This window comes from Homalodisca vitripennis, unplaced genomic scaffold (assembly GCF_021130785.1).
Source record: "Homalodisca vitripennis isolate AUS2020 unplaced genomic scaffold, UT_GWSS_2.1 ScUCBcl_735;HRSCAF=3376, whole genome shotgun sequence".
Lineage (NCBI taxonomy): Eukaryota > Metazoa > Arthropoda > Insecta > Hemiptera > Cicadellidae > Homalodisca > Homalodisca vitripennis.
In genome coordinates this window covers 2,044-74,132 of record NW_025776865.1, presented here as the reverse complement: position 1 = coordinate 74,132, position 72,089 = coordinate 2,044, and the positions used below count along the sequence as shown (strand labels likewise).

General features: G+C 33.8%; 2 protein-coding genes and 1 pseudogene across 2 annotated transcripts; 1 reads left to right on the top strand and 2 right to left on the bottom strand.

Annotated features, from left to right (window-relative positions):
• Window positions 1-1,577: 1,577 nt before the first annotated feature.
• On the bottom strand, window positions 1,578-17,072 carry LOC124370965 (zinc finger CCHC domain-containing protein 9-like). Its single transcript, XM_046829270.1, has 3 exons — window positions 16,968-17,072; window positions 5,451-5,494; window positions 1,578-3,097 (listed from the first exon to the last, which is right to left on the bottom strand). The coding sequence occupies exon 3, from the start codon at window positions 3,080-3,082 to the stop codon at window positions 1,676-1,678; it is 1,407 nt and encodes a 468-aa protein (XP_046685226.1). The 5' UTR covers window positions 3,083-3,097; window positions 5,451-5,494; window positions 16,968-17,072; the 3' UTR covers window positions 1,578-1,675.
• A 7,622-nt stretch (window positions 17,073-24,694) lies between these two features.
• On the top strand, window positions 24,695-40,261 carry LOC124370964 (ras-related C3 botulinum toxin substrate 1-like). The gene is made up of 6 exons (XM_046829269.1): window positions 24,695-24,814; window positions 30,617-30,755; window positions 34,537-34,651; window positions 38,071-38,188; window positions 38,298-38,458; window positions 39,906-40,261. Exons 2-6 carry the CDS (start codon window positions 30,640-30,642, stop codon window positions 39,981-39,983), a joined length of 588 nt encoding a protein of 195 aa, XP_046685225.1. The 5' UTR covers window positions 24,695-24,814; window positions 30,617-30,639; the 3' UTR covers window positions 39,984-40,261.
• A 9,503-nt stretch (window positions 40,262-49,764) lies between these two features.
• LOC124370966 lies at window positions 49,765-70,196 on the bottom strand (annotated as a pseudogene).
• Window positions 70,197-72,089: the final 1,893 nt, after the last annotated feature.

The window sequence follows — 72,089 nt, the reverse complement described above, 5'->3', positions numbered from 1 at the left end:
CAAACTAATTTTAATATAAGTTATAAATCATTAAAAGTTGTTGGTATCACTCTATTGAAATAATTTTTTATCACTCAAGAATACGGAATATAAATAAAGACAATAACATTTTTAAGCGATCGGTATTCCATTAAATATTGAGACTGCTTTGTATAGCGCATAGAGATCACTCCGTACTTTACATTTATAAATTATTACTTCAGTAAATTCTTTAGTGATACAGATTCCAACTGAGGTGGACATATTTTTATCTAAAATCTTCTCTTAGAAACCACTTCATGGCTTTCAATTCATTCATCAGTTAACTTCATAAGCCAATTCTGCTTCAAGCAAACCTTCCATCCTGTCTGTATATATGTAGGCTACCCTTTCAGAATCCTCATCCACCCCCTGTTCCCTCTCCATTAGCAACATCCTGGCTGTCCTTGTCACAGTTAAAATATTGTTATATCTGTATTCTTTATTTACGTTTGTTATTTACGAGAGGTTTGAACGAATTATAGGATTTCGGACATTTGCCATCATTATACGTTACAAAAAAGTATAACACTGTTTCGAGGATTAAAATCTAACCTCTCCTTCAGGTGTAAAAAAGACCCTAAGACATTAAAAAACTAAACAATGTGACAAATGTTTTAAATCCTATATTTGGACTAATGTCCAGTGGTCAGTACCTATTGACATAGTCTAAAAAATATCAAACCTAGTCTTTCTTAATGTAACTGTTCCTGTATAATCTCAACTTTTATTAATAAAAGTTATAAAAATAAAAATCACACAAGACACCTCAAAAACCAGTTAAGTATGTACAAATCATACCTTTAAAATGAGATCATTCCAAAAATTCAACACAATATAAAGACGGATATGGTAGAAGATTTAAAATTATAGGCAGCTCTCAAGGTTTTTTCAGTACAATTCTTAACCTCCTTCATAATAGGGCTAATTTATGGTCATTTACAGTGCATTCCAAAGATTAAACACATAATAACAATGTTAGATAACAAAAATGTGTGTGAATTTTCAAACCAACAACTCTATATACACTTTATGGTACATGTTGAGGAGCAGAAACTCTCATGAATTCTATACTTAATTTTAGTATCAATTTGCAAGTTTGTAAGGCCAACCTACCTACATCCCCAACTTCAAATTTTAGCTGTGCTGAGAAGTGATTCATGAATAATTCAATACTAATAATTAATTATAATAATATTAATTATAATTATTATATTAATTAATAATTAAACATTGCTGTTGTTACTCATAGATATAGAAATGTATATATAAAATTTAAAACATTTACATATAACTAAAAGTAGAATCAGGGAATCCATCAACCAAGACCCAAATTTATATAATTTTAAAGTGATACAAAATTCAATAATCATGGATTATTATATGTTACACATCTGATAATATTTATCTAATGATGGTCCAAACTAATGTTGTATAACCATCCTGTTGTGTACTAATGGAATATCTTAAAAGGGGGGTGTAAATGTTACTTATGAAGATTCAGATTCAGATTCAAGTTGTGAAAGGGTTCAAAGTAATATATACACAAATTCTAAAAATATGTTTAAACATTAAATATATTTGTACTTATCAGACTGAGTCTTCAATCTTCAAAAATAATTCAATTGTATTGTAACTGTCAACCAAGACAGCCAACTTAGAATTTAACAACACTGGTCTTTTTCATGTTTGATTCTTTGTTAAATGAAGGTTGCTCTTCGATTTCTTCTAAATTACTGCCCTTTAGTTTTTCAACAGTGATGACTTTCTTATTTGACGAGTTGTCCTCGGTTGCTTTCGGACAGTCTTTTCTGAGGTGAGTCACTTCCCCGCACAAATGACAGGATCCTCCCTTTGGATACTGACCTTGTGGATTTAGAGGGCACTGTCTTGCTATATGCCCTTGCTCCTTGCAAACAAAACAAACAGCATATCGAAAGCCTTGGCTTTGTATAACTTTACACTGAAAATGTGAGTGTTCCATAGATCCGCACTTAAAACAAATTCCAGATTTTGACAACTCTGTGTCTTTTATTTCAGGACAGTCAGAAAATTTATGGCCAAACTTTCTACAGTGAAAACACACATTAGTTTTTTCTCTTGCTAGAGCTTTTTCCGCTTTTCGTCTCTCCAATTTCATTACAGCTTTAATTTGTTCTTTGGGCACATTTTGCTTTCGTAATTTTATTCTAAGTTTTTTCAATTCAGATGCATCATCTTGCTTGATTAAAAAACCTTCAAAATCAACTACTTTAATTTCTCTGCCATTTGCAATGATTGTATGAGAATTATTATGATATTTTTTATTTTGAAAGTAAGGTTTTGTTTCTTTTTCAGAGTCAAAAGAGTTATTTAAAGATCTTTTTTGCTGTTTGCAGGTTTTATTATCTTCTAGAATAATGTTATTCTTTTCCTTACATTGTTTAGAGCTATTAGGTTTTTTAATTTTATTATCTGTGTCAAGTAGCTTATCTGATCTGTCATTATCTGATGTCATATTATCGGTTTTTAATACTGAACTATCCGTTTTTTTAAATTTTTTACCTCCTTCATTTATTTTTTTCTTACTTGCTGTTCTTTTTCTCTTCTTTAGGACACCAGAGCCATCAGTACTTTCATTTTTTTCATGTATTGGGACTTTTTCATTTTCTTCATGTTGTATACTTTTAAGAACTTTCTTAGTCTTCTTTTTTGTTTTTGATTGTCCTTCCTTAGTTTCATTATTATTTATTACATCATTTTTATCACTATCATTTTTCTTCATAACTTTTTTCTTAATTTTCTTTACTGTACAATGTTCAGATTTTTCTTTTTTAATTTTAGACTTTAATGTAGAACTCTTTTTACCTTTCACATCACCAAAATCACTCCATACCTCCTCTTTCACACCATGGGTATTATCAAGAAGATGTTTCAAACTGTACGTAGTATTTTCACTGGTTTGTGCTTCTGTGTTGTTGAGCTGGTCTGCAAGCTGTTGTCTCATTACATGCCATGGAGTAGGATCTTCTTCCCTGCGTTCATTGGAAGCTTTCGAACCTTTCGCTCGGGCAAATCTCGTCATGACTAGGCAATTTCACTGAAAATAAAACAATGATTTGTTATTGTAAAGATATAGACCATCAAAATTACAAGTATTACTGCATATTAATACTACATACTGCAGTTCTATAAACACCATTTTATGTACAAATTAAGCTTTACAATTCTTTATCACAATGTTTCAAAATTGATTATATTTTGAAGAATTTTAAAACAAATTTAAAATCTTCTCAGAGATATGCGTATTATTCAGTAAATGAATATTTATTAGATTCAGGTAATTTTCAAAATTTATAAATATTTTAAATAGTAATTTTATTGTTACTTGAACTGCATTTTTAATAATTTTAATTACTTTAGTCAGTAGTTATTTAGTTAGTAAGTTTATGTTTTGACAAGGCACCTGGTTTGTATTATGATTTGTAATTGTGGATTAATAATCATAATAGTCATGTGCTTATTAATGACTCATGACTTAAATATTACAGAGATAGTGATTCTTCTTTCTACTAATAGAGTTGTGAGGGAACCATTTTCATAAAAATGAGTAGTAAAGTTTTAACCCTACTTAAGTTTATTTATTATTACTTTTAAAATTATTTTAACATGTTAACTGTTGCAGACAAGTTATTGCAATGCTGTAACCCTTATGTGGAATAAAAATTACTTAGTATATAGCCACAGTGTAGGTAGTAAGAAACATTTGTAAATGACACTGTGCAACTTTTTAATAGCTTTACTCCAAAAATACTAAACCGAGGAAGACCAAATGTTAAAGACACAAAAATTTTAAATTATATTTTCTTCTTTCCTACTGTTACTCACCCTTTTTTAATAATACATCCGTTACACAGGTTTTTCAATATTGTTACTCACTTATCATATTACCAAATAACTACAAAAAGGTGAGGAAGGAACTGGGCAAAATCCAAATATTGGGCATTTTTAAATGTTACAAACTAAAGAGGAGGGAAAGCCCTCTAAAAAATTATTATAATTTTTATTTTTATTTTATCACCAAATGGCACAATGAGTAATATTTGGAGAGTTAAATTAACACGCTAGTATAGACATTACACTATTAAACATAACATTGTGTTCAAATGATTAAAAAATACTTTTACTACAGTATTTTATATAATTTAGAAATTATCCATACAAATAATATGTTAGGAACCGACTTTAGCGGTGACTATCTTGATTTTTGCCTCATAAGAACAATGTTATGTTTCAATCATTCATAACCATAGTCATGGGAGATATCTCATTTTAAAGATATACATAATGCATACTCAAACAATTTTTAAACTTTTTATATTTTTATTGGTTACTCAGAAAGATTGTAAATGATTTAGTACTTAAATGTTTAAATAGTAAAAAAGAATACACTTTAGGAGACTCAAGACTTAATAAAAGTAAAATTCAAGATTATTTTAATGCACTCGTCTTAATGTAACTGTAATTATTACTAATCAAAGAAGTTACTTGTGTAAAGCCAAAAAAGAGTAAGTCTGTTTATTAATGATTACCTATCTTATCAAACAACTTTTAATTTGGCCCATTGAAACATGTTATATGGATGTAAATTAAATTAAATTAATTTAAAGTTCTCATAAAAACCATTTTTGTCAAACTCCATACATTTGTTTTTTCAGAAAATATATTCCCTGAAAGAAATTAACAAAGCAGGAATTTGTATATGCATATGCTACATAATGCGACTCATAGAAATGATAACTGTCCCAAAACAGCTCAAACAAATTAAAACTTGGTCTTGTATATAGAAACCGTTCAAATTTTTATTTTAAAATAACTCCATTATAAACTTAGAGAAAGAGTTAAAAGTGTTATTGATTGCACATCAGATTTACAAAACTTTTTATTCTAAACAATTTGTTGGTTTCTTCAAAAGATACTGATTAAATGCAAATGCCAAATAAACTGTTCTATGCTGAAAAAATTCTTTTCAATACCTTGGCTAAGTTTGTTGACCAGCTTGGTATGTCGCTTCTTTCCATTATGATGGATGTTCAAACTGTTTTTAATTCACAACATTGTTATTTACGATCCTAGAGAAGAAACTAAAGCTTTCCTGTGATGCTTATGAAATGTCCTAAACTTTTTGTTATAAGCCATTTTTGTCTATATCAAACTTTTTTCAAGATATTGAGTACTTGTAAATCCAATTAAAACAAAATAATAATAATTCAGTTGTCACAAACTTTATCTACCTCTTCTGACTGAGCTAGAAGGAGTAATAACAGATACCAGAGAAAAAAGACCTTAAACCATGCAGTTATCTTATTTGATCTCTATCAATACAAAAATTGATTAATTTTAACCTCCAAATTATTTTTAAAACTTAAATTATACAGTAATATCAAACTTACGCAATGTAGATTAGATGATCCAAATATCACTTCATGTGGACAACCTGTAAGAAAACTTCAGTGAGAACTTTGGTCTTAAAAATACAATCATTTTTGACCATCCATGTTATGTACAGCATATTTTAGATCTTACTAAACTATAGGACTTATCTATACAAAAATGCTCATTTTAAATAGTTAATTTTAATAGCTTATAAAACATTATTAAGATATTATTTATTTGTGCAAATACTGCTGTAGCTCTGTAGGACATGTATGTCTAACAGCCTACAGGTCCTTTTATACATCTCACCACGCAAGTGACTGGCCCTTTCGTAAGTTTTTTAGCAGTTTTCATATCCAATGAAATGATAGAGAAAATTGTAAACTTCACAAACATGCAGTTACAATTACCGGGGGGACGAGATTGCCCTCTTACTAACAAGAAAGAAATAATGGCTTTTTTGGTTTATTGTATTTAATTGGTGTTAACAAAGAAAACCATTTAAATACAGACGAACTGTGGTCTTTAGACGGAATGGCTCCAGAAATATAACGTAACAAAGTCGAAGCGAAAATTTCATACTGTCATTCAAGGAATCCGTTTTGATGATAGACAAACACGGGCTAAAAGACAAAAAAGTGACAACTTGGCACCAATAAGGGACCTTTTAGAAAGCTTTGTAAGTCAATGCAAAGCCACTTTCAATGTCAATGCATATGCTACCATAGACAAAATGCTGAACAATATATGCCAATATATAGCAAACAAACCTGCAAAGTATGGGATTGAAATTTATGCTGTTTCAGATGCTAAAACATTTTTCACAATGAGTATAGAGATATATGGAGGTAAACAGCCCAATAGGCCTTATCAGGTTGACAAAGATGTTGCCAGCGTAGTCAAAGGAGTTACAGAACCAGTACTGAATGGTGGTAAGAATTTAACAATGGACAACTTGTATACATCTGTACCATTGGCACTGAACTAATCATAGAATAACTGTAGCTGGAACTCTGAGAAAAAACAAACCCCAGATACCTACCACCAGAAATCAAAAACATCCAAGGCCGTCTTAGGTGTAGAGTATCTTTGCATAAGGTAGACCCAAACAAATTTAAGTTTTTTATGTTCCTGATAAGAAAGCAAAGAAAAACATTGTTATCTACTGTACGCAAAGACGATGTAATTGACATGTCAACTGAAGGTTCTTATAAGCCCGAGATTATACCTTTTTATAATGAAAACATAAGTGGAATTGATGTTGTAGAAAAGCTAACAAGTGAATATTCAGTTTAAAGAGTGAGTAATAGGTGGCCATTCACATTTTTTGTGGACTTTTGAACTTAGGCACAGTAAATGGACATATAATGTTCAACACCTCTAAGAAACTACTGAGAAGTCTTTATCAGCTCTCTCTTTCATGCCATTCATTGAGAAAAAAGCCTCCATTCCAACACTGTCTGTTCCATTACGAGAATCAATTCAGAAAACAACTGGAGTAGCAACAGTAACCAATAGTCGCAGAGAAGGTGTAAAAGCAAAGTGTGACTTTTGCCCTGCCAAAAAGAACCATTACACACAAAATCGCTGTTGTTACTACAAATAATTGCTATGTAAAGAATACACCAAACAACAAGATCTTACGAATGCTACATGAGTGAAGATGCAAACAGCCAATAAAATCCGGAAAACGACACAACCCGTAAGGACTTTGATTGGATTCTTTTCTTTTCTATTTTTCTTGTTGTCACAGTTATATTTTAAGTGCATATATTTATAAATGAATTTAAATTAAATAATTAACCAAATTTAACATTTGCAGATCTCAACAGTTTGATATATTTAAAGAATCAAGAATCAAGAATCTTTATTTCCAAAGTACATTACAATAATAATTTGTTCACACAAAAATTACATCAAAAAGTATATAAAAGTACAATGGATAGGCACCTCTGAGCTATTAGCTGAGTTGAGGTTGCCATCACTAATTATTTTAGGCAGATGGGCCTGGCAGCTCCTCTTTCAGAGTAAGATATACATAATTAGAGTAATGAATAAACCATACCAATATTTAAAACAAAGCACAAAATTAAGTTGTATTTCATAATGAAATTCAATACATTACATTACCACAAACATATAAAAAATAAAATTACTACATAAATTCACATACACATACATACATATACATAAATCCACACACATACACATACACACATACAGATACATATACATTTATACACATTCACACATACATACAAATACACACACATAAACATAAATTTACAAACACATACATTACTGAAACATATAACACACATACAAAACACACTACAAAGATACTTAGACACAATAGATAAAGATGTAACCATTACACACTCATACAATAAAACAAGTCTTCAACAAAATATCTAATTTATGAGTCGCTCTACATCAACAATTGTAAAAAGCCAGCATTTCAAACTTCGTATGAATGTACCCAATGTTTTTCGACGAGGACACATCGAAAGGTAATTTGTTATAGAGCTTCGGAGCTATGAATGTATAAAAACGCTTGTAGACTTCTAATTTAGGAAAAGGAATAGTTACTCGGTTTAAGACAACTAATATATAATTATTTGAAAGCATGACATTATTTTAACCAAATCTCACCACACGAGGGAGCTATTATTTCAATAAGAAGAGTTCTCGCGAGTTAAGCCTGTTCCACTTTTGCAGACATAGTACCTGATTCGTTGCCACCTTGGTTCAACTAAGGGCTTGTTGGCACACTTTGACCTCCCAATAAAAACAGTCATTGTCGGGTGGATACAAGTTCCTTGACTTTCACCTTTCTTTAGCTTGTATGATGCATTGTGCAATACATCCCATCATTAAAATACTGTTGGTGAAAAGTGCACTTGAACAATAATTATTGCACTGTAATTTTATCCACAAGGTACAAAATACAGTTTACCTACAATGTGGTTGTCTATGAATATGACCTGCTCAGGCCAGTCTGAACCAAGGTACATTAAATTTTTTAAACAAACCCATTTCAGGTATTGTGTAACACATATATCCTATGTGAGTCTCCTAATGATAAAATAAGTGGAAACACCACACCATTTGAAACAAATATAATTGCGATGGAGTAGGAATATGTTAGCCGACATGTGTCACTTACACATACAAGGAGTGAGAAATAGAAAAATGGGTCTCACACAAAATTTCATTTAACATTTATTTTTAATATAAAATCATTCCGGGTGACTCCCTCCTCCTTTATTTATAGTAATGAATTAATTTTTCTCAAAAACTTATGACAATAAATTTAATGTTTTCTACATTATTGAGTTCTACATGTTTCTGTAAAAAAGTCATGTAAGCCTATAAAAGATGTTTCCAATGTATACTTATTATACAATAATTGTTATGGAAAGGGTACAAATCGTCTGAAAACAGCCTATTCTACAAGAATGTTTGAACTATCACTTGAAGGACTAATATTTAAAAACCTTTGATATATGAGTATATTTATATATAAATTGAAAAAACATACAATTATTACTCTCAGATAATACATACTGTTATGAGTGAAATTATTTGCTGGATTACCGATCATAATTTATTATTATTATTATTGTATTATCCTCCTGAACAAAACTATAAATATATGAGGGTGGAAATCACATTCTTTTCAGTATTGGACATAGAAATCTCATTATGTGGTTAGATTTGTTTTCTGTGCTTGTTATATCTGTGTTTTCAGCATTATTTGCAACCAATACCTTTTTATTATTCTGTTCTGTGGTCAGTACACCATCAACAACTGTCCTGTAAGCCTTGTGTCCAGTACTTGTGGCATCCAGTACTCAGCTACCGATATCACCTTTTAGTTTGGAAAATTATGTATGACTACTTTCAAGTGGATTATATGAGCAGTTAAAATTGTAAGAAATTTAATTGTTGATTTTTTTAAATTGATCACCATGTTTTTTCAGAGTAAGAGTCTGACTTTGTCGCATGATCATGTGTTAGTGGCACCATACCATCAAAGCCCGAACAAACGATCAGGGGCATTTCTGATCGGTACATTCCCGACCTCAGATTGTCCAAGGTCACCCCGCACTTCTGGCGAAAAAAAGAAAAGCACCCTTCGAGATATTACCCAAATTCAAGCTTAGATCACGTGACCGGTCATAAAGGTTATCTTTAACTTTGGTATTACTAGTAACATATTTATGATAACGTAATCTAGACCTACTTATATCACGTAATAACAAGAAATAGATAGGGACAGCATGGGCTACATATCACTGACATTGCTTCCTTTCGGGAGGCAGTAAAATATAATCAATCATCATAACGACACATCATTTTCTTAATAAGTAAAATAAAGACTGTTTTAATCATGTAATTTTTTTAGGTTCCTGATAAGAGAAACTATTCCAAATATAGTGGCCTCCGAATAATACCAAAGTACCAAAAAATATTCTAGAAATGAAAACTGATTTTATTATTTTAAGAAATTGATAAAAGTGTTTAAAACCTTTATAGCTAACATAGCTAATTTACACATTATCCAAATTTTGATATTTTATTAATAAATATAGTGTCTAGAAATGTTTTTCATTTGCTACCATCAACGCAGAGTGCTGCTACAGCCCATGCTGATTGCCAAAGACATACTGCTATTCCGATTACTACTTTTAGTTTTTTTAAACACTCTGGGCTTTCCGCACCTTATTTGTTTTCTTTATTTCCATGGGTATTCCAATTTCCTGTTTCCTTTCTTTGACGCAGTATGATATTATTTGAAAACTTTAATGGATTCAAATATAGATTAGAACGATTTAAATGCCATCTAACATGTTTACACTGTAAAGCAATTGTAAGTACTACACTGTTCGTTCAAACTTTTAAGTTATAACTTTCAAAGTTATATTATTTTCTATAATTTAAAATGTGTATATTACTTTTATATATAAAAATATAGCTAACACTAAAATACAATCTTAAAAGCCTATAACATAATTTAGTTTGACATTATTGTTCCAAATTAATTCAGACAAAGCTAAATCATGTGTATTGTATTTGAGTAATGGCTGATAGAGATGGGGAATACTGTTATATATCAATAAGCTACTACGAAATAACGTATTGAGGTATTAAGTTTATGAACCCTGATACCGTAGTAACATGTTACCAACCGATTCAATCTCGGTGTCTGATGTCGGAGAAGACACATATTCATTAATTATACAAACAATAAACTACAAGTTATTACATACAATGGATAGCAATAAAATAAGAAAATACAATAAATTTAATTTAAATGTTTATGCAGGAGCATATTGGGAGACAGCCAGTACTCTTATTTATTTATTTATTTATTTATTTATTTACATACGGTATACACCATTTCACATTTGATATAGGTATTATGAAAATACAAGAGGCTTGATAAAAACAACTTACATAAATAGTTTACATGCATACATGCTAAAGCAAACAAAAGCAAAAATAAGCAAAACAAGTGCCCAAATAACATCAACATCGTGAATAAAAAGAAAAATTACAACAGCAATATATGTAGTTTCATAAACAAGTGCAACATGAAGGTGGATCCGTAAAAAAAAAAAACTTAATTAAAGTAGCTTATAAATTATAGAGTTACTTATATACTACTGAGACATATGCATATGAGCAAATACAATACGAAAGAAAAAAATAAAGATTAGCGTAGCCTATTGTTCATTATATATAAAAAATATCTCAAGAAACCATTTTTTTCCATTTTGCAAAATATAAAACATGCTACAATACATGCAAATTTTGATGCCATTATAATAATATATGAAACAAAAGTGTTAAGAAAACAGCAAGCAATATATAAAATTCACAAGAAACCATTTCTATTTAGTGAAATATAAAATACGCGACAATACATGCAGAGTTTGATGCCATTAAATTATAAACAAAAGTGTTTAAAAAAAAATAAAAAAAACCAGCAAGCAAAATATAACGTTCAGTGTCAGAGTTTCACGTGTGGCCAGAGAGATATTTAGTGACCTCCCTCTTGAATGATGTGTCGGACATGCTGAACAAATCAATATGCGCAGGAAGACCATTTCCCAACCTGTGAATTCTCGGTATTGTACTGTTGTACGCATAGTTCGTCAGCAAGGAATTCCCTCTCGAAAAGCTGCACAGATCTTGAAGATGATCGAGGACAACGAAGACTGATCCTCTCTAAAAGTCTCGGGGGAATCACAAGACGATGACAAAATCTTCTTCAAGAACATCAGGTAAGCAATTTGGCGTCTGGTGCTCAAGGGTAGGAGCCCAAAGTGCCAAAGTGGCGTTGCAGATCTTCAACAGGAACCCCGTCGTAGGCAAATCCAAGTCTCAACCCAATCAGCCTGATGAATCTTATCTGAATTCTTTCAACGAGTTCCACCTGACCCAACAGGTAGGGAGACCATACCGGCGAACAGTATTCCAATATTGGTAAGAAACCAACTGGACGTACAGGGCCCGAAGTGTCCATGGTGAAAACCCATCTCGAGAAGTCCTAAATATAAGACCGAGGGCAAATAGTGGCTTTCCTAGTAATTGCAGACAGATGCTGTTCAGGGCTCAGTGACGAGGACAAGATAACTCCCAAATCCTTAACTGTACTTGAGCGATTCAATATGGTTCCTTCCGTCTCGTAGTTGAAGACTATGACCCTAGCTGAGCGATGGAATGAACCACAGAGCACTTTGCGAAATTTATATCCATGCCATCCCACACACACCAGGAGACGACACTTTCCAAGTCGGATTGCAGAGAGGCGCAGTCTTGAAGTGAGGATATCTCCCTATATACCTTGGCGTCATCTGCGAACATTAAACAGGCTAGACGATGTGAACGACATTCTGAAGGTCATTAATGAAGATATAAAAAAGGGCAGGTCCCAGCAAAGAACCCTGAGGCACCCCAGACACCGCCTCAAATGCAAAAGATGTCCCACCGGCATGACGCACGACGAGGAGACGATTCGTCAGGTAACTCTCGAACCACATCAAGAGAGATCCAGTCACTCCCCAAGTCCTAAGTTTTGCTAGGAGATGAATGTGGCTTATCCTGTCGAAAGCCTTTGACAAATCAAGATAAACGCAATCGACCCTGGTGGCCCAATCTGAAGGAGGATGTAATGTCATTCTGCAAAGTCACGAGAATGGTTGTTGCCGACCTTCCCCTCATAAAACCGTGTTGAGCTGGAGAGATGATGTTCTTGGCTTCAAATGAAAGTCTACGTAAGACCAAGGACTCAAAAACTTTGGCTAGGGCAGGCTGAATTGCAACAGGTCTGTAGTTCTTGGCATTTACTGGATCACCACTTTTCAGGATAGGTGTAATAAAGCTCGACTTCAGGTTCTTAGGAAAAATGCCCAGAGTTAGGAAGAGCATTGAAATATTGGGTGACATGTGGAGCCAAGATACCACTACAAAACTTCAATACTATTGGAGGAATTCCATCTGGCCCCGCACCCTTCCTTTCATCCAGCCCAGCTAGTGTCTCCTCCACTTCTTCACATGAGATGTGAAAACCTGACAGATGGAATGAGGTTTCCAACTCCCAAAGGAACTGGAAGTGTTTGTGGGAGCCTGTATACAGAAGAGAAATATGAAGCAAACAAGTCACATATGCCCTTAGGGGGTGTCCGCTGTCACGTTGTCAAGGTACAGGTTGGAAAGTGATGAAGACTTGCGTTTCATAATTCCTGATGTGTCCCCAGAAGACCTTCACATTGCTTGATATGGGAGTTTTCAATACGAAGTATATAGTCCCTGTAACAGGAGGCGGATAGAGTCTTACACCTTGCACGAACACTAACGAAATTCCAAGTAGTCAGAGTCTTTTAATGACTTTTTGAACTTGACGTGCAGTTTCTTTTTCAAAATGACTAGTGCCTTCAGCTCTAATGAAAACCAACAAGGGAAGTTGCGTTTTCCAAGTACTTTCGTGGGGGTCAAGTCCTTGATCACCCCACTGAGAGAGCCACAAAAATCAATGAATGCAGTCTCCACACTGTCCCACATCACGTTTGTTTAGTACCGGATACGGCCAACCCTGAATCACTCTAAATATCTCAAACAGATCACTCCTCCTAAAGTCGTAGATAAGGGTCCCTGTTATTATCAGTGACTGGTCTGAAACATGGAACGGTAATATCGAGAGCTGGATGATGTGATTCCACCTGAATAAGGCGATCAAGAGACCTTTCGGACACCGATATCTATCCTGGAAGAGAAAACTAGATCCAGTAATATTCCACGCTCGTTGTTAACACCGTTGACCTGTGTAAGATTGAAGATATGGGCAAGATCTTTGAATCTTTGATTGGCTGGCTCGCAGGATCATGAATTTGAGAGCCGAGAGGATCCCAATCCCGCGTTGGGGAGGTTTAAAATCGTCCAACAACAGGATAGGATTCAAAAATTTTCAGAGGTGAGGAGCAGCTCTTCCGACAATTGAGGCAAAATCAAAGTGTTGGCTTGAGGGCATGTTAGGTGAAAGGTAGACTCCGCCGACCAGCATCCGATGACTAGATGATAAATTTGACAGTAGCAAACACACATTCTACAGATCTATTCTTTGGTATGATTTCTTGGGATAGTATGTTGTCCTTCATTGCAAGCAAAACACCTCCCCCGCTAACCTTAGATGAGGTCAGTTCTGAACGATCATAACGAAATATATTATAATTTTACAAACCAAGCTCAGCACTACAAATGTCGGCCGATAAATTAGTTTCAACCAGTATTAATATATCATAATTATGGCAGACAGATATTTATTGTTTCAATGAGGTAAACTTTGTCCCTAAGCCGTTGACGTTTTTGGAAATAGAGTTCCAAAGCTGACTGGTTTACCCCAGCATTTTCTAGTTTTTTGGCTCGAAGGTAGTTATACAGGGTGATCCTTTCAAGTAACGTATAGTGATGTTACTTTCCCCATTCATCCTGCGTCCCCCCAGTTCATCCCTCAGCTTCTTAAGATATTGCCGATAACATAACTTCTTTGATAACGTAATGTAATCTGGTTTAAGTAGTTGCATCAAGGATTTGTTACTCTTGAAGGTCTAAAGTTTGAGTGTTAAGACGCTTATTATACTGTAGCCCTTTATTTTTCCATGTATGGTTAGAACGTTAAAAGATTCCCATATTTTAACATGTTGATTGCAGCAGAAGTGTTATAGCATCATACACTGGGTAATTGTCACATTAACGGCCAGAGCGGCAAAATACGAGTTTCACGTTATTAACTTATTGGAATCGTCCTACAGAACAAAACAATATAAGGTTTGACGGGGAGGAAATGAGAAATAACGAAGTTCTAGAACATAAAAAATGAAACAAATGTTCAAGCGCGGAGCAATATTTCCATGTTCTACATCCACATCGGGCATCACGTGACCTTTTGTGACCATGATTCAACCTCGTGATGACGTCATCGGATGCGGCGCCATCTTTGCAAACATAAATGAAAAATAATACTGAAATGAGCAGAATTTTGATCCAAATGAACAATGTTTTTCTTAAATTTCGAGCTACAAATTAATTAGTTATCGAGTTGAGACGAGTGCCTCCAGCCATCTACGTGGGGCAGCACCGGACGCGGTATTAAGTTAACACACTGATGTCAACAAAAAAAGAACATCCCTTGAGATAGTACCTACCAGTAAAATATCAAATTCTAGAGGGGCTGATCAGAAATATAAATTGAATTGTAATGGAAAGGCAATTATGTACCGTGTAAAAAACTTAATAAATCATGAATAAATACCCCTAATATGAATACGTATATAAATGGACATTAATAGAGAACACTTACCATTAGTGTGTTCCACAGAATGTACAGAAACTAAATAATCTCATTTCGGTTGAAACGTAAACTCTTAACATGCCCGACAAAACACTCCCGACACACCAATTCACTACGATTGGTCGAACTAGTGGATGGTTGATCCATGACCGTCATGGACTCACTCGATCCAAACTACAGTACATGATATCTACTGAAGCACTGACTTCTGCCACGGAGCATTTAGATAACAGATACGCTATCAGTCCCAGCCACAGATAATATTTACGACACACCAGTTCACTACGATTGGTCGAATTAGTGGATGGTTGATCCATGATTGTCACGTACTCACTCAATCCAACCTACAGTACACGTTATCTCTGACTTCTGCCCCAGAGCGCTCAGATAACAGATACGCTATCAGTCCCACCCGCAGATAATATTTACAGATATCCAGACACAGCACACAAACAGAACATTAAAACATTAAGAACTTAACTATTTATGTATATACCCTCTAAAATCATGTTATTTGTCATTTGCTCCCCCTAAAACCATATATATTTTTTGTTCAGGAGGATGAGCAGAATACGTTGATAACGTCAAATTCGTGATTTGCCACTTCGGCCTTTAATCTTATAATTTCCATACACTTTTATGAGTACTCGGATCACTCAGTTTAGATTCACAGCAAAGGTGTACAACACAAGTATAGAAAAACTAGGGTACGGTCCAATAAGCGGACCCGGTTTTTTATATCGAAGAATATAATCATCGATACCTAATATTTGCATATCGAATCATAGACTATCAATCGATATAAAAGTAATAACAATCATATGTTTAAATTAAAATGTGAATTTAATGATAACAAATAATAAATGAACATAACCAAAATCAGGGAAACTCATAACTTTAACTAAATGAAACAGAACGAAAACGTTTTTACTAAAGTTGTGTCCACCATTACCTTCTTTTTTTGCATCTGAAGACGACCATGTTAGCTCCTCTGACAGTTACATTTGTTACCTTTCCACAAATATCACATAATGGATTCTTAGGTACTAACCCAACATCCTGAAGCCATAAAAAACATATTTTATCGTCTTTTAAAGCAATTTCGTGAAGCTTCCTAAGATTGACGGCCATTTTAATACACAATGTTACGTGAAATTTAAAATATTACCTTAATTGTATTATTTGAAAGTGTTTACAGCTGTTCATATAGATTATTTAAGTTGTTAAAAATAATTCATCAGTATCGATTGATTATATTGATGGTTATGATTAAGTAATATCGTTTGCCAATTTCGATATAAAAAACCGGGTCCGCTTATTGGACCCTACCCAAAAACTATTGTACTGTACAGTAACTCAACATGTTAACCACAGTTAAGGTATTTATTTCATTCTAAGCTAGAAAGACCTGTGAAACAAATTTCTATACAAAACTGCATTGAATAGTACAATTCTACAAATTGTGAATAGTAATATTGAATAGCAGCTCCTGAAACAAATAACTTTCTTAAAGAACATGGGACTAAAATTACTGAATAAGTATTCCTATTTGTAACAGTTTTTAAACACTGGGTATCAAGTTATTTCTACTAAATATGTTACGTTTACTTACGCTACCTAGCACTTACTGACGGATTGTAAGTAAAAATAAAGTTATAATAAAAATAAATAAGCATACCTCAATAATATTATACAATGCAGCTTTCACACAACACGTTTAGAAAACATAACCTATAACAACAACAAATCGTAGACAGTCGGGCACGCAGAATAGACAGACAACTCCAGTCATAGACTAAAGAATACACAAATCATGAATATATAATATCTTTTTGATACTCTATGCTCCAGATCCGCTAACGGCGCGCATAGTGCGACAAAGTGCCCTAAAATCGGCTTAAATATCATATATTTTTAAGACAAATTCCCAATTAATGATTTTTGGGGTAAAAAGGTTATAAAATATGCATTTACACACATTTCATACCATCAAATTTACCATAAAAACCAGTGGTTACATTATTAAGTTAATACTTTTCTTTGCAACGATGTAGTAATACCACCAATGTTACTGATAGAAACCACATGAAATAACTGTCACTTGCCTTAATGTAGCTTTATTATTTGTTATCTCCATCTGTGTAATTTCTATCTGAAATGGATAATACAAAGCAATATTTCATCACATTCAACTAAACATATAAATTCTTTATAGCTCTTGAAACAAATTTTGTAGAACATCATTTCAGTTTCCTAGCGAGTAGTTTCATGTCCTTGCTGATTATTTAACAATAACAACTGTATTATTAATATAACAACATTAAGTTTTATAATCAGAATCATCATTCAATGCAACAATTCTTTTATTTACAGGACGTGTCTTTTCCTAATATCTTAATACTAAAAGATAAATAAAACTAAGTATAAACTTTGATATGTCCAAATAATATTATATGGAAAATGTGTTTAAATTTATAAAGTGTTAAACTTAAGAGAGAGAACAAACAATTTTCAGATTTCTTTTGAATGATTTGACATTGATTTCTAGTTTAATACTTTCTAAGAGTAAATTTTAAAATCTGACTCCTTCTTGACACGGAATATTTCTAAGTAAATTTAGTCTGTATTGCTGAGGACTAAGAATGTTATTATATCGTGTGTTGCGTACGTGGTAATCCGTTCTCTTTATTAATTATGGGTTTTAATGTGATTGATGTGATCATTGTATTAAAAGCTTTTTTTATTTTCGTTCATAAACATTTCCTGGCGAGTAAATTTTCTTATTAAATCATATGAAGTCTGAAGATATGAAGACATCCTGTGTCTCTTTCATTTTCTCAATAAGGCTCATGCATAGCAGCAGCAGGAACTAAATCTTTTGCCAGTTAACTTTAAAATGAATGAATATACCAACATTATAAATTACTGCTTTAATTAAATTTTTCTAGGTACAAGGTGATTGGCGTTTTCACGTGATTTATTCCAAGTGATAGTTCTGTATTCTTACGATCTATTACTGATACCTTTATTAAATTATTAAATCGAATTTATTTTTATGGATTACTGTTTTCGGTGCTAATACTGTAACTAAATTCCATTAATAATATTTATAGAATAATAGGATTTCGGACATTTACAATCGTTATAAGTTACAAAATGTATACACGACGACGTTTCAAGAATTGAAATGTATCCTCTTCTTCAGGCGAGGAAATAATTAGTGCATAGTAAAAGAAAGAAATAAAGAAAAGATGTCAAACATATCCAAAAACTTCTTGTACTCCAGCCAGGAGAAAGTGAACCTTGGCCTTGGCGTTGTTGCTTCAAATGATACAAGTCATGAGCACGAGAAGTCAAGAGCAATATCCCCTGACGAAGGACTTCCTGATCAAGGTAATGGAGGATTTAAAAAAAAAACGTGTTTAATGAAATGTCTTCTTTTAAGGCTGAAAAGACCGAGCTTTCAACGTCCGTACAGTGTGTTTCCAACATGTTGGACACCTCTAACGTATTGATGGGGGGCATTAAGAAGAAGCTTGTTGAAGTACAGAGCGAGAATCAGACGCTGAATGCGACCAAACAGGCTGTAACCAATGAAGTTGTGGGACTATGAGAGAGGATGCGGAACCTGTAACAATACACTATGGCGAACAACATTGAGATCAGTGGTGTACCGGTAATGAGAGGGGAAAACATCACTTATGTGTTCACGGATGTTGGAGCAGCCCTTGGTGTGGAGATGAAAAATACGAACATCGCTGCCGCACACCGTGTACCGTCATACAGAAACAACCGGGAGCCGTCTGTCATCGCCCAGTTCAAGGCCAAGAGGATCAAGGGGCAGTCTGAGAGCTGGCAGCTTGAGACATCAACCAGCAATTCACAGATCAACGTGTGTTTTTCAACGAACATCTCTCGCCGAATAAATTCATTTATTCATTATAGTGAGCTAGAAAATTAAATACTTAAAGATTACTACAAACACTCACAATTCATAAAATTATAAATTCTTACTTGCTATTTGATCACCTATCCAATTGGCTCGATGGAGCTTTAGAAGTGTCAATAGATCGTCCTCTCTAGCATAGGAGAGAAGGCTTCCTTAGAGTGAGATTAGTACAGAGTACATAAAAATGGCGAACGGTGAAGATGAGTTCAGTTGTGTGTTCCTGTAAAAGAAAAGTTTACCGCGCGAAGTAAAGCTGTTACTTGTTCGGGAAAGTGTGGGGAAAATGTATCACACGTCTTGTGTAAACATATCTGACAAGGATTACAATAATTTGAAAAGTATTGGTGAAGTGAGCTTGTGGTTATGTGCATCATGCCGGTCCTGGTTAACCTATATGAAATCTGCTTAGCGTAAAGATTTATGAAAAACCTACCAATGCGTGATAAATCAGTTTGTTGCGAGTGTTTTGATTATATTAAGATCTTAACAGATCAAATCTCAGTATTATCCGAAAATTACAAAGGAAATGTCCCTGTAATATGATCAATATGCGTGACGAGCAAATTGAGGTTAGAACAGTATTAAACCTCACATTCTGATTATATTAGGCGTGTACATGCATCTTTAACCTCATCAAAATCAGTCTGACTCGTCACTTATTGATAGTGACCAAATTGAAACAAATTTAACATCTATCAACCAAATCCAGACCTCAATAAACAACAGGCCTACCAAGCCTAATATGATAAATGTAATTAAACCAACCCCCTGTTGTTTGAAAAGCAAACTTACTCTGAAGTACTTGCACCTCCCAAGGAAACTGCAACCAATTCCTTCGCAGATTAGTCAAGACAAATCTGCTGAATTTCAACTAGTCTCATCTAGGAGGAAGAAGATGCAAAGTAACCAAGCCCAAAGACAAGTTGGTCTTAACCAAAACAAGCCTAGGCCTAGGCCTACTGCAATTATTGGTACCAAATCGACTGCTGACATCCCCACAGTAAGTAGAAATAAATGGCTTTTTATTTCTAGGCTTTCAACTAAAGTAGATGAAAACACACTCTCAAATTACGTGAAATGTAACATAGGATCTGAAGTGGTTATTGAAGGGTGACGTCTAAATATAACACCTACAAATCCTAATAAAATTGGGTTGCCTGAGCACAAAGTTAAAGATGCTCTAAATCCAGAGCATTGGCCTGAAGGAGCTCTGGTAAGAATGTTCCGCCCCCCTCGTAACCCTCATAGTCAACAGGAGGCTAAGACCAACTCTGGCGGATATAGATTTTTTTAGAAAAAGTTGTGTCCTCTTTAAATCCAACATAAACAACAGTGTGAGATCTGTGTCTCCTAAATCTGAGTTTAAAGTCAATTCTGACTCAGGATGTAGAGCTAATCGGAAAATCTTATTTGGCAATGTACAATGCCTAACAAACAAAGTGCTGGAAATTGAAGCTTTGATGACCACTGAACTGTTCTCAGTCATTTGTTTTGCAGAACACTGGCTAAAATCATGACAACTGTACTCTGTATAATTTCAAGGGATTTAAATTAGCTTCGATTTATTTTAGGCGTCACTCGATTCATGGTGGTGCTGCTGTGTTTGTCTGTGATGCAATAAAATACTGTGTGATTGATGTTGAGAGGTTCTGTATAGAAATGAACTTTGAAGCCTGTGCTATTAGACTATTTTACCCTAAAAACAATCGTATTAGCTATATACAGACCAAGTGGAAGTAACAGTAAAATTTTCTTTGATCAATTGGAGGGTCTACTGGAATATCCTGACAAAATTAAATTGTGACCCTTGTAATTTGTGCAGATTTTAACATCGAGCTCTGTGGAAATTCGAAGGAAACTACTGTGCTGCATAACATTTCTTCGCTCTGCTGGTTTTGTATTGCACGAACTATGAACCTAACTAGAGGCCTAGCAAATGTATTGATAACATTGCTACCAATTTGACTCCCTCATCTTACCTGACTGAGGTTTTGGATTGGCCTATTTCTGATCATAAGTTCAGGAGGATCGAACTTCTTTCACATTCAAATCTGTGTACCAATGATGTACAAAATCAAAAAGGTTTTTGCCTATTAAACACCGCCCATTACCACAAGGTGCTCTTACAGATTTCAAACGCTGCCTGGATACACTCGATTGGGTAAGCATGCTATCTGATGTGGACTCTGAAACCTCATATAATAGGTTCCATCAAACTTTTGTCTACTGGTTGACATTCATTTGCCAGAAAAGAAAATTAAGCCTTCAAAAAAACCGGCTAAAAGAGCTAAGTGGTATACACCTGAACTGGACAATCTTAAAAACATAGTGATGAGCTTGTTTCGTCGTTCCCAAACACTGGCCTGGAGAGTGATTATAAACTCCTATAAAATTGCCAAGAAACACTACAAAATTGCCCTGTGCCAAGCTAAGAAGAAATTCAACGAGAACTTTATTGCAACTGCTAGCAATAAATGTAAAGCAGCGTGGGCAGGTCATCAAAATGGAGTCCGGTGCCTCATCTGCTACACACGCAGCTCCTGATGCAGACAACCTCAATAAAGTTCTTCACTGCCGGTGTCGAAGAGGTGAGGAGGAGTATCCAGCCGACAAACACTTCTGCTATTGACCTCATCCAGACTCAAATTCCTGTACCAACCGAGAGTTTCCGATGGAATACAGTCAGCCCTAGTGATATTGTGAGTGTAGTGGCCAGGCTCAAGTCAACCAAAAGTTGCGACATCTACAATATGTCCGCTGTACTTATAAAAAGTGTCAGACATGAAATTGCCGTTCCCTTATCCATGTGTATAAATAATTGTCTCGTGGAAAGCAATTTTCCAGCCAAACTTAAAGTGTCAAAGGTTGTTCCAATATTTAAGAAGGGTAACAACAATGAATGTGACAGTTATAGACCCGATCTCCCTGGTCCCTGTCTTCTCCAAAATTTTTGAAGTAGTTATAAAAAGTCAGGTGAGTACTTTCTTTGAACAAAACAATATTTTTAGCACTAGTCAGTTTTTGGTTTCAGGCCGGGGAAGTCCACGATCGATGCAGTCGATGAGCTTATATCCTTCATCCATTCTAAACCTTGAAGTGGGATTATCCACTGGTGCCGTCTTGTGTGACCTATCAAAGGCCTTTGACTGTGTCGATCGGGACATACTCCTGAAAAAACTAGAATTGTATGGTGTGATTGACCGTCAACAAGCTCTTTTCAAGTCATACCTCAGTGAAAGGTACCAAACAGTTTTGTTCAAATGGAAAGTTTTCTGAATATTCAGAGGTTAAGTACGGGGTACCACAGGGGTCGGTGCTGGGTCCTTTTCTATTCATAGTTATGGTAAACGACTTGGTTTCTTGTGTAAGCTCGAAATCTGTAATGTTTTGCTGATGATGCAACTTTTGCCACATCACGCTTATCAATCGCTTCCTTGCAGACAGAGACGGATAGTTTTACTTATACAGGCGAATAACTGGTACAGAGCCAACATGTTTCTGATGAATGTAGAGAAAACAAAAAAAATTTATTTCTCTTTCAGTAACCATGGAAATAATGACAGTAGCCAAACGGTGAAGCTTTTGGGAATTATACTTGATCCAAAGCTATCCTGGAATCCTCATGTTGACTATGTGTGTAAAAAGTTGCATAGAGTGATTTACCTTCTAAGACACCTTAAACTATGCATACCAAATGATAGCTTAAGAATGGTTTATTTTGCATCTTTTCATAGCACGATAGCTTATGGTTTGCTTTTTTTGGGGCAACTCCAGTGGCATAAACAGTGTTTTGATCACGCAGAAGAGGGCCATGAGAATTTTGGATGGAGTGATCCCAGAGCTCACTGCAGACCTATATTTTGTTAAAATTAAAAATATTAACAGTTGGTAAATCTTTACATACTTTTTTGCTTTGTTGCATGTTAAGAAAAATTTTAGCAGCTTCACGCTTAACAAGCATGTACATAATTATATTACTAGAAATAGAGATTTAATTAATAGACCATGCACAAGATTGAGTAAGATCTTGTTTTCCTATGAGTTTGTTGGTATATCGCTTTTTAAATAAATTACATTTAAGTGCTCAGAATGTCAGTGTAAAACGATTTAAGAAAGTCATGCATGACTGGCTTATTTGAAAAACCTTTTTACAAACTTGATGAATTTTACAGTTTCTGACATTAGCATGTTAATGTTTGAGTAGATATAAGTTACATGTGTATTTTAATTTTTACCTAAACTGTAAGCTTATTTTGATTTATCCCTTTGCCTATGTTACAATTTTAAAAGTATCATTTTTCCATGTTACGTTCACATGTTAAGTTAAATTAATTTCTTGCACTGGGTTGCACGTTTTTGATTGTTTTTTACATTGCTATTAGTCTACTTAACTTTTTAACTTAATATTATTAAAAGCCATTTTTTAACTTATTAACTATTGCTTTTAGCTATCGCTTTGATTCAACGGTATTATGCCCGTGATTTAACTATGAATTTACTGCACGATTGATTACCATTGTTTATATGTAATATATAATTTATTTGAATGTAATTCTTGATCTGTTTTAACTTGCAAGTAGTAATTGCATCATATTGTGACGAGATCCATTGCATGTAAATGTTTAAAGATCAATAAAGATATCTATCCATCTATTATGATCGGATAGGGATCGGTTTGGATTTGGGAAACTGGTGGTTTTTATTTTTCTTTTCTTATTCCAAACTATAAAAGTGGTTTTGGATTAAAAACGTTAATAATGAATTTGTTTAGATTCAACATTAGTTAGTTTTACTTGGTAAGTTTGGGTAAATTTACTCACCTATGCACTATGGTTTTATTCATATAATTTTATTTGATACTGTTTTAAGTAAAAGTCCTAAATACAAGATTTTTAGCATGAATAGTATTAACATGATCTGGTAAACAGTATTTAAGTTATTAAATAATGCAAGACACAACAATAACACTGTAATGTTATTTATTACGAGAAATATATTCACCCGCGTGTACCAGGCTATGAAACCACGTCCATTACTGCACATTAATAATAAGAGAAGAAACAAAAAGTGGAAACAGAGATGGGCTAAACATTCTGATCTGTGGGATTCTTTACTGAACAGTTCTGTCTGACGACCCACCCGTCCCCGTCCATCGCAATCCCAGTTTGCTCAATACTCAATGCTCGCTTGGAGCTAAACCATCAGGAAGCGGTCAATAATGCGTACCAATGCGTAATATAGTGTTTTGAGAAAGTTAATCACATAAAGTAAATAATAATATTGAATGGTTAAGATAAGATACTGTTATATTAACCATAGTTGATGTGCTTATTGAAATCATCATAATATGGCCTTAGGTGTACCGAAAATATACTTGTTTACCGGACTCACCGGTTGCACTCCAGAATTATATAGCCAGTGAAAACTAAAACTCGCCACTTTTACTTCTATTCCTACCTAATCGCCGACAGTTCACTTAGTATTATTATGGTCATAAATGAGTGTCTGTCTAAGTGATGCATGCAAATTAAACATTTATATTTTGTAATTAAAGGAATTTAATTTTACATTACTGAGTAAGTGTAACTGTATGTATTGGTGCTTTTGTAAGTACTTTTGTTAATACTTCTTTTGTTCACATATGCATAGATAACTGTGGTTGACACCCAGTTGATTGAAGAATTGTAGGCAAACAGATAACATTTATTTTTAGAATTTGCTTGTTCCACATTTCTAGAATATTAATCAGTAATGTTTAATAGATTTCGTTTTCTAGAATCCTGATTATTTAGTTGTCAGTTATAGTTTTATATAAACCAAGACCCAGGTTATTTAACTTAACCACTAATATTAGTTTACCTAGGCTCTCAAGTTAAGATTTTTCTTCAAGGCTCTTGCATTAATTCTTATTTGATTCATACATCATAGCTTAGGGATGAATAGACCTAGGCCTAACAGTAATAATTTAAATATACCTGATGTTTATATGGCCTATTACAATATTTTTACAGGCGCCTCAAGATCGTTCCCAAGTATAGTAAACCCTGTTTTGTTCTTAATGCTTAACCCTTTGAGTGCCATGGCATTGTGGATGTCAACAACAATATACGGGTAGACTTTAATAAGCGGCCTACACTCGTTATTCGGTTTGTTTTTATATAATGGTTCGATGTTTTTATCCGAAGGAATAATTCAATATTACGATTTATTTAACTTACCATATGATTTCAGTTTATTAGTTATAGTCATTTTAATGTAAGCAATAAACAGCAAGAAGTAAGTAACTAATATTTTAAGACTTTGAAAATGGGGATGAAGGAGGAAAATGTGAGAGATATTTGTCACAAGTGATGAGATTTGTGTAAGTGGTTTCAACATGTGGGTTTGGCTCCTAATAACTCATGGGGAGAATTCTTTCCTCCTTTTCACAAAAGCAGTTACTCATTGATATATAACTGGGCAAGTTATTAATATTATAAGGTTTCTTTGATATCTAAGTCTAGGCCATAGTTAGTTTTGTTATTTTGAAACGTTAGTGTTAAATTTGATACGAGATTCTTCTTGTTTCTGTATTTTATTCAAACTTATTGTGTACGAATTTTACATATCGAAGTTGGATAATATATCGAATTGTCCATTAAAAACAACTGAATAGCGAGTGTAAGCCGGAAAAATTCCCCCCCCCCCCCCAGTGTATAATAAGCAGCCACCACCACTCGTTAGAAATATAGCCTAGAAACTGTTGAATACAATATTTGACAGATAGATATTCATAATTAATCCAGAAGCTTCAAAATTCCGCGATTCATTTTGTTTTCAAATTGAAACGCTTTGATCATGTTTCTCCTTATCGAGGTGCTGTTGGCCTATTGCCGATGGAAACTGTGTGCAGGATACAGACCTGTATTTTAATTCACAAGGTTCTGTCTGATGGAGAGCCACAGTACTTAAGCAGGAGGCTCTCATCCCGGGAGGAGGTTTCAAAATACAGAACCCGTCATGTCACGCACTTGCTTAAAAAATCATGTGATGCCACGTGGCCTGCCGTAATCAGGATTCTCAAGAAAGATAAGATAACAGCGACAACAATACCAATCACAATACCTGGAAATGCTTGTTGATTGATGGAATGTTAGTTCTGTTACTCAACTACATCGTTTTATAACGTTCTAAGTTCATTGAAAAAAGTTTAAGCGTTGGAGGCATATAACGGAATCTGACCCCATAAACAATTGATAATCGTTGTAATTTTGTAATTAAAGAGTTGTTTTTTCATTGTAATACAATGAAAAATATCATGTTTGTTTCTATAAATTTATATTTTTGTGTTCTTCATACTGGTGTGGTCAGTATAATCCCAAAGTACCCATCGAAGTTAGATAATATATCAAACTGATAATATAATAGATAATAGCAATTGAATAACGAGTGTGGGCCGCTTATTAAAGTCTCCCCCTATTTAATTAGTGGCTGTATAATCCCCTTTAGTGCTACAGTGTTGCAGAGAGCAACTCAGCATTTTAGTCTAATAGAGCAGAAATCCCTGTCTGTGTTTCTGCTTATATGAATAATGTTATTGGCCGCTAGAACCAATTTCCTGTTCCAAGGGCTTCAATGTTTTGATTTTCCTCTTTGGTTTCGCACCATGGATATCATAAGTGTGGATAGCTACATCAAAGTGAATGCTAGTCATATTTTTGTTATGATGTGTACTATATCCTATCTAGATATAATTTTGTATTCTGTTTTATGTTAGTTTGTATATAGTCTGGCTATATATTTTCTAAAATATTGTTATCACTGTTTTTCTAAGTACAAAGGTAATGTGTTGTGCGTTGATTGCATCAAAAGTTTAAAGATGGCTGAATGTCAAATTCAAAAATTAATTAGAGAAATATCAAAACTGAAGCCATTCAGCGATTTTTGTGGGTGTCAGTCAACATCTTTGGCTTTCTACATCACTCACATTCAACACCATTACTCATAATGTTCTCTCCGTAAACAAGGCACATTCTCCAATGGATTTCTGCTTGCAGGAAACAAATAAAACTCCTCAATTCACATTTAGCTGGAGACTTAATAGAGGTGGCCAGGTTTATATGACTGCTACTCAGCGCAAACTAGCTACTTGAACTAAACAGTGACAAATGTTGTAGTGGGCAATGTGTACGATCAACTACTGGCCACAATGCGGAGCTGCCACGTGTCTGTCCATCATGGTGTGAGATTGGAGGTTGAATGAGAAAGCACCTTCATCTTCAGATGACTAGAGATAGATTGTTCTAGCTCTGTGCTCTTTCATAAACCTTATAGCTATGTCAATCTGCTTTTATGATTTGTATTTCTTTTGACAAAATAATTCTTGACAGTATGCAAATTCAATACTTCTTTTAGTATCATAAGGCTTCTGAAGCTTCAGTCCAGGTGATGTAGGTCATTGTAGCTTCTTTATCGCTATCAGTCTCTAGTGGCTCCTTAAGATATAACACTTTGTAATAATCTGGTCTGGCAAATGTTCCACAAAGTTTTGTTGAAGTACAAAAAATGTGTTCAATACTAAATGCATGATGGGAACACACTTTCCGGACTGAATTGTTCATGACAATGATCAACCATTTGGCACCTACGGGGCACGCCACTTAACTTGCAATGGAGTCTGGCGCACTGTGTCATAACCTTCAAAAGGATCGAGTGGGTGATCAACTCTTTTAGTCCCTATAAAGCTCCTGGGGGAGACGGAATGAGACCGGTTCGTTTGCAATGGGGGCTGGATATTCTCCTTCCCCAGCTGTGCAGACTGTTCAGAGCCTCTGTGGCCCTCAGGTACATTCCACTGTCCTGGAGTGCCCATAGTAGTGTTTATACCGAAGCAGCGGAGGGTTAGTCTGGATCGACCCAAGTCTTTCAGGCAGATATGTCTGTCCTCCTTTCTTCTCAAAATCAGGAGAAGATGGTTGCTAGGTTTGTTTGGGAGAGATCTCTTTTGGAGCGACCTCTACATACAAATCAGCATGCCTATACTCCAGGAAGGTCATGCGACTCGGCCCTCCATCAATTGGTATGCAGGATTGAGAAGACGCTGGCAGCAAAAGAGGTAGCCATAGGTGTCTTTTTGGACATCGAAGGAGCCTTCGACAATTATCATTGTGGTCTCCAGATGTGGTATTGATGGTCAAATATGTGACTGGATAAGGGCCTTGCTCACAGACAGGGTGGTTGTTACCACCCTTATGGGAGCAAGTGTCAGTGCAAGGACTATGAGGGGCTGTCCACAGGGCGGCGTCCTTTCTCCTCTCCTGTGGAATCTAGTTGTGGACAACTTTATAAAGTCTTCTTTTCTAAACTCTGAACAGCAGCGATGTCTTTGCACAGGGGTACGCAGATGATATTGTGATTCTTGTGAGTGGCAAGTTCAACACAACAGTCACGGAACTGACCAATGCTGCTCATGGTGGGAAACTGGTGTGATGGGTTGGGCCTCACTGTCAACCCCACCAAGGCTGTTGTGGTTGCCTTTACCGGGACGCGACATTGAGTTGAAGTCCGAGGTCAAGTACCTGGGCGAGATCCTAAATAGGGTTCTAAATTGGGAACCTCATCGAGAAAGGGTCATCGCCAGGGGAATTGGTCTTTAATTCAATGCAGACGCGTGATTGGTGGGTCTTGGGGACTTAAGCCTAGGCTTTTGTACTAGCTGTATGTTTCCTAGTCAGATCTGTAGGGCTGTTGTCTGGTGACCAAAAACGGAGGCCAAGATGGCGGTAGCTTGTCTTGCTGGCATCCAAAGGATGGCTAACCTTGCTATCACTGGGGCTTTTCCTAGTGCGCCGGGTGCAGCTCTAGACTGTTGCCTCTACCTCTCCCCCTGGACATTGTTATTCGGGCTATGGCCAGGAGGAGGCCTACTTTCTTCAGCAAGTGGGACTTTTTTCGGACTGCAGCAATGGGCACTGTAGAATTAGCATCCTGGTTCTGGGGGAAGCTCTGCACATGATCTCTGATCAGATGTCACAACAATTTTCCTTTGACAAACCCTTTAGAATTGTAATACCTCCTAGGGACGATTGGTCGGAGGGAAGGAAACCTCTTCCACCAGCGGTGCTTGAATAGTTTAAAGATTGCTCTAAAACAAAAAGCGGCACAGGTGCTGGAATTGTGGGGGTGAGACCATGCAGAGAGCTGGTGGTCCCTATGGGTCCTTATCCTAAAATTTTTCAGGCGGAGGTCGCAGCCGTTATAGAATGTGCTCGTGAGAATCTTCGTCTGCATTATAGGAGTAAGACGATCAATTTTCATGGATAGTCAGGCAGCACTGATGGCGCTGGACAAGAGTGTGTTCAAATCCAAACTTGTCTGGGATTGCTATCAAGTCGTTTTGTTCCCTTGCCAGAATAAACAATGTGACTGTTTGTTTTTGTTGGGTTCCTTGTCATATGGGAGTCCCTGGGAATGAAAGAGCTGATGCCCTGGCCAACTGGGGCTCAGCGTCAATTAAGACAGACCCTCAACCGTTCTGTGGTATTCCAAGGTGTGAATCCTTTGGGGCTGTCTCGAAATGGGTTTGCGCTGAACATGAGAAAAGGTGGAGGTTGCATCCGGGCATGAGAATGAACAGAATGGTACTACAGTCGCCTTACCCTAGAGTGGTGTCTGACCTTCTCTCGCTAAATAGATCAATGTCTTCTCGGGTTATAGGTCTGATCACGGGACATGGTCCCCTGAGGAAATATCTTCACAGAGTCTGCATCCTTCAGCAGGATCTGCTCTGTAGAATGTGTGATGAGCAGGATGAAACTAACGAACACTTGCTCTTTGATTTTCCTTCAATAGCAAGGAAGCGGTACAGTATGCCATCTTTGGTAGTTTGGACAAGGGTGGTGATTTCCCCAGGAGGACCTGATAGGTTGTTTTTGGCGGTTTATGGAACTGCTGAATTCATAGACTGGTAGGCCTCATGGTGTGCTTCCGGGGTGCGCAAAAGAACCTTGAGGGTTAAGCGTGACAGTAGGCCACCCCATAGAAGAAGAAGAAGAAGAAATGCATACCACTTCCAACACGTAAAATACAGAAAATGACAAGATCCTTTTCTCTGTCTCTTTTTGCACATCTTTTTTCCTTATGTTCGCAATACTTTGCTTGAGTTCTATTTTTAAGATTGTCAGTCACTGCCATATGATCTCACTTATTTCTACTTCTATTGTAAAAGTATCTTTCCTTGTCCCAGCTTTTGAAAATGGCAAAATATTTCCAAGGTAATCAATTTTTTGGGTTTACTATAATATGTGTCCACACTTAGTTCTTAAAACGTTTACTATGTTTTATGTTAACTATAAATAGATGAATAATTCAATCACATGAAAATAATTATTTGTTCTTAGGTAATTTAGCACATAACCACGAAATGTCATCTGGAAGACCCATCAAATGTGTGGTTGTTGGTGACGGAACTGTGGGGAAAACCTGTATGCTCATATCGTACACTACAGACAGCTTTCCTGGGGAATATGTTCCTACTGTGTAAGTATAAGTAATGTACTACAGAGAGGACATAATATTACATTGGTCATGAAATTTTCGAGAAAACTTATTTGCTCAACTTAAGAGAAACTTTCCTAGGGAATATGTTTTTAGTGTGTAAGTTAGGATTAATTCTTTTGGATGCATTTTTGCAATTCCAAAGGATGTAGAGAGAACTACCCTCCTTGCCCCATCTGCACACCATTTCCTGTAGTCTTAAATTCATCAATTTTTTTTGTCTTAGTATTGCGCATAATATATTTAATCACCCAACATTTTCCTAGACTACTTTGAGTGTTAAAATCTGTTACTAAATCTGTAACTATCCCCAAAGATAAACAACAGACTAAAATTCTTATCAAATATTAACCCTTAAAGTGTCAATCACCTACTAGCAGTTGATTTTTTACGTGTCTCAGATTGTGGCAGCAACTGATTTTCTAATAATGTGATATATTTGACATTTGTTACAGTGCATAAGCAAATATAACAATCACAACCTTGGGAATCAGAAAGAGTTGCTGATTTCAGAGATAAATTTTATTTTACTATAAAGACAATGGTAATGTATCAGAAAGTAATAATAAGTATCACCTGATTTATTTTTAGGGAAACCATTTTTGATCTACCTGGTTTTTATCATATTTTGGTATTGTTTTGTTAAAACGGTAAGTGAATTTAGAGTATTTTTATTATATTTGATGGCTTTTTTAAATATGTATATTCCCTCTAAGATAGTGTTTGTAAATTTGTGATTTTATGAAAAAGTATACATGTCTACAAAACACATATGTTTATTTAGCAAACATATGTAGACCAGTGTGTGGAGAGCTCTGCATTTTATAAAATCTACTACAACAGATAACAGATTGTTTGGTGGTCTTTATAGACCACCAATTACCATAGATGCTATCAATCAACTTTGTTGAATCACAATCAATCACTTACGTCAGCAGTCGTAGTTCATAATCCATTAACTACTAAGTTCATGTAAAATTGTGAATAGAAAACTTATTAAGAAACTTAAAAGATAGATTAAGATTAAATACTTCTTTTTTGTTTAAAACTTTTAAAATCAAATATTTTCAGTTATATTTCACATTCATGATTATAACAAATAAAAAACTATTCCAGGTTTGAGAACCAACCCACTGTATCCCATTAACCCTTCAAGCTGATTTGACGTGTATAAAACCTCATCCCAAAAGTGTAGTCAGCTGCGGTTTGACGTGTATTTAACGTCATGACGACATTCCGTCATGTGGTGAAACCTGTTGTTATTTTGGTGAACTATATCGGACTCGGGCTATATGGAATACGTTGTCTATGAGTTGGTCGATCTTTTGCAGCTGTTTGCAGTCGAAAATGAGTGCGACAGAGACAGCTGTATTGTTTACAAAACTGAGCATCTGACCTTGACATTGTGTGTAGTCAGTTCGTTCGCGCCGGTGCAACTTGTTGCTATGCAATGCGTTCTGTGATTGTTGTCTTGTGTTTTTAATATTATTTTGTTGAATAATATAATGGCAAGCTACATTTTATAGTTATCCCAATCAGTGTTGTAACTTTAGAATCACGTAGGAGTGTGTATAACTTACATTTATCATGTAGGTTATTGTGAAATGTGCAGCAACGTGTTGGGTATATATATCTTTGTTTGGTTAGAGTGAGGTTATTTTTGGGAGTGTTATTGCATTTGATTTTTCTTTTTGTAATTCAATAAAACAATTGTGTTGATAAAGTGTCTACAGCCCGAGAAAAAAAGGTTTTTGTAAAAGCTTGCGAAAATATGGCGCGATCTGGAAAAATAGTCCCGCAGCAGGGTCCGGCTTGCATTTAAATACTCCCGCCTTGAAGGGTTAACCAACCTCCTAGCCCTGTCCTTTTTCTAAGCAAGAAGTCAGCTTGTTAAAAAAATTCATAAATGTCATTTCAGCCTACCTATAATATTCTTCGTGTTGTAATAACTTAAGTACTACTTTAATTTGCAAGTACACATTCGGAACTCACATGTACATGAAAAATTACTTAAACTTAGTGTTTATTATTTTGAATTTGGTACACATTTATATTTATTTATTTCTATACAATAGGTACAATTTAAACACGATGATCACTTAAAATAGTAAAGGATATTTAATTACTAATACTAATGTGTTATTTTATATATTTTTTTGGAAACTTCTGTAAACACTGACAAGCTATATGAAGACGTAGATGGCTGGTTTTATGGATGCTGCTAGCATCTTGTGTATAATTTTTGAATGTCTGGAAAACCAGATGTTGGCAGCAGAAAGATTAAGAATTTTAACTATAGCAGCTCATTGTAAGTGCTGTCTTAATTTCAAGAATGTAATAATACAAGGAGGCGTAGGAAGTAAAAACTTGCTTTTGACATAATATATTTTAAAACAAATACATATATATATACACACACACACACACACACACATGCTGAACATAGCGTGTAATATATTTTGAGAATTTCTCATTTTCAGAGAACAAAAGGTGTAAAATAAAGTTAATATTACTCAAAATAAAATAAACAGAACCCTATAACAATTTGTAAGACACCAACCATAAATTGTAATAAATTTATAAAACTGTTTTCAACAAAGTTTATATTAAGTTGTTTATTATTAGAAGATTGTTTCTAGTGTCTGGTTCTAAACTGTGTTATATACTTCTAAAGATAAAACATTTAGTTTTTATGTTAGAACTTACATAAACCACTATTTCATCTCTTATCTTACAACTATCTAATCTTAACATTGATAACAATCATTAGAATTCACTATTTAAAGGTTGCATAAACCAGTATTGAGCAAAACTATGACTTTTAGAGAGTGGTTAAATTAAATCATTTACATATTTTTATCAGATACAGTACAGTGTTAGCTAACTAAAGCCAATAATATTGATAGTCTATCAGGCTCAGTCGGAAGAATTAAGTAGATTTTGTGATAACTGAAATATCACTAAGTTATTCTGATGGGATTTACATGTGCTCAATATCTCATCATAACCCACTTAAGATGTAAACAAAGTTAATTACAAAACGTTTTAAGCATTCTAGAACACTTTCTTTTTCTCTAGGTTCATAAATAATTGAGTTGTAAAAAGTTTGAGCAACCGCTATATTGAAACTAAATGGTTTACCAACTTTCAACTTGTTTGGGGTTTTTTGGAAAAGTTATCATTCCCATAAGCTGCATTATTCCACCAGTTGAATAGAAAGTTCTTTCAATTAAGATTTGTCTCTCTCTCTCTCTCTCAGCTTGACTACCTAGATATCTCCACTCAAAAATTCCAAAGTTTGCTTTCCAATGAACTTAGCTGAGATATGTATAATATCAATTTTTGTACTAAGTTTTAACTTCTTGGGGCCTTTTTAAGACAGTGTTTATTTCCACAAGCCATGTTATAAAGTATATATATATATATATATATATATATATTAACAGTGGGTTGTTTTGAGATCTGGGGGTTACATTCGGTGAAGTTATGCAGAAATGTGTGTGTATCAGTAAGTGCTGCCATGATGACAGTTGCAATAGGCTCATTTTGTATGGAAAATCAATCTAAAACCCTTAGTAAATAATAATGTTTCAGGTTCAACATTATGTAAAAATTGTGTGCTGGTTGTTTCAGTGGTAACATAACAAACTGATAAACAGTTTCATGTTCAGACTTAAAATAAACATTACCACCTCCACCTACAAATAATAATTATTTATAGTATAGTTTTGAAATAATATATTATTGAATTTGAACGTTTCAGATTTGATAATTACTCAGCCCCTATGGTTGTGGATGGGATCCCAGTCAGTCTAGGCCTGTGGGATACTGCGGGACAGGAGGACTACGACAGGCTCAGGCCGTTATCGTACCCACAGGTAAAAGACAAGTCTCTTTACTACATTGTTAACCCATTGGAGACTGAGATTTTAACGCTATTGTGACAACCCAGGACTGAGTTTTTTTTTGTTTAAAAAACGTTTAATAGTTTTTTTCAGTTATGGTGGTATAACTTACCTGTAAAAAGTTTTTGTTGTGGAATTCATGTGTGGTATATATTTACAAATAATTACAAATACATTTTTACTTTTTTTAGTATTTATTTTACTGTATGAAAAATTTCAAAACAGTTCCTCCAAATGTAAAGGAACTTTACATTTTTTTACATTGGTAAAATTGTTTCTGATCGCCTTCCGTGATCATAACACACTTTAACATCTTTTTGGATGGTCTAGCTTTGTTTGTTGGAGGAATTTTTTCAATGAAATGTCCCCATTGTTTACATTGTAGCCTCATTGGTTGGTCTAGTGAAGGCCTCCCTCCTGTAGGCCTATCAGGAAGCTGAACTGTTGATAGTAACTGGTCAACAATGTTTAGCCTAAATTCTGAAAGATGAATTTTCTTTTTAGTGACCAAGTTGTGTACAAATACTAGCATTACATAATGCAATATCAAAAAGGTAAAAAAATATTTTTTTGTACCCTTTGGCACTCCTACGCATTACTTGGAAAGGAGGAAAGTTTTTGGTCCTGCTTGTCTACCCCACACATATACTTGTTGTAATCTACAACAACATTTGGTTTGAGGCTTACTACTGGATTTTGTTTTCTACTTTCTCGCTGAGAAGTTACCTTCTTGGAAATCTGGTCTCTCGTGGTATGTTGAAAGCATTGTCACATCCTTCCTATCTTTTCCATTTCAGACACAACATGTTATTACTTGAGCGAAATGTTATTTCTCCTTTCTTCAGTTTTTCTTTTTTTATTTCCTTGGGAACATTTTTTTCTATTGGCTCTCAATGTACCAATGCAATAAGTATCTCTGTTTAGGAGCTCCAAAAAAGGTTTTGGCGATGAATACCAATTGTCCATAAACATAAGTCGACCTTCACAAACTAAGTCTTATGTCATTGTCAAAACAACTTGTTCACTAACTAGCATTGTAGTGTCATTGGTAATTTCCTTCCCAGTGTATATCTTGAAATTGTAGCAGTACCCTGTTACAGAATCACATACCTTATAAAATCTTAATTCCAAACCTAGCCCTTTTTGAAGGGTTGAATTGGATGTAGGCTAACCTTCCTCGGAAGGACATCAAACTTTCGTCAATACAACAAAACTTTCCAGGTTTGAATACCCTTTTGAATGATGACAAAAGTAATTCAACAACTGGTCGGATTTTCCTTAGTTTGTCAGTTTGCAGAAGTGAGGATGAAAAGTGTAAGTATCTAGAAATAGGATTTGAATCTGTCGCGTGACATAACCTCACTATAGATAGGACAATGAATTATTTGTCTGCGAGACCAATAGTCAGTTACTTTTTGTTTTGGGTTTTTGTGACATCAAAACAACAAGGCTAAAGTAAGCCTTCATTTCATCCTTGGTTACATCAGTCCAATTATTAATATTAGGCCTAACATCACCTCCACCAAGAATTTTTCTCCCTAGCATACTTGTTAGTTTCACTTACAACTTTATCCCAGAACTCATTGGTTAGAAATTGATTCAATACATCTAGCTCTGTACAATCAGCATTCAATTGCCTGGAAACAATTGGATTTATACCTGAATTTCCAGTAAAGTTGATTTGCCTTACTGTGTTTTGTGTCATTTGTCCAGGTCCAAGTTTGGAGGTTAGGCCCTATTGTCATTGTCGTCATCGTCATCACTACTATCACTTCGCCCGTCATTGTCACTGATTTCATCATTATCGTCATTGATATTCACAGTTTCGCCATCTAAATCACCACTATCACTATCACTTTCATTCAGTACATTATCCACATACGCAGATAACTCCGACGAAACGGAGAAAACACTTCATCGCGAGACGCCATGTTGCTCGACTGATCGCTGTTCTATTGCAAACAGTTACGGTATTCAGGTTTATGTTCGGTTTTTGCATTCAGTTTCTTGTATTCGGATGTTAGATACCGAATAATACGATTCAACTATCGATCGCTTGTTGGTGAACGGAATAACCATACAAATAACCGAGAATTATATCGATTGAACAAATCCCAAAATTCATGACGGACACTGTCCGTCATCCGTCTTTACGCGCTGTATACATGATGACGGGCAATATACGTCATCCGTCGCCAATGGGTTAAAATACTGTATAAATTGTGACACTGCATACGATTGTAACCAAAGTTGCCTCTTAACCTATTGAGGAAGCAATTACCCTAGTCTGTCTAGGACTGAATGTTTGAATTGATTTTGGCCAAAATGCATGTATGTACTAAAATATTAATAGAATGAGTGGATACAGATAAATTAGTCAATTTTTCAGGACATTTTAGTCTATTTGGTTGCATTACAATATTGTTCGTTACTCTCTCCAAATAATTTTTATTTAATTTTTTGTGGTATATATTTACAAATTTTTTAATAAGAAAAACAAAAGTCAAAAGCATCTGTCAATATTCTATTAATTTTTTTGTTTATCTATTTCAATAATTGTTTATTCAAAACAGCACAATGCTTTTTACATGGAAAACCAGTTTTTATGGGATTACTTCATTATAAAGCATAATAACAATACAATAAAAACTTATATATTTTCACTTTTTGATAATTTTATGACAAGTTCCTGAATCAGTTGTCTTGGAGATGAGATAAAACTGTTTGTTTCATTCAATATTGTTATTATTAAAATGATAATTAAAATATACTGTTTACATTACATACAATGACCATTCATTTACATGTTATAATTCACTTTTGTGTCAGTCTTTGAGTGTATTTGATATCTCAATGTCACTGTCCAAGTATCTGTCTACTTCTGAAATACGGAAATTGTCTTGTTTCCTGAGGTAGCGGAAAAACTAAAAACTCATTCAACAACCATAAACAGTTAAACACTAAACATTTAGAACACGATACATAGAATGTAAGCAGAACATTGAAGTGACGCAAATTGAGCATATGGCAAAATGCAAACAATAACATAACAAGCTATTAGTTTTGGTTCCAGTGTGCAAACATAACGAATCGAAACGAAATAATTGCTTATAAGGATGCACAAGGGCACAAAACTGCGATCTAGCAGAAAAATAAACAAATACGTGATCGTTAGCATCTAGAAAGAGCATGAGTGCCACTCGGGCAAGTTCCCCAACGGGTTAATTACATGATAATTTGGTTAAAAAAAATTGATGCTTATAAAAAGTTCTTTTTAAAATAACTGCAGTTGCAGTGTGTTTCACCTCAAATTGAGCACTATGTATATACATGGTATAATTTGGCTTCATAGTGGTATCAATAACAGTTATTGAAACGGTGTGCTTTTTCAGACTGATGTATTCCTCATATGCTTCAGCGTGACCAGCCCTTCATCATTTGAGAACGTCACTTCTAAGTGGTATCCTGAAATAAAACATCACTGTCCTGATGCACCCATGATTCTAGTGGGTAAGAGAATAAAAAAATATTTAAAAAAAAATGTTATTTAGAAAAACATGGGTGAGCACATCAAATCATATTACAAACCAAAATTCTATTGACAAAATAAACTGTTTAGGGACGAAGATTGATCTGCGGGATGACCGAGAGACGCTGAGCGGCTTGGCAGAGCAAGGGTTGTCACCCATCAAGCGGGAACAGGGCCAGAAGTTGGCCAACAAGGTGCGGGCAGTCAAGTACATGGAGTGTTCCGCTCTAACACAACGAGGGCTCAAACAGGTGTGTTTCTGGTTACTGTACTCTTCAGTCAGGTACTACTAGTTAGATCTAGTTCTATAGTTCTACATTCACAATGGAAAAATATAAACAATGCCCAATGAACCAGACGATGTCATCAAACACAAACCATCTGATTTCAAATATTGATTATAGGAAAACTGTTTGTTGGTTAAATAGTCTTTTGAATTATGTGTAAAACATTACTGGCCAACATGGTTTTATACTATATAAAAGGCCACAAAATGTATAATGCGTAAACGTTGTTTTTTTAACGCTTGCCATTACATGAACTCATTGAAAATCTATGTATTACGGATAAGGTTTGGAAATGTTTGTTATATACAGTTTCTTGTTTAACCTGTTGACGAGTGCGCACGGCATTTGCCGTGCCGCTATGACGGTCCATACTGAGTGCCTCATTGACCAGTAACAGACTTTTAGGGAGTAAATCAAAAAAAACTTTTAAATGTTAATAAACTTGTTTATTATAGTTTAAATGTATATAAAAATACATTGTAGATTGTTAAAAGCAATAATCTCGTTTTAAAACATTGCTAGTGTGTGATACTGCTTAAAACAAGGATATATACAAAGGGCGACCTTACATGTTAAACATTCATAGTTGGTTTTTTTTCTTCTTTGACCACTTCGAGTGGTGTGTTTGCATGCACACATAACACTGCCTGAGTAGTTGATGCTTCTTTGTGTCATTCTGGGGGAGTGGCCTTATAAAATGGCGACCTTGGAGGCGGAGCGGGTCTTGTGTCCCGCCTCCATAAAATAGTTTTTAAAGTTATCACCAGGAGCCACCTCGGTACAGGACTAGCAACACTGTACAGCGACACTATTAGGAACAACTGAAAAGTTCAAAAAATCTCCGCTAGACGTCACGATAAGTCAGTGAGAACGAACTGACAGTCATTAGTCTGCAACGGAAAATGCTGTGCTCCCTCATACGGTACCAAACGGCAAATGCTGTGCGCACTCATTTGTGTATGTTTTGCTGCACTCGTCAACAGGTTAACTCAAAAAACCCCATGTTAACCAATATTGGCTGCTTTTAACTTCAATTTAACAAATCTCATTTTACAAACTTTTCTAATATTACATACTTTTCATTTAATCCCTTAGCTTTGTTATTTTAAGATTCCATTGTACTTTGTATTATTTTGTATACAGTTTGAATATTATCATAAGATAAATTACTTCTTAACCATAACTGAGTTGGTTGTTTTTCACTTTAAATATTTATTAACTCATGTGTTGAAGGTTCACAATTATTTGTTATTCCAAATATGTAAATGAGAAATAAGACAACATATTTTCTGACACCTTAAAATACTAAGATTAATTGTTACTTTATCAGGATAGTAAAGAATAACTTTTTCCTCTTTGGGTTAGTGTTTTTGTGCCAAGCAGGAACTAACCTGTCTCGTGCATTGTTCAGGTGTTCGACGAGGCAGTCAGAGCAGTATTACGGCCAGAACCTCAAAAGCGACGCCAGAGGAAATGCTCCTTGCTCTAGTTATTCTGCCCTACAATGTATTTTTTTCATTTGGACTTTTGTACTGTTCTCTTTGTTGTACACATGAACGGGTATCTTCGTGTAGAAACAAAATATAAGCACAAAGGCAGATCAGTGCACAGCGACATTGTATATAAAATAGCTTTATCTAGTCTAGAACATAGATTTTGGTTTTATTTGATATTAACCCTTTAAGGTTGTGTTGATGTTTTATGCTTCAAGTTTACAGAACTCTTTTGCACATCACTACATAAATACAATAAAATCATTAAACTTAACTTTAATTGCTCTCCCTCAACTTCTTCAGTGTGTTAAATTTCAATAAACTCATATTGTTGTACGAAAACTAAAGCTCAAATCATAAATAAAAGAGACGTTTCACAGAACAACTTTTTATAGAGCTATCTGATGGCCAGTTCTAATATTATGATTGATCCCAAAATCACAAGAAAATTCATTGTTTGGTCCCAGATACGTGAGACGTTTAGGTAGGCTATATATTGTTTTTGTTCCAAATGGGTGTTTATAGACCAGTTGTATTTATGTTATATCATGGGTTACGTTAAGGAAAGCACTCAATGCTATTTAGTAGCTGTAGTTGTTGAGAATGGCTATTCCTCGACTTGCAGCAATAAGATGGAGTTTCTAATGTACCATATAACCTATCGGCCAATACTAACACAATCTTGGTTCATTTGACAAGAGTCTCGTTTTGTCTTATACCATGTTGACTTCTTTGTAAAGTATATTTTTCAGAGTTATACTTGATGATATTTTCATACTAGGGCTTGTTTGATACGATATGCAAATCAAGATTCGCTCTATAATTTTGATAACAAAGCGCATAAATTTATTTTTATTCCAGACATAAAACATTAGTACTACTAGCTAATTTATAGATGTTTTGCAGCAGTTTCTCTTGAACACACTGCCACTTTTTAATTGTTGAAGTCAAATATTCCACCTTGATCACATAATTAAACTGCAACCCATGGGTAGTGAGCACATCTTGGAACGGTTGTTGTATGTTGTCTACGCGGTGTTGTTAGATTTGACACTCTCACACACTTAGCTGGGTTTGTGCTAAACACATTTTATTTTTCAGTTATTGATTCCTTTTTTGGGACTGGCGATGGATTCCATCTTAGGGCATCAAAACTATGTTTCCAAGTTTTTGGCTCTAGTAAATTTCGTTTGTCATTTTGTGAACAGTGTATGGTATAGGAAACCTATTATGTTCTTTGTGGCGAGATTTGTATCATTAAAAACAGCCTGTTATACATTTAAAACAGTTTGTATTGCTCGGCTTAACCTTCACATTTTAGTGGAATGAGAGAAACCATTGAGTGGAACTCATCTCCTACATGTCCCCAGAATCTTATTATGGCTCTCCTTGAACAAACATTCCAGGGCGTTGTAGTTTCCCTGTCGACAACTTGCTTTTACAGCACATCAATTTTTTACTTAAAATCACAGCTACACAATAGAGCAAATATCGATTCTCTAAACATCCATAATCATTTCATTATCTGTTCATTCTCCTTTTATCATTTATGGACCCTTTTATTTTGTGAAACCGCAAGCAGACTGAGGATGAGTTTTTGTTATGGATATGGAGACCACATAGTCTTCTTGTGAAGTTGGGTAGAAAGTGAGCCTCAATGTTTTCTTTTGTCTCTTAATTGTCTTGCTGCAGCCACTTTGGTGTTAAGTTTGACTTAACACCAAAGGACTAAACCCATTCAGGATCTATTTAACAACAATTTTGTAAAGCCAAATCAAATTTTTGTGGGTAAAGACATACTGATGATAACAGAATTTACTGAATTAAAATATGTTTCCCCATTCTTGTTATTATTTAGTTGGTTTTGTAGTTCTGTTCAATAATACAATACAAATTTGACTAAAATCCATAATTTTCAATTACATTTACTTTAGTATAATGAATAGTCAATGAAAACTCTTTTAAAATTATTCTATTGCCATAAACGTGTTTCGGTATTCAACCATAATCAATGTATGTTGAGTTTTGAAACACGTGTATGGCAATAAAATAATTTTAACCCGTATTTATTGATAAAAATAAAAAAGAACTATTTAAAAAAATGATTATTTCAAATCAATTTTTAATTTCATTGTAAAATGTTACTAAACTGAAAAGTTTAATTACGTTTTACTTTTTATTTGAAGTTTGTTTTTCATGATGAAAGGATTCTGAGGGAAACAGGATTTTTCCAGAAATTTTCCATCGTTCAGTGATACAAAAAAAACATTTTGTGGAACAGTATACAATGATACAAGTATACATTTGACTATAAAAAAGGTAAATATTTCAACCTAATCACAACACTACCACACAATGGAGAGTAATAACGAGATACGTAGTAGACACGTATTCTCGTAACAACTGAGTAATATGCGCCACGGGATATGTTTGGTTATGGCTCTGTAGGAGACGCAATAACTGACGAGCAGGTGGTCGGAGTTAGACCCCTGCCGCAGAGTGAAGATCGTTTATAAATACTTCCTTGGCAACCGTGATAAGCACGGAGCGTGCACCGGGCATTTGGAAGACCTTTTGTTAACTACAAAACTCTCCAAGAGACATAATCTATAAAATAAGATATAACTCTATTTGGCATTTTTGGACAAAGTCTACCATTCTAATATATCCGTCTACGGTGTGGGAAGGGTTAAAGAAGGGTTTTAGTTGACTATTCATTATAGTAATATAAAGATAACCCTGTAATGTGGAGTTAATAACATAATAGATTTTACTTTTATTCATAAATAGTTTGTGTTAATAAAAAAAATATAAAGCAATAAATAATTTTGTTTCTAAAATATTACATTTTTACTATCAAGTAAGAACCATAACCTATAATTTAAATATCATAAATGGAAACAAATTCAACCCTCTAAAAAGTAAAACCCACTTCATGGAATAAAAAAGTTCTTGTCAACATTGTCATTCGCTATTGTGTTTTTATTCTTATATAAAATAAGTAAATGAGACTTTTTTATACGCAAATCTGTTTTCTTTCTAAATTAGAATTTTGTTAACAATTAGTTACTATTTTTTGTTTACCTGATTAATTCAAATTATAAATATAAAGTCTCAGTTTATGTTATATTCCTCCTGGCCATAAAAAATACTCTGTCCAGTCCGGTCCAAAAATTAAGAGCTTTGTTTTTGATTTTTAAACAAAGAGTAACTGTTACCATTTATTTTGATATTATAGAGCTTAAAAAGTAGTTCACTGTATTTTATTGTGATTTAATAATACTATACAATTTAAAACATCTTAATATAGTATGATGATGCTTATTGTGTGTGCAGGATGTGATTGCAACTTTTCAGTTTACTAATAAAATATTTTGTACAATTCTGTATTTTAGGTTTCACTCTTCTTTTTTGATAATTGTAAGATCAGTCCAATAATTCTGGGAAAGGTATCTACATATACCTTTTTTCTATTTATATATCGAGGAAACATACAAAAACTCATACATTTTTAAACCTACTGCTACGGATTCTGATTAGAACCATTTTTGCTCTAAAGAAATTAGGGATGAATTAACAGGAAATACTACATTTTTATAACTTTATTTTACTTTAAGAGCTATCTATACTGGTGGTCAACTTCACTTTAACCTTGTATGAACTAAGTTAAACTTCAAACACTTTACAGCCTTATTGTGATGTCTCGTGTTAAAGATGTGATTAATGCACATCAAAACACTACTTAGTTTTTCAATATATTTATTGGTTGTTCCAGAAAAAAATTAAAATTTGTTGCATTTAATATTAAAAATATAGGCATTTTACAAGAAAAACTAAAAAGCATTTTTGGTGGTTATTAATTATATCTTTAAAATGAGAAATCTCCCATAATTTTGTGACAAAAATAAGGACATGAATTTTTAAAAGTTTTAACATTTAAGGAGTAAAGCTCAAGATCGTTTCATTACAACCGATAATTTATTTTTTGACCACACAAAAAACAAGTATCAGTATTTCCTTGGACTGTCCTTTCCTTATTCTTTTAGTGAAACTTAAAATAAATTTTGTGGGGCAATTAAAAAATTGTTGATGGGAAATTGAATTGCTCGACTTGACTTTCAAACTTTTGCTTATACATATGTACAACTACAAGCAAATATTGTCAAAAAAATGGGAAAGACAAATTTGTTATATTTAAATTTGTTGTTAAACTGTAAGTATTAATGTGAAAATTGATGAACCACTTAATGATCTTCATAACAGGCTAAAATAATGTTTGTGTATGGAAGTGCCAATGGCCCGAGTGGTCAAAGATGTCGGACTTTAGATCTGTGCTAGAGATAGTGCAGGATCAAATCCTGTCTATAACCTTAGCACTTTTTATCACTAACATTGACCTTGTACTATATCAAGACTCCCCCTTATTCTGTTTGATAAGATCCTTGCAAAGGACAGTGGTCTATGAGGATGGGCAGAATAAGGATTAAAAGAGAAACAGCTTTTCCTTTGGACTGCGGTTTGAAAACTACTATTTCAATCTATAGAAATATTTTATTAATAGTTAATTTTTTGTAACTAGATTCAATAATCGTGGCAGCTAATTTGTAGCTTTGTTTATAATATTATTTGTTTTGCTTAGCTTAATATTGAAGCTAATGTGTTTCATCTTTCTTAATGTTAATTTATTATTATCTTTCTGTTGTGACTAATGTATTTAACAAATGTGTAATTATGTATTTTTCTTATAGCGATTGGTTGTAGAATTTCTATCTATCCTAAAACTGTTATCGGTTGTAATTTGAAATTGAGTGAAATCTTCGGGAGGGATTGTATTTTCAGTTTCATAATCTCAACTTATACATCTGACGTTAATAGCTTTAATAGTGACTGTAATCTATTACTGAAAGGATAAACTATTTGGATGTTATATTGAAAGATATTTATAACAACTTAGAAGCTCTATTTTAACCAATACAGAAGTTGGGATTACTACGGATATGATTTAAAACTGTTAATAATGTGTAAATGAATGTGTGTATGTGTCTCTATAGTAGTACTCATTTTTCCGTATATTATAGCGTATAGATCAATTCTTCGGCTGTTATATCACATTGTAGCTCAATTTCAACATTTACAGTATCTTCAAATTTAAAGTTAGTTTTGGTATTGTTTATATGAGAAAATTATTAGCAAAAGGTTTTTAACAAGCTATCTTTTAATTAAGAAATAATTGTTTGTGGAATTCTCAAAGTAATTATTATTTATTTTTGTGTATAATTAGAATAACTATATAAGTGTTGTTTTAAAGTATAATAGGCAATTATCAAAAACCACTTGTTAATATTACTAATATTAAAACGTAATAAAATCAACTACCAAAGTACCAAGAAATTTGTATAAAATAAAACTAGCCTGGATAAGATCTTGTAATTATAACAGTATAACATACCAGTGACAGTCTTACTGAAATATCAACAATATTTGTAATTTACTAATGCATAAGAGAAAACATTCCTTTAACTTTTTTAACTCAAAAATTGATTGTATACCATTTGGTACCAAAATTAATGAAGGCTAGTTAAACAATGGTACAAAAAAATTTTCTGATTAAAATGTAAAAACATGTCAAGAAATTTTAAGTTTATTTTTGTATTTTCTTGTTGCCATCATGGTTACCCATACAACCATTTTAAAATATTTACTAACGCTCAGCCGAATTATATGGAATGACATGCACCATCATCGAAATCAGTGTTGCTAAATGAAGCTTCATGCTAAATTTAAAATCGATAGGTTAATTCGCTTTTGAAATATCGTGCAGACAGACATACAGACAGATATGAAATTTTTGCAGCTCCACAAGCGATAGGTCTCGCTAACGTTCAAAGCCAATAAATTTGGTAAAAAAATCAGGTGGTTTTCTGTACAAATATTAATAATGATTTGAAAAGCCAATAAATAAAGTAATATGTGGAGTGACAACAAAACCCTTTTATTTTATAAACTAATCAATTTTTAAGTTAAGTAAAATTTTAAAGATTTGCTTCTCATAAATTCTTTTTGAACTAATTCTATAAGTTCAAACTACCAACCAATGGTGCATAACCATTGTAAAGCATGCCTTGAGAACCGCAAAAATTTCAAATATTTTACATACAAGATCGCATTTCCATGATGATAAGCCAATATTTTGTCTTACTGAAAATTCTTTGAATGAAAAAAGTGTATCCAAACACTAGTGTTAAAGCATAAACAAACATATTTCACTCAGACCAGTGACCAGAACAAGTTTCCATAATTTAAGCTTAGATCTTTAGCCCTGGCTGCCCAATAGAATTATCAAATTTTATTCCAGCTTTTTTTGTGCTTTTCCTCAATTCTAATGGATCGAAGACTTTTGTTCCATTACATTTTACAATAGCAACATACAAAAAAACACCAAATTTACAAAATCAATACAAATAGCAAGCTATCAAATAAATATTTCAAGGTTACATTTTTGTAAATATAACATATGATACTTTTCAAAACAAGATGGTGTATAAAATTAAAAAACAAATTAGCCATCAATACATATTAATAGACATAATTGTATCTGTAGTTATTGCATAATGTTTTTAGTTGGATGCGCTGGGTTTAGATTACATGTTTTATTTTTCTGGTGTTAATTGTTTGCTGATTTTTATCACTATTTCTGTTACTTAAAAAACTGTTATTTATGTTTTTTTTATTAAATACAAGAAAAGTGTTTACAGCATATATTGTAACATAGAAAATTCTTGAAGTTACAAATAATTTTCAAATATTAGTAATTTGCTTGTTGATTTTTACACACAATATTTCTATTTAATATTTTAATAGACTGACTTCAACCAAAGATTTAATTTTATTACTAAAATTTATCGGGTTTGACTAGGATTTATTTCACACTCAAAATTATAATCTGTTAATTTAATTTTTGTTATCAATACTTAACATTTTTAAACATTTCAAAATTTAATAAAATGACAAGAAAATCACTCTTGTCTTACAAAAATTTAATATTAGTTTATTTATTGTTTAGAATATATTTTATTCCAGATTAGAATACTACTTTATATTTTTTTACAAACTGTTTTTTGTAAATATTAAGTAGGTGCCTTTACCCCATTCCTTCTATATCTAAGATTGTGTTCTGTGCTGAAAAGATGTGTGTGGTTAATTTCAGTCAGTTTTTGAAACTATACTAAAGACTGGCTCTTACGTTTGAACACATTACTATTTCCGGTACAATACAATAATTGTTCTATGTACATACCTGAGCGTGAGGTCGTGTGAATGTGGAAAAAAATGCTATTAATTATAACTGTGTGTTTAATTTACCAGCGGATTATTATTTATAATAAATATCGTCTGCTATAGTAATGTATAAGTGTAAGTAATTACCAATTTAATTTGTGTTCCAATTTCTAGCTATTATATTTTAAGTCGATTTATGTTGTAGTATAATACGATAGCCAAAGTCAAATAATTGCGCCATTTTTTTACATTTCTAGTCATCAATCCAGCTCTCTTTTAATAAATTGTCATGTTTATAAGAGTTTAGTCATAATGTTTATATTTTTCATGGTATATTTTTTATGTTTATTATGATGTACTATTGCTGAAACAATAAATTTATACATTTAATATGTGCTATTTTTTGAAAATCCTTTTCCATTATTTTTTGTTTTAAGCACTAAACATAAAAGTAATGCAAATAAACTGACAATTTCTGTTACTTTTTGCTACACTGCCACAATGGTGGTACACTGCCACAGAGATGTTACACAGCCAAAGCAGTGGCATACGGCTGTGGTGGTGGTACACTGCCACAATGGTAGTACACTGCCACAATGGTGGTATACTACCACAGAGATGGTACACATCGGTGGTACACAGCCAAAGCAGTGGCACACGGCCATGGTGGTGGTACACTGCCACAATGGTAGCACACTGCCACAACGGTGGTACACTGCCACAACGGTGGTACACTGCCACAACGGTGGTACACTGCCACAACGGTGGTACACTGCCACAATGGTAGTACACTGCCACAACGGTGGTACACGAACATGCATGTTAGGGATGCTCCTCACTAGGAGGTCAATATATTAAAAAGGAGGGGGATAGCAAAGAATCTGGATTAGTTAATTAATGAAGATAGTCAGTTCTATCTTTAATTAAATTATACTCCATACAGGAATTTCCAAATTAAAAACACTACATTAAACCATAATTTCATCAATAAAAATTTTTAAATTACATGAAGGGAATTTTTTTTTAAATCAGTTATTTGAGCAAGTTGAAACTGTAACCTAAACAATTATAGTACTTGAAAATAACAATTTAGTTGAATTTATAAAAATTATAAGATGACTCATTGTTCACAGTTACGTTGGGAAAGTTTTCAACCCTGGAAGCGTAGAAACAAGCCTTTTTGGTGTTGATCGTGCAACTTCCAGAGTGAGATCGAAACAAAGTGTTGATTCGTATTTTACCAGTAAAAGCATTATTAACGGTAAAAGATCTTTAAATTATACATCAATGAAAAGCCTATGAGTTGTTTTCAATATTTAGGGGTCTTTGATTTTCTTTATCCAGTTTTCTAGTTGACAATCTGTGTGGTTTTCCCAGATGTGACTTTGTTATTGGAGATTTTTGTTTATAAACAAATAATTTTGTTCTTTGTCCCTGAAATTTTTTATTTTGAATTGAGCAAATTATTATTATTATTGTTTGCTCATTGTATTTAGCATTGTAGCTAAATCCACTAAGGAAGAATAAAAACTCCCATAATTTCATCAGTAGTCAGGCTCACAAGTAGAATCATAATTTTTGGAAGCCATATTTTAGCCATCATAATTTACAATCACATATGTAATAAATTATCCATTTAGAACCCTCTTGTGTCTTTCTTCAAATAAGTTTACAATTATAATATAAATCTGTAGAAATAAAATAATACATTAATTTAAATCCGGCATTATTCATTGCCTGCTTTGTTCACATACTTTGCCTCGTAAAAAAAAACTTACGAGTGTTCATTGCATCTAAATCCCAATTCAAAGGTTTTCCAGGTATAACTGCCACTCATATTATAAAATAGAAAGTAAATGTGTTCATTACTTCACCTTAATCCATCGCAAAAATGTGAGTAATTCAGGATTCATACATTTTATTAAGAAGGTGACAGGGACATATTCAAATGAACAAAGAAATGGTTTTGTTAAATATAGTTTCTGGATAATCAAATCCTTTGCTTATATCTTACAATTTGTTCACATTTTTACAAAAATCCTGTATGATTAATCTACACTATTCAAAGATGAGATGAGATCAATCTACCCTAATCCTCTTTAAATTTGAGTTTTGGAAATCCAAAAACACAAATTGTGGACATGCCAGAGCTCAGTTCGCTTATAGATGAAGCTTATATAATGGCTGATATTTATGTGAAAACCATGTTTTTACTTAGGTGGTCCCAAAATGGATATTTTCCATGGGAACCAAAATTTTATTCCTTTAACGGTCATAACAACAACGGACATTTAACCGTCATAACAATTTGTACGGTACCAGAGGAGAACGTAGTATTGGACAGAAGGTAGAATCAGTGGAAGCTGAAAGGTTAAATAGTTTTTATTCGGTTGAAATATATTGAGTAATCTAATCTCTATGGAATGTTAGACATGTTTGCTACTGTACTTGAATTTCTTTACAACAACTCAACTGAGGATGAAGATATGTTGTATACGTCTACTGGAAGTCAATTTTTGACAGGTATCCAAATGCACCACCCACATAGACAGTCCCGGGCTGTGTAGTTGTCAATGTGTTGATGACAGTCTCCAGCTCTGCGGTGGCTGTGCATTGCTGCGTAAGGACATCCCATCGTTTCACCACCTTGTCCGTACCCACCACTGAACACTGTAGTGTCGACGAAACACAACGTATTCACTATCATTTCATGTGCCTGCAAAAATTGTAATACACGTATTTTAACAAAATGTTTCAAAATCAATTAAGAGTTACATTTACTGAATGTATCAGTGGATTTAACTCATTAAATGTATTTTTAGAATAAAATGAGTGATAAAGTAGTAGTCTTGAATATTACTGGTATTGTGTATAAATTGAGAATTTTTCCAATCACTCATTCAATATTTATGTTATTTGTATATCATGCATAATATATACTCTTAAGAGCCGGCTTAGTGAAATAACTTTTGAGTTTTACCCTCCAAGAACAATACTAAAACTTCAAACCCTCATTTTTGGTTTTTAGAATTATAGGAGATATATCATTTAAAGATAAGATTTAAAAAATCATAAATGCTTCATCCAAATACGTTTTTTTAGTTTTTCTAATAAACTGTATACTGTTTATATACTGTGTAACAATGAAGTGTAAAAATGTTTGAAACTTTTTTCTGAATTGACCAATAAAAGTATATAAAAAGCGTCTTTATGCGTATTAGTTATGCCTTTTGAATAAGACTCCCATGATTCTACAACTAAAATTAAGGCATGAAAGTGTTTCAAGTTATAATTATCTTTTTGGGAGTTTTTTAAAAATCTCAAGGATTTTTAAAAAGGATAAACATTTTTTTTAAATGGGAAACCAACTTTTTTAAGGAAGAAATTTTTGGTTTTAAAATTAAATTTAAAATTTTAATTAAAAAAGGTTTTAAATTAGGGGTGGTTAAATTTGTTGTTTAATAATTTGTGGCAGGAAACCTATAGTTTTTTTAAAAACTTTTTAAAATTTTTTTTTAAAATTTTAAATTTTCTGAAAAAAAAAAATTTTAAAAGGAGATTTGGGGGGTTTCCCTAAAAAAAGTTTAAAGTTTTTTTAAAATTTAATTTTATAAACTAAAATTGTTATAAATTTTTTTGGGAAATTTTTAAATTTTTTTCCCCTTTAACCAATTTTTAAACCCCTAATATATTTTTTAACAAAATAAAAAAATTACCTGTATTTTTAGTAATAGCTTGAAAAATTTTGGGTTCCTTTGATATTTCATGTACCCGAAAAGTTTCCCCTCTCGGTCCCTGGAAAAGGGGAAATTTTCTTCCCCCCTGTTGTATGGACTTCTTCCGTTTTAAAGTTGTTTTTAAAAAAGGTGTTTTGTTTGGGCCCCTAAAAGTCATAAAGAAAAAGAGAAATTTCAATAAATTTTTGAAAATAAATAAGTTCAGTTTACTTGTAAATATTTTGGAAATTTTTCCCGTTTCCCGTTTGTTTAAACAGTTTTCATTTTTAAATATTCAAGTAGTGGTTTAAAAATTCAATGACTGGTTTTCAAATTTTTTAAACTTCCAATTTCTTAATTTTTAGAGTTTTAAAACAATTATTTTTATTTTTAAAAAAAAAATTTAAATGATTAAAAATTTCCCCCAAGGGGTTACCCAAAGGCTTTTTTTTGGGAAAATTTTTGGGTTGGGGAGGATGTTTTGAGAAGAAAAAATGCAAAAAAATAAATGTTTGGGGGGGAAATTTTTTGGGGGGGAAAATAAAAAGGGAAAAATTAAAATGGGGGCCCTTTAAAAACCAAAACCCCCCGGGGCCCCCGGGTTAAAAATTCCCCCGGAAAAAAAAGGTTTGATTTAATTTTTTTGTGGTTAAAAAAAGTGATGATTTGAAAAAACTAAAATTTTAAAACTCAGAAGTAATTTTATTCATAAACAAATTTAATTCGACCCAAAGAAAATAATTTTAAATCATCGCATATACTAATAATCCAAAATGTAATAAAAGCTACAATCTGATCTATAAGACTTATATCTAGATTGATGCACCATTTTAAAATACTTATTTTTATTATCACTGGTAAATTAATTACACATATTTCCAATCTTAATTTTATTTCTGTGTCTGCAAGCCCTTTTCAGAATCAAAGATTCCAATCAACGAGCGCAACTTCACAAAGACCCTCCATGTCGATTCTGAAGAGGGCTCTGCAGAAATAAAAATTTAGATCGGAAAATGTGTAATAATTTCCTAGTGATAATAGATTATTATTAATCCTGGCTTACCCAATGCTCGAAGAATCTTCAATACTCGTAATAAAATATCCTTCAAAAATACCAAGAAAAATATAATATCTTCAAAAGCAAGCCCCCAGCCACGAACCACTCCACTCCCGCTTCACCCTACCACCTCACGCCGAACGCTACACCCCTCCCTTCTCCCCCTCCTCCTCACTCGTCCGATCCACACTTCCCTCACGCTCAAGGCCTACACAATAGCATGTCCAGAACCAAGAAAGCCCTTTATAGTGACAGTTAATACCTGTGATAACCCATTGCAACACTTTACAAGTTAAATATTAATCTATGTTTAAATTTCAATTTATTCTCTACACTATGCTACAACTCTCATATTCCGCATAAATAAACTAAGTCATTTCTAGACATGCCCTATCAATAAACATGCTTAAACTCATGCGATCTACCTATAATGAGTGTGAACCGTCGCAATACCATAATAAATCACAGGAATACTTGGATGGTGTCACCATCGCTACGCAACATCATCACAAAGCAGGTTTCTAGTTTTTCCACTAGGTTACAGCAACTTTTCAGCCAAGTTTGTAACCACTGTTTGGGAGTATAATTAACCAAACGATATACAATATAGCAGAGTTTCCCACGGCCTGTAAACAGTAAGCATGGCATGTGAAAGGACTATGCGGTACCTGTATGTGAAAAATTGAATCGTTACATTGACAATGATGGATTTTCTTCCTCTCCAACTGGACGTCGAAATTGAATTCAATGGATTGTTATTACTACAGAACGTTAAACTACAATCGGAAAACGAGAACAGTTTTTCAACTACCGGTTCTGAGCATGAGTTGAAAGATCAAGCAAGGCCTACATCAATGGTTATAAGATTCGGTGGAAGAAAATAATTGAGCATAGGTACATTTAGTAAATATGTATATTAGACTGTTGAACAAGCACTTCTTGAATTTTTCATTCTTATCTAAAAACAGAAAAAGTAAATTATGGTACTTTATTTAAATTAGTAGTTAAATAGTTAAATTGATTTTAATAGTTGTAATTGCAATGGGAAAAAAATGGCAACGTCAATTATTTAAGTGTGTCAGTCAAGTGTGATTAGTCTCTTTACCTGTCCATCTCACGTTTGGCTTGCCCCCCCTTCAATGTTCATGGCGAGAGCAGTAAGAAATAGCCGAGCTCTGTAGATTGCTGCCCAGTCCACTCTTCTAACGTGAGTGTGGAGCTCTTTCTTATAACACATTGAGCACTCAATGGTTCCGGGGTGGAAAGGCAGGCTAAACTCGTCTACCCAGTTACTCGTCCCCACGCCCCCCAACCGTCGTATCTCCCTCACTCAGTGCTTTCGAACAAACCTTAAAAACCACATAGTGGTTACAACATATTAAACCCACTAGTGTGGAGAGCTGCTTTTCTTTACAACATTGAGCAGCCAATGGTTCCTGGTGAGAGATGGCAGGCTGAACTCGTGCCACCAGTAACTAGCTTGAATCAACAACCGGTCGTAATCTCCTCACTCATTGGCTTTCGACACCTTAAAACCACATTTAGTGTTACAACATAAAAACCACTAGTGTGGAGCTCCTTGTACACATTGAGCACCAATGGTTCCGTGTGGAATGGTCAGGGCTGAACTCGTTCCACCAGTACTGCCAACCGGCATATCTCCCTCACTCAGTGCTTTCGACATACCTTAGAACACACATTTGTTTCCTCCTATGTGGATTTCGAATCTATGACTATGTATAATTGACCACCATTTCTGTTCTCAAATGAACATGTTATAAAGGATGTTATTAAAGGTAATTGATAAAAGGGTATTAAAAGTTTTTTAGCACCAACTATGATGGCAGAGGAGGACCCATGTTCCAGCTTGGTCACCTGGTTGTACGGACACTGTGTCATCCTTATATGTGATAATGTTACTTCCTGTCAACCTGTTGAGTCGCATACTCAATGTATCAGTCTTAGTTTTGTTTCAAAATCAATATTTCCCATGACATCTACAATCGAGCAATGAGGAAAAAAAAATTTCCCCACTGAAAACATAATGCAATACCACTCCAAGGAGGCAAACGTGATGCCATATTCAAAGGCTGACCTTGAATTTGGAATATCCATTTAACTTGTAAGGCCCTTAGCATGCGCTATTTTCAGTTAATTTGTGAATTACTATATGTAGTAAGTTTGTTGGGGTATTTCATAATAATAGATTTCAGAAAAAAAATTAAAACACTCATGTTTCTGAATTAGGCACTAAACATAATTTCATTCACTTGGTACAAAAACCTCTGGTTAGGAGGTAAACATTTAAACTTTTAACTCTTTTATTATCTATCTTTATTATTTTACCCAGTGTTTATATTAATTGATTTTGATCTATCTAAGTTCATCTCTATTTAAAAGAAGAAAATTTAACACATATTATTACCACTGAGTTAATGAACATATTTTACAAAGTTTAGATTTATTAATTTCTTTGACTAGGCTTAGATTTTTAATAACAATCAAGAACAAAAGCTACCTGTAACATTTAAACTATAATATGATTAATGGGGCAAAAAATATTTATTGATCCCATGGGTTAAAATTATTGCTTTTACATCTTTCTTATAGCTTTCATGAAAGATGTAACATGGCAAAGATATAGCTTACACTATGTACTTAGATAATTTTACCTTTTCTTCTACATCCTCAACCATTTGATGGATTTTGTCCTTCATCTCCTGCGTCAAAAGCATGAGTTGTTGTTCTGTGAAATTTAATTTGTCATTAACTTCTTTTTTTTGAGACAGCTTTTTCCTTTTGGAGACCTAAAGCTTTTTCATATATTTCTCCATAACTTCTTTTATTTCCCTGAAAAAATATTCAAGATTTATAAACAAATGCCACATAAAAACGCATTCTTTAGTCATTTATTAAAATAATATTCTTACTAGTAGTGTATGTCAACTCTTAATGTTTTATATAATTAATGTCATATTAATGAATGCTGATTAAATTTCATCAAATAAATGTTATACTTACAGAGCAATATGCTTCCTCTCTGTGAATGTTGAGCGAATTTTGTTTTAACGGCTGATTTTGATATACATTCTTCAAATTTACGTTCAAAGTCTTGAAACTCAAAATATCGGTTGGGAAAACCTTCCGCAAGAGCACCACCTAGTCAGAACATGTATAAATTAGAAGATGTACAAATCATATAAAATTTCACATCACATGAAACAGTCTTAACTTGATTTATCCTATTTTAAAGGTCAGTCCTTCTTCGTGCTTACTAAATACTTTTATAAACTTCAGGAGAAAAGAATGAATGTTTCTTCTAAGGCGAGCACATGCTGAGTGCTTGGTGACAAGAGAACATCATGAGCGACATCCAAGGTCTGTAAATATGTATTTACAATCTCAGAGTAGTTACAAAGGCACTCTTCAGTTCTTATGATCTGAATTAGGCAAGTGATTTAAAAAACAAAAATTAATTTCAGACACTATAAGATAACTCTTGAAGTCACTGGGTTTCCCTGCATTGATGTTCTTAAAGGTGCATTGCAATAGGTTTATTTCCGTATTACCAAAAAATTTTTTTTCCTAAAACCGATTTCCGTTTCTTTCTTTTTTTGAACCACTGCTAAAACCAATGAATTAGTTACCCAACATGGATGATATGTATCTTTATCATCCATGTAGCTTGCACTCAAGAACCAGCAAAATACACCCGAGCGGAAGATCTTTTCAAACGAAAAAGTTTTGCCTGGCCCTCAATTACTTGCTTGATTTCCACAGTCAAAAGGAAGGGACAGATTGTCTAGGTGTTGATGTTAAATTCACGGTCCACCCAAATGTTCATTGAACTATCGACTCATCTCTTTCTTTTATGTTTAGGATTACAATCTTGATTCCATCTTAGGATTAAAACATTTTCATCTAGGTTATATTTAGGTGGCAAAGATCAATTTTGCTATTGTGATAAACTAAAACAAAATCACTCATCTTAACTCATATTTAAATTAACAAAGTTCCACATTACACTATTAGGTTACAGCCAGCCTCTTCTACACAATAAGTAAAAAAGCCACAACTTGTAAACAGGCTTATTGACAATCAAATAAGGTGGTCAAAAACAAATGTTAGGTTGCCTAAAATCATTTATAGGTTAGAAATGAACAAATTATGTCACCTGAACTTTTTTCATGTAATTTAATTGTATCAACCTGATGCCTTCTGGAATTTCTTGATAAACATTACGGCAATATATTGTCAATTGCTGCCCAAAGGGTTGTTTATTGCATTAAACAGTAGATCCAGACGTTTACATCATCTGCTTTACAAAAACTCGTTTAAAGTTTTCCAACCCTTAGTTATTCACTATTGTTTTGATGTAAAGCAAACCGCATGTGATGAACTTAGCACAGTAAAACAATAAACGGGTCCCGAAACATAGAAACCTGTTGTGGAGCTCCAGACTTCATAAAAAAAATTTAATGACATGCAAAAGTTGTTTGTAATCTAGTATTTTTATAATACGAGGGTATATTCGGCAAAGGTTAAGAGTCCGATTCACGTTAACCAAACAGTAAGCGAGCAGCTGAAATGCGCATGCGGCCTGACCCTCCCAGCAAAGGTGGCATTGTGCACAGAATGACGCCATGTTCCAGTGAAATCGTTGTAGTCTGACTGTTGTCTGTGCCTTTTTAAAATGTTTAAAAAACTATTGAACGTCCCCGCAGACTGTGAATAATTACGGTCTGTGATACGGTTTTTTGACAGCAAAGGAAAACGTTCTTCAGCAGCGGATTTTCATCTAAAAAAAAAACAGATAAATGAAGTGTACGCATCCAAATGCAACTGAGTGGGACAGCAAAGTGCAGAAGTTGGGTGAGAGCTTGTTAAAGACGGACGGGCGAAAATGTCCCATGGGACGGAAGCCGACGATCTGGTACCGGCCCGTCCAGTGGATCACTGAAGATTTGGTGAAAGCCGTCGATGAAAAACATTCGTGTGAAGATCGGCGAGTTCACTGGTTTCTTCTGTTAGCAATAGAATTTCCAAACGTGAAGGTAGAACCACATTATTTAAAAATTGATTTTTCTGAAATTTTGGATTTTCGCAAATTGGTTGCTCAACGTTTGGGTTCCCAGGCTGCTTACTGAGGAACACAAAAAAGAAAGAATGGGTATTGCTCTTGAATTTTTGATCCAATCATCAGTGGAAGGTGATAACCTTTTAGACCACATTGGTGACGGGTGACGAGGACAGGCTTTCCCACCATAAACCCCAGAAACGAAACAACCAGTCGATGGACAGTGGTGTCACTCGAACGACGACAAGGCAACCCACCCGACCACTCTATGACACCGGCATTCAAAACTTGTAGATCGTTTATGACAAGTGTTTTAAACAAAAGTGGAAATTATGTAGAAAAAATAGTGATTGAATGTCAGGAATCAAATAAAACAAGTTTTTTGAAAAAAAATCTGTTGTGGCTTATGTTTTAATAATAAAAAAATGGACCTCTACTTTCCGAATTACCCTCTCGTATAACACAATATTTTAAGTAGATCACATTATTTATTTATTTCAAATGATACAAAACAACAACCTTAGTTTACTTGAACAAAACATTTTAATTACTATTTCTGAAAGTGTTTTTAATGCTTTCCTTTTCTACTGTAACCTGATAGGTAGTAAGCATTTATATAGTCCAATGTCACTTCTGTTAGATTATATCGGACTACCAATACCGAGAACATAACCGACTCTTAACTGGTAAGCCAAGCAAAAGTAGAGTCTACTAAAACTGACTATCCCTACTGTGAAATGCTGTTTAGTTAGTGAAACGTTTTAGATAAACACATAGCGTATGTGCGAGGCAATGCTTCCCCCTTTGTGGCTTCATTGAAGCCTTCCTTGCAGAACCTCAGGTTTGGCATGAGCTACCAAAGAAAGAATTCGCTTTCGGTTGAGCTCACTTTCTTTTTGGAGACACATAGCTTTCCAGCTCCTTTAAACCAAGAAGTCCGTATGGCTCTGTTCAAGGTGTTTGAAACACAGTGAGATTTAGGGCTTACAGCAACAGAAAAGGCCCGGGACCTAGAGGACAGACAATAGTCAAAATAGATATTTTAATTAAACTTAAAATTAGACAGAGTAAAATGAAATAATAGTTCTTAATTTCTAATTTATAGTGAAGTGTCGAGATCTTCCAGTAAAAAATTTACAAAAAAGACATATTACTTGCATAATATACTTTGTTTTTGTTTTAACAAGAGTGGACTTGATGGTCATTCTGTAATGTTTTTTCCAAATTTGATACCCCAATAGCTCATACATAGCTACAACTATATTACATATCAGAAGAAAACTAAAAATTTTAATTTTTTAAATTAATACTTAACTCAACTTAAGTTGAATGTTAATAATACAATTGAATAAATTCAGTAATCCACTCTCCATTTGGACAATCTCAGGCTTCATGTCCAGAAAGCATATTCTTTTAATCTTATGATATTGGAAGTCATGAGCAAATATGAGTAAATGATGAATAGAACGTGTGGATATCCTATACAGGGTCTAGTATAAAATTGATCATCACATAGGGTAATTAATTACTATAGATTATGAAACAACCATTTCTTCTGTCACTTATATCTAGAACGATGATTTAAATAGTACTTCCGGCTCAACCAGATGAAAAATAGGTATATTTTATCACAACTGAAATATAATTATGATTTATTTTATAAATACAGAATTCCAACTACATTAGTTTGCAAAAACAATTATGAACCAATTTTTAACTTAACACATTCGGTGCGGCGCGGTCACCGGTGACCGCCGCGTGGCGTCAATACTGTGTACCGGCGGGGGTCGCCGGCGACCCCGCGCTCTACCGCTTGTTTACCGTTTCAGTGTGGTGTAGCCACTTGCTAGAGCGGGGGTGAAACTACGCCGCAGTCAATGTGTTAATTAGATCTTGTTTCAAGTATTTTGCCAGTTTCTGATGATTGAAAAATTTGGAATTTACATGTAATCAAATATCTTGAAAGTCGTTACATACACCAAAATGTGTTATAATAAAAAGTGTAGAAAAATCTTATATGCATACTAAAAACACCTATTACTTTATCTTCTATGTCCATAAATAATGGAATGTTGAACTTAAAAATTTAAACAACAGCCATATTGGAATGGAATGGCATACTGAGCTGGTTAACAACTTAGCTGAGTTATGTCTAAAAGTTCCAGTTTTGTTCCAACTGTACAAGAATACTGCAGGTATTTAATTTTTTAATGAACTTTTGTCATCCTTGTTCCAATGGATTTCACTGTGTTTATATTTACTAGCTTATAACTTCAGTCTAACAGATAAAAGTAACCTCCTTTCTCCTTTTGGATGGCGACACTCAATGAGTAAACACTTCAGTATCTCTTACCTCCCCCTTGTTTATACTCACCTCACCCACCCCACACTTACTTGTTTATCGGATACATTAGTTTTATTGTTCCAAATAAAAGAACTGTCAAGTTATCGAGGGTCTGGACAATCGTTTGCTTGAATTAAATAAATATTTAACCCTTCGCAAGCCACTAATAAATTCATTAACTTTCCTACAACACCAAGACAAGTAAAAAAAATTTTGATTCTTTAAGTTAAAAGCTAATTTTGATTATAACTAAATTATAAAAGGTAAAAGAAAAAAAAGTATAAAAAAGGGCATTTTACTTAAAATTAGCATATTTATTGATAAAAATAAAAAACAAAATCTATTTACAACACTGTTTATTTCAAATAAATTTTAATTTTATTGTAAAATGTAATTGAAAAGATTAATTACATTTTACCATAATACAAGATAAATATTTCAAACTAATCACAACACTACCACACGATGAACAATAATAACGAGTTACGTAGTAGACTCCACGCAATTGTGACAATCGAGAAAGCAGTAATACAGTAATACAAGCCACGGATATGTTTGGTCATGGCTCTGTATGAGACGCAGAACTGACAAGCAGGTGATGGAGTTAGACAAAGGGCGCTCCCATCCCCCTGTTGCTGAGTGAAGGTCGTTTATAAATACTTCCTTGGCAACTGCGATAAGCACGGAGCACACACCGGGCATTTCGAAAGCCTTTTGTGAACTAAAAAATCTCTCCAAGAGACGATCTATAATATCGGCTATAACTGTATTTGGCGTTTTGGTCAAAGTCTACTATTCTGATATGTTATGTCTGATATATGGCGTGGGAAGGGTTAAACATCTCTATTTGAACCCATTGTGAGCTTTTTAACTTGTTTTACTGTCTTGACTACAATAAACAGAAGAAATTAATGTATCCAGTAACCACTACATTACCTAATTAAAAAGATACCTCCCAGAAATTAACATTATTTTTCTGTTAAACTTTCGTTTTAAATAATGTTTTATAATATTGCAGAGAAATACTTACTTGACTCTGCATTTCACTCTGAAGCTTGAAATAAATATATACATTTCAATTAACTTTAAATACGCACTAATTTATTACTCAACAATGAAAAAATCTATGAAATAATATACTTAAATACTAAGGTTAAGTGGAAATTTGCAATTGAGTGAACAGGAAAAGACCAAAATTCAAAATCAGTCAGTGATAACACACAGGTTTGTACACAAAAATCTGACCTCACATTCCACTAATAGTCAGATTTAGCAACTCCTACAAATTAAATGTAGTTACATGTGATGTAAACTGTAATACTTTTTAATAGAGTCCACTTCTCAAAACAATTTCATAAAACTAAACGTGTACATAACTAAGATGTGGAGGGACATAAACAAACATTGTACATCGAATCAGTGCTCTTATATAAATTATTTGTTATGTAAATTTTATTCAGTGCTTGCTCAAATAATTTTTACAACATTATGACTATTCTCCACTCACTTACAACTGACTTTAATTTTTAAGATTAATTTATCAAATAATTAATAGATCTAGAACCACATGACATTCAAACAGTCTACATCAATATACGGACTGGCTCTAAGCTAAAGGGAAACACACATTGTTAAGGTCTAAGTAAAAATTAACGAGTAATCATTATTCTAATAGCTCAATGGAAAATATTTGAAAACTGTTAGATTTGAAGGACTTACTTGGTCAAGAAACTCTGGCTCTGAGGCTGAAGCGTCCCATCGGTTGTGCAGAATGAATTACTATTCGGTTTTGATAATCGAGTTGAAACTTTGTGGAAAAAATTTTTCTCCTGAAAGTTATCAAATATATGTATATGTTAATGTTCATATTGACAGCATATATTACAAAACTTGAATTTAAGTCAGTACTACAGAAAATAATTATTTAAATTAATTTTTCCTAACATTATAATTTTTTAAACAGATTTATTACTTAACACATTCTTCTAACTTGAATACTGATTTCAGTCAGCAACAATAAATAGATAACTGCATGTTTTATTAAATCTTTATACAAATAATACATATTCTTCGGCCCCTGGACTATTCTACTAAATAAAACTTCTATTAAGTCCCGCAAGGTTCAGTGTTAGGACCTTTACTCTTCGTTATTGCCATCAATGACTTAGCTTTTAATACACCGTGTTACAACAATATTGTACGCTGACGATACCACTCTCTTAAATTTTGATCAAAATCTTGATGAACTTGTTTAAAGTTAGAAAACCAGGCAGTTAAAAGGGCATTAGATTGGTTTGAGGCTAATAAAACTTATGGTACAGCAAAACTGAAAAAATAATTTTACTCTTTGAATCACACAATATATAAAGACATTAAGCCTGTAAAGCTTTTGGGAATGTATCTAGATAGTAGGTTAAGCTGGGATTATCACATGAAGAACTGTGTAAAAACTGGCAAGGGTAACCTATCTTTTAAGAAGGTTAATAAAAAAAACTGTGTATCAAGAAATATCCTAATTATGGCCTACTATGCATTTTTTCAATCTCATTTGCGTTATGGCCATAACCCTATGGGGTAAACTCTTGTAATTCCGAAAAAGTTTTTGTATGGCAAAAAAAAACCCTTAGGATAATAAAAAATGTTGAACCTGGGGTGTGTGTGTAGAAATTTGTAAAGAACTAGAAGTAATGACCCTTTATAATTTATATATATATATTGCTGTTTAATTAGTGTTAAAGAGAGTCTTGAGTTGTTTAAAGTGCGGCAGGAAGTACATAGATATCCAACTTAGAAACAAATTATTTTCTTTAGAATTGCCCGTCAAACTAAATCATTAGAGAAAAACCAATTAGAAGTTGCACACATTAAAAATGAAAACTTAAAATATTCTTTTAACACAATTAACTGAAAAAGGCATGGACTGTAACCCCAGTCCAAAGTTTTAAAACCTCAAATAACAGAAAGGTTTAAACATACCCAAATGTTACAATTTATAAAATTCACCTCCTAGTTGAACTTTTTATATTTTGTGTGAACTTAGAGTGCTATTATGAAAAGTCCTAAGATTATTAAATTATTTATTCCAATGATTAGATCAATTTATGATTATCTTTTAACACCAACTTAGTGGTAGATTCAACTTTTACAACCTTACCAACATTAACGTTTTAGTAAAATAATTTTAAATGTACCATAGTTTAGTAGAACGTAATCTTAATACTGGACTTTCATATATTTAAATCAATTCTTACAATGACTGAAAATATGTGCCTAATAATGTATAAATTTTTAAGGTTATTATAAAATGCCCTGTGGATCATATGATAAAATAAATTAGCTATGTAACTTATTGTCAATTGGCAAATTATCCTATGGATTGCCTAACCGACAATAAAAAACCCTTGAAAATCTTGGAATCTGTAAACATCCAGTCCTGGTTAATTATTGTTTACATGTTTTGGGCATCCTCAGCCTAAACTGTGTCATTAAAAATTGTAAAGTCATATATGACTTTGATAGTGGCCAAATGTTTTTATATTGTTGTTTGTAACATGTAGAAGATATCTATAACGAATCAACATTAACCCATTTTATGGAAAACTTCCAATCAGCCTAGTTAACTTTAACCAATGATTCACTACCTATTATAGTTAGTAAGTATTTAAGTGGTTTATTCCATCTAACATATACAGTCCATTAGAAATGTAAAGTTTGTTTTTCTTATTAGAATTAGCTCATTAAGAATTAATAGTTTAAATTGTAACCTAATAAGTAACTATCAATGAGAGCACTGGTTGGAAATCAAGTATGAAAGTTCACTGTCATATTCCATCAGGGTAATGTTTTTTTAAATCGCAGATATTTACCTGTAGAAATACCTCCTCTTTACTAGGGGTAGGGTGTTTTTTTGCATATTTTAGTCAAAGTGTGGGTATATAAATATACAAACGTAATTAATGTAAGTATTTTCTGTTCCTTGAAAGGAGTATTTGAGGTTATCGAGCAATACACATTTTGAATGACATCTAAAATAGGCATATAAGTTATTACCATTTACGCGGGTACACCTAACTTTCAGGATTGGATGTATGTATGTTTATTTATTTGTATGTAGAACTATTGATTACAGGTTTTGAGTAAAATTAGAGAAGTATCAATGGAGCATTTGATTATAATATCAGGTGATTTTAATATTGAGACATAAAAAAGAGAACACATCCTTTAAAACTGTACTACGAATTACCTTCCTAAAACAATGCTTTTAGATCTTGAACACACTTATATTGCATTAATATTAACTCTGGAGAGTAGACAAGAAACCAAATGCATGCCTGGACACAACATGCTCATAACTATATGACTTGAAAGAAAAAACATAACTGTAAATTGTAATTTCTTGAAAAACAACCTTGTTTAGATTGCCTGAGACCCATCGGCAGCAGGAACGAATTATCTTTGTACACATTTAACCAATTACAAATTTTAACGAGGGATAAAAGAGGAATAAATATTGTAGTGTAAGAAATCTCCTGAAACCAGGAGGCAATTTCCCTCAACTATGGAAAGGCTACAACTAATACACGTAGATTTGGTTGAGCCATTAAGAATGTAATAGGTGATGTAGCAATGAGGCTTTCCCAGTTCCATTTATTGGATTGGGTACTTGTCCAGGTTATCTATAATAACTGACTGTCAGTCGAGAGTTAAGAAAACAAAAGTTAATCCTCAGTTACATAAGTAACGCACAAACCAAACCGCTAAAAGTGATCAATTCTGTTTACACAACCTCATGAGCACAGAAGAAAACTAGAAGAGAATGATTTTTGCACTTTGGTATTTTGGTACGATAAGTACGCCGCACTTAAACCCCCCCAGTGGTGTACAAATAATGCAGTTGCACATAAAAACAGCTAATAAGAAATAACAGCTGATTGCTTTGGTCCAAAAGAATAAAAATATACCAAGTGATAACAATTTAACTCCAGCTTCTCAAAGATGTGTCTAATGCTGCAAAATAGTCCCCAATATACATTACAAGCGAATGTGTCCAAACTATACACAAGTGTGTGAAAAGCCTGCAATGGAATGGTATTTTTAATAAGAAAGCAGAAAGTCTCACAAGTAATTAAAGAAATTTCTGATATAAACAGAAACCAGAAAGTGGAATTTTCCCCCAAACAATTGAATGAATATTTCTTGGTTTAATGCATGCTTTTATCCCTGCTATCTATCAGAAGTAAATGCGCATCGCAGTCAAAACAATAAAATAGTCAGGCAAAGCTTTAGCAATTTTTGAAAAAACCAACTTGACCTGTCCCTGAGTCCATTCCTAATTTTAGATTATTTAAAGTTTAAGTGGGCATCACATTACAGAATTTTGGATAATTTTGAAATGTGCTAACGTCACACAGTTACTAGTTCAATCTCAAAAGTGAGGACAATATATGGTTTTTTCAAACAAGTTGTAAAAGAAATTATTTATGTTATAATGGAGCCACGATTATATCAGTACAACATGATGGCTTCAAGCAAAACGTATTTCCAAATGTTATGAAAGTAATTAAAGTGATACCTTATTTATAAGAAAGGAGATAAACGGAATCCAGCCAATTATCGCCCAATATCTATTGGTACCTATTTTATAGTAAGATTTTTTGAACATTGTATAAAAGAGCAGCTGTAATGGATATATATCACAGAATGGTCTAGTCTGTGATGATCAGTATTGGGTTTTTATACCATGGCCGTAATACTATCAAGGCTGTAGAATCAGTAGTCAGTAAAGTCTTAATAGTTTTGAATGTAAAACCCATATGTTCTGCTACACTAATAGATCTATCAAAAGAATTTTGACTGCATTCCACATGACTTGCTGTTGAAAAAACTAAATCAATATGGTTGTTAAGGATTGGGGAACTGAGACTTTTTTATTCATACCTTCCACTGGTAGAAAAGGCCAGACTGTGGTACAGGCTAATGACCAATCTTGAATTTCTGTAATGTAAAAATTGGTGTACCACAAGAATCAGTATTGGGACCTTTTCTTGTTCATTATAGCGTTGAATGACTTTGCAAATAGCATGCGTTGCAATACCGTTCTATAATGCAGATGATTATGCAACACTACTGAGCAGGAACAAACATCTAGACCTTCCTTATGTTGGATCATGAGCAGAGCATAAGAAAGAGCAAAAGAAATTGGTTTCAAAGTCAACTCTCTAGTATGTATATAATGACAAAACTGAACACCATATGTTTCTCCTTTAGATTTAATGTAAGCATTAATTTTTAAACCTGTTAAGCAGTTAGTTGTTTATATTACGATAGTAGGCTAAGCTGGGACTTTTCATATTCCATACTATTTGTAAAAAGAGTTTAAGCTAGAGTAATTTTATTTATTACGAAAGATTAAAAAGCTGTGTAAGTTTCATAGATGCTGTTGACAGCTTACTATGCAGTCTTTCATCCTCATCTACTGTATGGAGTGGTGTTATGGGGTAATAGTCAGTGCAGGCCAAGCAAGGTGTTTTTTATGGCAACAAAAGGCACTAAAGAGTAGTTATGGGGTATACCAGAAAGAGAGTCTTGCTACCCTTTTTTTAATAGTAATTACACTATAATGACTCTGCCTTGTCTATTTATTTATGATTGATTGTAAAAAGTATAAGGCAAACCTAAGTAAATATCAGCTAAGACAGGATTGTACATAGTTACTCCCACTCGATATAATGGAAAGTTTGATGTTTTAAGTGTTAGATTAGAGAAAACATAGAAAAAGTCATATAATTAATTGAAATAGAATTGTTTAAATAAACTACCAAGAATAGCTTGGTCAGTCAGCATGGGGAAAATTTAAAAGAAATGTACCTGAGGACCTGGTTTAAAAGAGAAAGCTTTTTATTCTAATAGAACAATAATTTGGCAAGTGATACTAGTGATATGAGAATTTACATTAGGATACTACATTCATTACTGATGGAATTGTTTGTAGTTTACTATATAAATTTGTTGGACTAATTTTAACCAATTTTAGCTCGATTATTTTAATTCACTAGTTATATCTTTTTGTTATTGTTTTGTTATTCACTGTTAATCTTGTTAATATTTTCTGTTAATTCATGTTTGTTAAGTTCTTTTTACTCTATTTAAATTTGTATAATTAATTATTAAAAAATTAAGAAATTGAAAGAAGCTTAAGGAAACTGAAATAAGAAGTTCTTAGTTTAAATATTTTTTAAAGCCATTCATATTTACTGACGATGTTCTATTGCATGTAAATCATGTTTAACAACAAATAAATGATCTTGAATCTTGAATCTTAAATCTTTAAGGTAAAAGTATTTATGAAAATGACTTCCCATTTTTATACTGTGAAATAAATAATTTAATAAACGTACGAGTAACACCCAGAAAGTAAGTTCCATTTGTGGTGTAAGTTGTTTACACAGTTTCAATCATAGTTCTGTGGTACGTCAGCAGTAACTCTGAAGGAGTAGACACATGTTACTGTATAGTTTTGGAATTGTACCTTTGCAAAAATGAATCAGTATAAAACCTATTTGGCTTAGTTGTTACTATATATATTGAATAGTTTTACTTTACATCATTGCTATAAAAAATCAAACATGAGAGATGGATTTGAATCACCGTAGAGCCTATTTTTAATCAAAATTCCCTAATTGGATGACAAATTACAAGAGGTGACCCGTAACCGTGAACCATCAAAGTGGACCTACGGCGTTGGCGACCCATACAAAGACATCAACGTCCAGACAGTGTTTGTCCGATTCCACCTCTTTCAAGGTTGGGGGTGTGACATCTAATCCGCCGGATGAAATCCACCCAGGACCCACATCGTCACGTAGCAGTATACACTTGTCCCTGGCGCATGAAGATGCGTACAAGTGGTGGCTCTCATTTAACTTCTCCTTGCACAGAGCGTGTCCCCGAGGTGACCTACTGATTGCACGTTCCTGTTTCTCCTTCGAGTTCTCTGTCATCAGGTACGACTCTCCATTGTCCGATCCCTCCACTTGCAGGAAACCAATTGGTAGTGTGGCCGATCCACCTCGGGCAGAATCCCTTATCCTCCGCAACATGGCGTGTTATTACGGAACTCTTGCCATTGCTTGTTTCTGAAATAATTGTGTTTAAACAGATACATTGGTAAAAAATTAATATAAATATATGATAATACTCTCATTTTTGCCGACACTCAACAGCACATATCACACCGACCCCCAAAACATTAATTTAATAATGGATAGCGTAATAAATAATCTATAAAAAAAAAAAATAAATTAGAACTAACAAAATTAAGAACAGCTATTTAGTTGCACTTACAAAACAATTAACAAACTATAAACCTATCAATGTGAATTTATCCATTCTGAAGCAATATCAGTGTTTTAAGTGTTCCTATTTTCGGTAGATGATGTTTTTAAGCTCAAGTAAGTACAAAAGCTGTTTTTTAGGTAAGTACAGTTTTGAAATTCAGCGTAGCAGTCAATGTTCCGTGCTTTTTGCACAGTGTAACCTACATCTGTTGGCAACGGCTCAATGATCACAAAGGGAATTGGTATACAATAATGCGTGAAAAAGTGAAAAATAACATACATTTAACAGTTTGGAATTATCAGAGAAGATTCCTTAAGTTTCAATGTTCTCTATGAAACTTTTATTGACCATTTGAACTATTCAAAAAGAAGATTGTTTTGCTGTATAACAATGCCAGATGCACAATTAATGGGTGTGTATGACAAACTCAAGAGACCTTATCTCAACAATTGGATTGTGTTCCAAACTAGAGCCCATTGACTGACTACTTCGGTCACCTTGAAGGTTAACGTTGTAATGATGATAACAATGTTTAAATAATTGTATTGCAGCTGCACAGTTTTACTATATTTCAAATTTAATAAACTGTGCATTTGCTAAGTTAATAAGAATAAATGGAAGTTACAGAAAGGTTAATTTAGAGTATGAGTAAATGTTTGAATGTATCTTTGACAAAATATCAGAAAACATTGGTTTATTATTTGCTGTAAGTAAATGCTTCTCCACCTAAAATGCTAACATCTGTTTTTAAAATCATGTTTGCCAAACATAATCTTATTGGTTGGGGTTTACCTGCCAAAAAAAGCCACCTTCATGTGATCCCTGGTGAGCACATCACGGATCCCTCTCACTTCAGTACGTAACCACTGATGACCTCAGCTTCTGTAGCCTGAATTTGCTTTTGTCATCTTGTATTGCTGGCAACAAAATTAAATCAATGTTATTTCAACTCTAGGATTAATCAGAAATGTTATTACCTCCACATTACAGGGTTATCTTTATATTAGTATAATGAATGGCTAGTTAAAATCCTTATTTTATTATATTAGACAAACTGGCAGAAATTTTAATAAAAGGTTTAAAGAACATAATATACAATCTTTCAAAACAAATAAAAGTCTACAATAAAGTCAAATTTCACTGAAAATTTATTAGGAAACTGACCATAACTACACAAATGCTGAAAAAACATAGGAAATTTTAGACATCGAAAGGAAAGGAGAAAAATTAAACACAAAAAGAAGAATTACACTGATGATGGTATAATACCGAAACACGTGTCTAGAAATAAAATATATTTTTTTAAGTGTTTTAGTTGGCATTCATTATACTAAAAAACAGTTAATATACCTGCCGCCTATCAAATTATATTCACTTCTTTACTGTCATACAAAATCTCAGCTTACTCAACTGTTAATGCTCAGATTAAAAAAACTGACATTACTCTAAAAAAAAGGTAATTTACCTGCCTATCAATTATATTCACTCAAAAGTCAAAAGTCAAAATATCTTTATTACATTATCTTCAAGATAAGTACAGTGTCATAAAGTTTATCTTAAGAGCTAATGCTGTGGTAACATTTTACATTTAGTTACAAATTAGAAGTTCTGTCAAGAATTCATTTACAGAATAGAAGGGCCGGTCTTGTAGCCAGATCTTTAGGCGCTGTCCAAAGAGTAGCTTGTCAGTTTTCTTCATTTCTTCTGGCAAGGCGTTCCACATCTTTGCCCCAGAGTAGCTTGTTTTCTTCTCTGTAGAGCTGAGATGGTGTATAGGTAGGGCAGTAGTTGTGTGCATGCCTGGTGTTGTGTTGGTGGGTTTGTGATCCATTGCTTGCTAGTTCGGGGCATCTTGATATATACGTGTTTTTATTGCCTCTAGGATGTACAATTGTGTACTGTGAGGATCTTTAGCTCCTGGGAAGGGCTTTTCTACAAGATTCTCTGGATTGTAAGTTGCTCAGAATTCTGATTGCTCTTTTTTGGAGGACAAGGACACGTTGGAGATTTTCTTGCTGTAGTACCACCCCAGACAGCAATTCCGTATTGTAGATGTGATTCGAAAAGGGCATGGTAGGCTATTTTAGCTGTTGTCATGTCACATAAAATTTTTATTCGTCTTATCACAAACAGCCCTGTGCTTAATTTGCTGCAAAGAGAGTCTATGTGTTCTGTCCATGATAGTTTGTCATCCAGGAGTAACACCAAAGATACTTGGTAGTGTAGCTTCTTCCAGCTCAGGCAGTCTTCCAGTGTGCTCTTTTCATCTCCCCAGGATAGTTGCTTGGTTTTGTTTTCATTCACAACAAGGTCATTGTTGTGACAGTATTGAACTGCCATGTTTAGTGCAATATAACTGTCCACTTCCAGTTGTTCTGCCAAGAAGTAGTACAGTGTCATCAGCGTACATTAGAGACTTGCAGTAACCTTGCATATGCTTAGGGAAGTCATTCGTGTAAAGGATAAACAGAACAGGCCCCAACACTGATCCTTGAGGGACTCCTCTTGTGATTGGCTTCAGTTTGGATCTAATTGATTTTGATTTGCCATTTGCTGAATGTGTTATTTCCACCAGTTGGCTTCTGTTGGTTAGATAGCTGGAGAACCATGATTTTGCACTTCCCTGTATTCCAAGAGCTGTTAATTTCCTTATGAGATAGTCATGATCCAGGCAGTCGAAGGCTTTGCTGTAGTCTAAGAGGATGGCAGTCGATGTGTTTCCCTCTTCTTCTTGGTCAAGTAGGAATTCCACTAAGCTGATCAGTGCTGTGTTAGTCGATTTCCAGCCAGAAAGCCATGTTGATGTTGGTGTCAAAAGCTGATGGAGTGTCAGGTGGTCAAAGAGTCTAGTCAAGACAATTTTCTCAATTATTTTAGAAAAAGTGGGTATCAATGAGATGGGGCGGTAGTTTAGCTGCTTGTGTGGGAGAGTCCTTTTTGAATTTAGGGTATACTTTAGCAATTTTTAGTGCCGAAGGGAAGATACCAGAGTTAAAAGACTTATTGGTGATGTCTACCAGAGAGGTCCACAGTTCATTCTCACATATCTTTAGCAATCTAGAGGATATATCATCGTACCCTGCTGAGGATTTAGGCTGCAGTGATTTGATTATTTTGGAAACTTCTTGCCTGCAAGTTTGTATCAGTATAAGATTTGGAAGGTCTGTTTGAGGGGGCTGGTAAAGATTGTTGTTTGTCTATGTTTCCATTTTTCATAATTGTTTCTTCTGTGTTGTGGTGAAAAAATTATTCAGATAGTCTGCTATTTCTGATGGGTCTGATTTATCCTGTCCATTGATGTCGATTTTGGTCAGCTGATTTATTTCTGTTTTAGTTTTCCTTTCTGAGTTGATTATATGCCAAATGGTTTTTGATTTGTTATCAGCCTCAGCAATTTTAGTTTATTGGTGTCTTGCCTTATTTTCGGAGCTGTAAAGTCATATTCCTTTTTTAAAAGGAATGCTCTCCTCTTATGTTCCTCACTACCCGCTTGTTGTGGTATAAGTTTTGTGCTATTAAAAACTGTTGTTTTAATTCTGCTGCAGTTGGATCATTGGACTGGATGTTTTTTGTATCTTTGTTGCCTCGTAGTAATTAGTGGACATGTATAGTTTAGTGCTGTTGAATGGTAGTGTTAAATTTATCATATGCATCATTTGGATTTGTTGTGTTATAGACATCATCCCAGTTTTCTTGTTTCAATGTGTTTTTAAATTTCTATTGGTCATATGTCTTTTTGTCATTAAAGTGGATGGTGAGTCCATTTTGATAGCAATTCTGCATATTTGTCCTGTATGGTCAGATATACAGGTGTCTATTACTTGAACATTGAACATTCACTTCTTTACTGTCATAACAAAATCTCAGCTTACTTAACTGTTAATGCTCAGATTTAAAAAACTGACATTACTCAATATTTTACACCAAATCATTTTCTAAGTTGTTTTATTTATTTATATAATTAAAAACTCATTCGACCAATAGTGATCCTGCGAAAGTGGAGCTTTTTTCCATAAACGTGTGTTGCGCTGGGTGATCTCCTCCCAATAATGAGAGTCTCTGACTTAGATTATAAAATTTAATAAATTATAAGCACAGTCGATCATATCTGCATCCTGCATACAACCTCTAGAGGGGAGATTCGCTTCTACTGAAAGCAGGTTACAAAATCTTATCTTCCAAGACGGTACACGTACTGAATGGCGGTGTTCTGCGCCAGCACACCCTGCCCCCAGATATACTGTTACCTTACACGGATAGCAATAGTAGAGCATTCCTTTTAAAAAAGGAATA

Bases quoted from the DNA above. Each gene is read 5' to 3' on its own strand.
- LOC124370965 (XM_046829270.1), bottom strand. From the start codon at position 3,082: ATGACGAGATTTGCCCGAGCGAAAGGTTCGAAAGCTTCCAATGAACGC.
- LOC124370964 (XM_046829269.1), top strand. From the start codon at position 30,640: ATGTCATCTGGAAGACCCATCAAATGTGTGGTTGTTGGTGACGGAACT. The intron at 34,652-38,070 runs GTAAAAGACAAG...GTGCTTTTTCAG, and splicing joins GGCCGTTATCGTACCCACAG to ACTGATGTATTCCTCATATG. The intron at 38,459-39,905 runs GTGTGTTTCTGG...TGCATTGTTCAG, and splicing joins CACAACGAGGGCTCAAACAG to GTGTTCGACGAGGCAGTCAG.